The following is a 56,566-nucleotide window of genomic DNA, read 5'->3' as shown; positions in this document are numbered from 1 at the left end:
CTCGTCTGACGGCGGTTGACACGTGGCAAATAACTAGAGGGTTAGCGTGCGGAGACGCGTCTCCTCAGTCTGGCCGTCTTCTCGCCATTAATGCGAGTAATGATGGATTTCGTAACCGAGGCGACGCCTCGGTTAATCCGGAGGGTTAGTGCAAGCAGGGGACACGTGTACGGCTGGGGTGTGATGTCGTTTTCTAGCGGACGGCCCAAAAGCTTCTGATGTGGACATAAAAGGGGGGGAACGCTTCGAGAATGGACACTGCGAAAACCATTCGAAGCTTAGTCGTCTTCAAGCTCTGCCCATCCCAGATTGAAGAGAGAGAGTGCCGCGCGTTGGTGGGATTCTCGTGGTCGGAGAGACGAAAACTTCCGTCGTTGGGGCATAGCGAGCATCAGTACGCCAGAGAGTTCACGACTGAGGTTAGTGTTCTGGTTATCCTTCTTGTCGCATTCGTTTTTGTCGATTTATGGGTTTGGTGGCTGTTTCTGGGATTGGTGTGTGAACTCGTTATCTTGGTGTTCGTCGGGGGTGTAGGGTGAGATTTGGGGGTAGGTTATGGTGTTTGACAGAGAGTTGACACTTAGGGTTTTGCTAGATAGTGGAATCTGGGTTGAGGGGGTGTGTTCATATTTTGGTATTTTCTGGGTAGCTGTTCTTGGTGTTCTTTGCTATACCTGATGTAGAGATAGGTTAGATCCTTCTGTAGGCTAACTGATTTGGGTTTTAGGGTTTGGGATGGCCAACGTCATAGAGATCTCGAGCAGTGAGGACTCCGGGTCTGACGTGTCAATCAGTGCGGCGGATAGGGTTTTTATTGACTCGTTGCGTCCGTCTGCCCGTGCAGGAACCTCACTGCCAGAGCCGCTAGACATCGAGCCGCTACAAACCATACCCTGGGAAGTAGTCATGGGCCGTACGTCGCGTCCGGAGAGTTCTAGGGCGGGTGAGGATGCTGCTGTGCGGAATAGGCGTGAGGAGCGGCTAGCAAGTAACAGCGCCGCCAGTGGTTCCGCTGACGGGGGAAATGTGACGGGGGAGGAAACAGAGTCGGCATGGGTTCTCCAGGATGGGACCCCCGTTGACGAGGCGGGAGGGCGGATGACTGCCGCCGCTGTCAGCCGGATGAAGCGGATATACCGGTTGCCGGGAGTGGTGAAACTTCGTCAACCGACGGCGGACGAGAAGGCCTCAATTCTTCCAGCGGGGTTCGCCGCTGTTCACGAGGTAATATTCCGCCAAGGAGTCACGTTGCCGCTTGTACCCAACCTTCAGATCTTGGTGTGCGAGTTCGGCGTCGCCTTTGGGCAGATCTGTCCCAACATGTGGCGGTTGATGCTGGCGATGAACTCACTGTGGCGGCTATCCTGGTGCGAGGGGCCGACTGTGGCGGAGATACTGCACTTCTACGAACTGGTGTATGTGAATCGCCAAGGTTGCAGAGGGCAAGTAAATTTGAGCCGCCGGCAGGGAGCGCCCAAGCTGATAGAGAATTTGAGGGATTCGATGTCCTACTGGCGGGGGACGTTTTGCGTAGCAATGACGGGGTGGGAGTATCAAGCGGAGTCCAACGAGGGGGAGCCGACGTTTAGGATTAAGTCAGAGTTTCAGCCAATCCGAGGTTGTCCGTCGATCTCCGCTGAACATAGTTGGCGGTTTATTGTATATGTATTGCAACCGTTTTACTGACGCCTCGCTTCTTGTTTTGTAGCGGGACTGCGTTATAACCTGACGCGTGAGGAAGAGTGCCGTGTTGCGCGTATCAAAGGCTGTTGTAGGAATCGCAATTTGCTGGACTTCCGTCTCCTCACCGGATGGGAGTTGTTGGTCGATCAACTAACGCGCGCTATTGGTAAGAGATCTCCGCCACATTGTATCTCTCGATAACTTGGTTAAAGCTGACGGGTGTTTGCATATTCTCAGATACTCCGCCAGGCAACAAAGCGAGCCGCGACGCTTTTGACAAAGCCATGGATCGTGCTGAGATCGACAATTTCTTGGAGGCGATGTATGCCTTAGGGGAGGCGGCCCAAATGACGGTTGTGAACCCGGAGACTCTGGCGGTGAGCGCATCCGAGGTTCCGGTGGTGCTGCCCATGCCGCACCACTCCCACCTAGGGGCCGACGGTCTGCCCACCGTGCAGGCGGATGGAAATGCGGGCGGGGGTAAAAAGGGGTCCTCTACCGTGCCGCAGAAGGAAAGAGTGGTCGCCACTCGACGTGGGCAACAGAAGGAAAGAGTTGTGGAGCCGGCGGGGGCTGCCGCTACTGCGGTGGAGAGACAACCGCACAAGGGGTCCAGGGCCGCGCCCACTGGAGATACACGGGGGATCCTGCGGAAGCGGCGCCAACAGGACTCGGTCGGGGAGGAGGATGATGACGAGACCCTCGAGGTCCACATGCAGAAGAAGGCCCGACAAGACCCGTTGAAGGCCCTCGTGACGGCCGAGAGAGAGAGGCCTGTGAGCGATCTGGACTCCTTCGCCGCCTTCACCGAGTTCATGACCGACAGTGAGCAGGAGTTTCTCTATCATCTGTGCGAGCGGTTGGGGTTCGGCGGTCTAGTAGGGATGACGCGGCCAACGGCGATCGAGCAGTCGCCCTTTAGCTCAGCCTTTGGGCACCTGGCGGTTGGGCTGAACGAAATGTTCTTGGCGGCCTCCAAGCAACCCCGAATTGAGGTACAGCTCCGGGAGGAGGTTAAGAGACTTGAGAGGGAGCTGGTGGATGCCAAGGACAGGCTGGCGGGTGTGGAGCGACGCCTGATGAAGGCGGACTGTGATGTTGCGGACGCTCGTGGCAAGCTAGAAGTGGCCATCCAGCGGGACATAGAACAAAATGATCATGTCTCCAAGCTGGAGCAGGACATGGCCTTGCTGCAAGAGCGGGTGGCCGCCAAGGATAAGAAAATTGATATCCTGCAGCGGGAGTCTGCCGCCAGGCAAGGGGAGGTGAAGAGACTGGAGGGTGAGGTGACCCGGCTGAGGGACGAGGGAAGCCGAGCCGCCGCCGCCGCTGTGGAAAAATTCAAACAGTCGGCGGAATACAAAAAGGCGATGAATGAATCGGCGAAGGTCGGCGCCCTAGCGAATGTGGAGATGCTGCAAGCGAAGGGTGCCATTGACTGGGCGAAGGCGTCCCTGCCCAAGGCGCCACAAGCAAAGAATGTAGCGCCGACGAAGAAAATCCCGCCAGTACCCAGTCCCTCAGCAGGAGGCGGCAGCTCAGGCAGTGGGTACCATACTCCGGCGGATGGGACCATAGAGACGCCAAGTCCCACCGCTCGAGGCACTGACCAAGTAAGCTGCGTACAGCCGCCGCAGTCCGAAGTAGGCGATGCCGGGGCCAACCCCTGAGATGCCGGATCTGCTCTCTTATGATTGTGTAGCCGCTGAGGCTGAATATATATATATATATATATATATATATATATATATATATATATATATATATATATATATTTTTTTTTTTTTTTAATGTAAGGAATATTTTTGGGTGGGGAGTCCCAGCCCTGAATATATGAATGATGGAATTTTTGATGTTTTGTGATGACATGTCTATACCGCTAGAGTTTTGACTTAGGATTTTCTTTTGCAATCAATGAAATACTAAAGGAATTAAGATTGGTCCAAGTGCACAACGTAGCGGATGTGGTCCGCTGACGATTACTGGCGTTGCCAGCTGCCCTCAGTGCTAGACTTGGTAACAATGGTTTGAATAATTCCTCGTTTCATTGATAACTGACTGGTCAGTGTTTACAAAAGTGGGGATGTACCCGTTGGGTAGCTTCCCTTAGCTAAATATTGAACAAAAATTTAGCTAAGTCAAGATGCTCCTGGGTAGCGACATGACAATTTGTAGTAATACCGAAGGTGTTGGGTATTCCAAGGGTGGGTCGTAGTGACGCCATCCTTGTCCATTAAGTAGAAGGTGCCTGGGCTAACGACTTCTACTATTTTGTATGGACCTTCCCAAGTTGAGCGGAGTTTTGTTGGCGGTGGAATGACTTCCTTCATTACCCAGTCCCCCAGTTGGAGGTTCCGGGCCTTGACTCTGGTGTTGTAGAAACGCGATACTCGTTGCTTGTTTTGCAGGTTTTGCAAATGGGCCTTGTGTCGTTTTTCCTCTAGGAGGTCCAAGTCCAGGTTGATGCCATCGCCGTTGGTCTCGAGGCGGTAGCACTCGACCCGAGCGGTGGGTTGAGTTACCTCAACAGGCAGAACGGCCTCAGTTCCGAACGTCATACAAAAAGGGGTTTCACCAGTGGCGGAGGATGGAGTCGTCCTGATGGCCCATAGCACTTCTGGAAGCTTTTCCGCCCACAAACCCTTGGCAGTGTCGAGTTTCTTTTTTAGCAGCTTCTTGATTATCTTGTTTGCTGCTTCGACCTGGCCGTTGGTTTGGGGGTGGGCGACAGATGCGAAGCTCATCTTGGTGCCCAGATTGGCGGTGAATGAAATGAGCTCCTCGTTGTTGAACTGTGTGCCGTTGTCTGTAATGATTGTATGTGGGACACCATAGCGGCAGTAAATGTTTTTCCAGAGGAAATGAATGACCTTGGCGGTAGTGATGGTCGTCAGTGGCTCTGCCTCTATCCACTTGCTGTTGTAGTCGATAGCAACAATGATGTACTTGAACTGTCCATTGGCGGTTGGGAATTTTCCCATCAAATCGAGGCCCCATGTAGAGTGAACCCATGGACCGATGATGATTGAAAGTGGTTCCGCCGGTGCATGTGGGAGATCAGTGAACTGCTGGCATTTGTGGCAAGATCTTGACACCTGCCGGGCGTCCTCACCAAGCGTAGGCCAAAAGTAGCCCTGTCGCATTGTGCGATTGGCCAGGGATCTGGCGCCCGAGTGGTTTCCGCACTCCCCGCCGTGGATTCCTGCCAACACGACCTTTCCTTCCTCCGGGGTTAAACAGTGGAGGTTGGGGTGAGTGAACCCCTGGCGGTAAAGCTTGCCATTCTGGATATTGTAGCGGGTTGCTCTCCGCTGAAGTTGGCGTGCCTTGACCTTATCCTCTGGTAATGTGCCGCTGCGCTTGTATGCAGTGATCTCGTCCATCCAGCTGGGGTTGATTTCAATGTTGAAGATCTCCGCTAGGGTCTTTGTGATGCTTGGCTTGTCAAGGCATTCCACCTTTGTGTCCGCTGGACTTTGATGCGGCTGGGCGGTTGCCAGTCTCGCCAGTGAATCAGCCTTGGCGTTCTTTTCCCTGGGGATTTGTGTGATGGTGTGAAAGTTGAACTTTTTTAGCAACGTTTTGACGTATCCCAAGTATGCCGCTAACTGCTGGTCCTTGGTTTGGAAGCTTTCGTTGACCTGGTTAACGACTAATTGAGAGTCGCTGAATATGTTGACGCTGTCAGCCCCTGAGTCAATGGCGAGGAGCAGACCGGCGATAAGTGCCTCGTACTCCGCCACGTTGTTTGAAGCTTTGAAGTTGAATTTCAACGCGTACTCCGCGTTCAGTCCCCCGGGTCCTGCTAAAATGACTCCGGCGCGGCTGGCCTTGGCGCTGGCGGAGCCGTCCACATGCAGGTTCCACTCTGACTGTAGGGGAGTTGCCTCAACGGTTACCATTTCTGGTCCGGGTTCTGGCTCAGTACCGTGTTCTGGCTGACGCTTGGTGAGTTCAGCGATGAAATCCGCCACTGCCTGGCCCTTCATGGCGGTTCTTGGCTTATATTCTATGTCGAACTCGCAGAGCTCAATGGCCCACTTGCTGAGGCGCCCCGAATGTTCGGGGTTTTGCATCACTTGCCTCAGCGGCTGATTGGTTAACACATGAATCGTGTGAGCCTGGAAGTATTGGCGGAGGCGTCTGGCGGCAACGATAATTGCAAGGGCCAGTTGCTCCAAGGGAGGATATCTTGTTTCTGCTCCGTTCATGCCTCGGCCGGCGTAGAAAACTGGGAGCTCATCTTGGCCTTCCCTTCGGACAATTGCGCAACTTACCGCCGATGCGGATACCGCTAGGTATATGAATAGGGTTTCTCCTTGCACAGGGACAGAAAGGAGAGGGACTACCGCCAGGTATTCCTTCAGGCCCTGGAACGCCGCCTGACATTCTGGATTCCAGTCGATGACCTTCTTGTTCGTTGTTTTGAGGAGTTTGAAGAATGGGGCACACTTATCAGTGAGTCGAGAGATGAATCGAGAAAGGGCGGTTAACTTGCCCTGGAGGCACTGGACGTCCTTCTTATACTCGGGGTCCGCCAGATTAAGGATGGCATGTACCTTGTCTGGGTTAGCCTCGATGCCCCGCTCGCTGACAATGTATCCCAGGAATTTGCTAGCGGTGACTGCAAAGAAACATTTTTCTGGGTTGAGGCGCATACCATAGGCCAAGAGAATGGTTACTATGATCCTGAGGTTTGTCACATGTCCGCCGGCCTTTATGCTCTTAACTAGCATGTCGTCCACGTAGACCTCGATGATTTTTCCCAGATGCTCAGCGAACATGGCGTTCATCAACCGCTGGTAAGTTGCACCGGCGTTCTTCAGACCGAAAGGCATGACATTGTAGCAGTAGAGGCCTTTGTCGGTGGTGAAGGTGGTGCATTCCTGGTCGCTGGGGTGCATTTTGATCTGATTGTATCCGGAGAAAGCGTCCATCATGCTGAGGAGCTCATGTCCGGCGGTTGAATCGACCAACTGATCGATACGGGGTAATGGGAAACTATCCTTTGGGCATGCCTTGTTGAGATTTTTGAAGTCAACACACATCCGCCACTTGCCGCTGGGCTTTTTGACCATTACCAAATTTGAGATCCACTGGGGATAGATGACTTGGCGGATGAATCCAATGTCCTGGAGTTTGGCGACCTCCTCTCCGATTGCCCGGTATTTTTCCTCATCGAAGGCCCTCCGCTTCTGCTTGATGGGATAAAAGGAGGGTTTGATGGTCAGTTTATGAGTGATAATTTCCGGGGAGATACCTGGCATGTCCGCGTAGGACCATGCAAAGACGGCGGCGTTATGACGTAGGAATTGAATGAGTTCTGCCTCTACTTCTGGGTCTAGTTGGGCGCCTATGCGGACTGTCCGCTCAGGGTGCTCGTCTGAGATGCAGACAACTTTCAAGGATGTGTCCGGGTTGACCGGCTCCTTCCTTACATACTTTTCCTCCTCATCCCTAGGGTCCTCGAAGATATTTGGTGGCGGTGCCTGGTTTCCCACTGTCAGGATATCATGGCGGTGTGTTGACCGCGCTATAGTCGTTGAATAACACTCGCGTGCCAACTGCTGGCTTCCCCTCACACTGCCCGTGCCATTAGGTGTGGGGAACTTCATGAGAAGCATGTATCCGGCGATAATGCACTTAAGCTTGTTGAGCGCCGGTCGTCCGAGGATGGCATTATACGAGCTGAGACAATCAACGATTATGAATTCTGTATGTACCTCCGCCATACATGGACTAGTGCCAATAGTCAACCGCATGTAGTCAGAACCGAGCGGTTGTGTGACGTCACCGGAGAAGCTGAGCAATGGCTCATGGTCCTGGAGCAACTTGTTATTCCGCTTGAGGTGGCTGTAGCAACCGCTAAAGATGACGTTGACAGCGGACCCGTTATCTACCAATATTCTCCCCACCTGGAATCTGCCAAGAATGGCGTCGACCAAGAAGGGGTCATCATGGGGTAGATACACCCCGCGCTCCTCCTCCTCTGAGAATGTAATAGGTTCCCAACCCGCCTTTGGGATTTTGGCGGATCTCTCGTAGCGGATATGGCAGACTTCCTTTGGGTGATTAGCGCGTGCATAACGCTTCCTTGCTCTGTGAGACATGCCCGTGATTGGAGCACCGCCGTCGATTGTGTTAATGCGGCCCAGGGTCTCTACGTTGGCGATCACGGGTGGTGGTTGGCGCACCTTGAACTGTTCCATCTTGCCTTCAAGGTACAAGGTCTCAATGGCCGTTTTCAGTGCGTTGCAGCTGTTGGTATTGTGGCCGCTGTCTTCATGGTACTTGCACCATCTGCCGGTGTTTCTAGGTTTGCCCGTCTTTGGGTATTTTGCTGGGGACGGTGGCGGGATTTGATCCTTGCACTGATTGTATATTTCCTCGTACGAGGTCGTGAGGACCGTGAACACTGCATACCGTTGAGAAGACTCCGTTTGTCTGTTGCGGTTATCCTCCTGGGTTGGGCGGTTGCCCTTGTGGTATTGGTCCTTCTGCCGCTTGCTCTGGTAGTGGCCCTGTGGCCATTCCCTTTTCTTGTCAGTTGGCGGTGTGGTGGGTGCTTTATTAACGGTCTCATGATGACTGGAGGTGGGCTATGTTGTCTTTGCTGGCGTTGCCGGTGGCGGTGGGGCTTCTCCATATGTAATGAATTCCGCCTGGGCGTGAATGACCGCCTCACTCATGATATGGTCATATGCCGCGTTTGGATGGTTGTAGTTGAGGTGAAAGAGGAACGGCCCCTTGAGGAGTCCTTGCTTGAAGGCCGCCGATGCCATCGATTTGTCTAGATCGCGGCACTGAGATGCTGCCGCTCACCACCTTGTGACGAATGCCTTTAGAGATTCGTTTTCTCCCTGCTTGACGCTGAACAGCTGACTTGTGTTATGATGTCCGGCGGACAATAAGATGAACCGGGACAGGAAGGTATGTGATAGTGCGTGGAATGAGTCAATGGATCCTGGCGGACATTCGAAGAACCAATTCATTGCCTCTCCGTCCAGTGTTTCGCTGAACAAGTGGCACAAGGTGGGGTCGTCAAATCCCTTGTTGTTGGTGACCTTCTTGAAGGTGTCCATGTGGATGAAGGGGTCGGACGTACCGCTGTAATGTGACATCTTTGGAGTTTTTGCGTACGCAGGTCTGATAGCTTGCAGAATTGCAGCGGTGAAGGGCCCTGGTCTGGACGTGAAAAGTGGCCTTTGAGTTGGCGCCGGGGCGCCCGACTCCGCCCGTACCAACCTCTGTTCCAACTGTTGCATCCTCTCCAGAATTTGGGCTGTTGCGTCGCCAGCGGATCCGGCATATGTACTCCGCTGGGCCTGCCTACGCCTTGGCGCAGGCGGATTGCCCTCAGTTCTTGCCCTAGCTTCAGAGCGGTTGGTGCGCGGTACCGACTCTACCTCCTGCTCCAACATGAGCTGGGGGATGGGCGGTGGTCCCATCCCCAATAGTTCAGGTGGGTCCAGCGGAACCTGCATCTGTATGACTGGTCCTGGTGCCAATGTGCCAGTGTTGGGCTGACTACGCATGGTGCTGTGTGAATGCTCGCTTTGCGCTGGATTGGCGGTTCTTTCCAACGTCCTTTTCAGGTCATCACAACGTGTCATCAGCGTAGCCACCTGTTTTTGGGCCTCAGTCTTCTCTCTGCACTCCTCTTCACGCTCTCTGTTTGCCTTGTGAAGGTCTGCCAGTGCCAGCTCGTACATGGCGGCGAGGTCCTGGCCTGGTGGGCGGCTGCTGCTTGGATTTGCCTCACCGCCGGGGTTGGCCGGGGTGGTGAATAGTGCGCGGTTAACACCTACCGCTGGATTGGAGGGTTGGGGGATGGCGGATTGGTCTGCCTGCTCCTCAGCGTTTCCCCCGCTACCGCTAGTCATGGTAGTTGTGATGGGATGACCTTTTGTTCAAGGGTTCCCACAGACGGCGCCAATGTTAATGCTCAAAGTCTGGCGGTAGCCAGACCTCCATTTAACGCAGGTCCGGTGGGCGGACCGCTACTCTGTATACTTGATGATCTTCGCTGGCTACCAAATGAAAGACAGGGCGTCAGAAGGAGACCGCGTTGGGCGGTCTTCACTTCTCCGATGCCTAAGTCAGTTGATACATATAGGCAGCACAATAATAAATGAGTAGTTAAATGCATAATTTAATGAAGAGAGAAGAGGACCTTTTATAGGTGAGGAGAGGTCCGATCTTCTCCTTGTTTTCGATATGGGACTGAAGTGCTTCAGTTCCCAGTTTCAGTAGCTTCTGATGCAGTCTTGGCACAGCGCGTGGCGGCGCGTCAGCGGTGATCCCGGGGTAATCTTGTGCTCAGGCCGTAGCCCGCCTGGCTGCCTATCCGTGGGTCACTCCTTTGACGGTAGTTGGTACCTCTGGCGGTACAATGAGCGTGGCTTATTATAGCTAATTATGCTTTGCAAATGTACATGTAGGTACATGAAGAATATGACCATATAGTAGAAACAGCAAACATGAAGGGCTACGAAATAGCCTATTCTGATGATGAAGATGACAGGTCAGTCTACTCTGCCTGGTCTGAAGAAAAAGAATCATCTGACTCTGAGACAGATTCAGAAGTAGAGTACATAGAATCTAGACAAATGAATGTTCTAAAAGTCAAAAACTGGGAAGAAAGTAAGACAGAATCATTAATGTCTTCTTATCAGGTGAACCCTGGTACATTTGTTTGTGACTACTGCTTATGTCACGAAAAGAATGGTCTCCCTACGTTTTGTGAAGAGTCAAGAAAGACTTATCACAAAGAATGCTTCATAGCTGAAGCAAGAAGAAAAACCAAGCATGGCTTGATCAGCCAATTGGTTGAACAAGAATATGAAGAATATTTCTTTGAGCAAAAAGAGAAAGAAATAGAACCTTTGTTCCAAGAAATTATGGAACCACCTTCCTCAAAAATAAAGGAAGAAAAAATCGATGAAGAAAAAATCGATGAAGATATAGAATTGGTTGAACCACCAGAAATTGTTCCAGAATAATGCAAACCATTCATACCACAGGAACAAGCTCAAGAAAATGAGCTTCAACAATCGAAAGTCATCTCTACTAGTAGATACAGCAACTACATAGAGATTGGGCTAAAATTCCCTGATCAAAATATCATCTACATGCATTTGTAGATAATGGATTGGGATTTACTGTTGCAAAAAGATTTGCAATTCCAAAAGAACTCTAGAAAGAAGACAAGAAAAGAACAGCTACTGGTGTCACGTTTGATGGAAGCCATCTTACCATGAATAAAGTAGCAAAAAATGTTCATATCACCATTGGTGGAGGAACATTTATCATCCACAACGTTTGGCAATCTGAAGGCCAAGGATCCAATATTTTGTTGGGAAATGACTTTATTCCTTTATTCTCCAACAGAGATTCATCCAGGATGAAGAAGCGATATGCTTTAGAAAAGGAGAACGGGTGTTCTGGGCAGACCGACTTACACAAGCAAAAAGTGTAGTAGGTCCAAACTTTACTACTCAGTATCAGAGATCGCAACCGAATAGTGGTGATCTTACCCCCTACAAACCCAAATTCGAACCCATACTCCAAATCAAACAACAACAAGAATTACTTGTTGAAGAATCTTCTGAAGAAGAAGAAGAAGAAACTAGTGAAGCTAGTTTCATCCATGAGCATAACCTCAAGCACTTCCAGAATAAGCTTGAGTCCCAGAAAATTCCAACTCTTGATAAAATCAAGAAACTACTCGAGGATAATATCGATGTAGACCCCCAGAAGTTTTGGGAAAAAGACCCAGTGGTCTGTGAATTGAGATTACACGACATGAATGCTATCTGTCATGTCAAAGCCATTCCTTAGTACAAAGAGAAAGATCAAAAAGAATTTAGAAAAGATATTGAAGATCTCCTGAACAAGAGATTACACTACTACAAAAACATGATTTAAGGACACTGAAACCGTGTCCTTAAAAACATACAAGGACTCTTTAAAAAAGAGTCCTCTATCCGGGTGTCATCATAAGTCCGAAATAAGGACACTGGAAATGTGTCCTCTTATCTATACAAGGACACAGTTTATGTGTCCTAATAGCTATGGATGTGGTGTCCTTAAATCTAAAAGAGGACACCTAAAATGCATCCTTGTATTATCAAATAAGTGTCCTCTTTTCTATATGAGGACACACAAATTGTGTCCTAAAAGCTCTGAAAATGGAGTCCTTAAATCTATTAGAGGACACAAAAGCAACACACTAATGTGTCCTCTATTTTATACAAGAACACATAAATTGTGTCCTAAAAACTCTGGAAATAGTCCTTAAATCTATAAGAGGACACAAAAAACTTGATACTGTATGTGTCCTCTTTTCAATACAAGGACACAAATTGAGTCCTCAAATACCTGTAAACGTAGTCCTTAAATTCATAAGAGGACACAAAAATACATTCCCATAGGCATAACATCGATTACACATCAAACAAGTCCTTGTATATATAGAACATCCATTAATACATGTCCAAGATCCAAAACAAGTAACCAGCAAGAACTACAAGTCCAACATCCAGAATGTATTACTACTATTTTGAACCTACATAATTCAAAGCTAGCTGCTGCTGCTACATATATAACTCAATTCGTACCATCCAAAACAAGTAACCTGCAAAAACCACAAGTCCAACATCAAGAATTAATGTACTACTACTGTTGTTTTGAACCTCCATATTTCAAAGCTAGCTGCTGCTACATATATAACTCGATTCATACAAAAAATAAGAGATATACATACATGCATGGTTAAGTAGAAATGTAACTTAACCACCTCCAAATAAACTGTTTTACATTTCTTTCTCTTACTCAATGGGTCGAAGTAATACATCAATATTGCAGTAAACTAAGGCATGTGAAGACAATAATGCAAATATAAAGAGTGCCCAGAACTTAGAGGTTATTAATATATAACATGCATAACCAAATATAAAACTCTAAAAGGTGGTAGATACAAACAAGAAAAGGCAAAACAGAGCATTGATTTTTAATCTCAATATGAAGTTTTAAATTTAAAAGTTGGTTTATTTTCGTAAAAATTACTTTGTGAGAAACCTTGAAGGGTACTTTGATGCAACTTTGGAGTATGAAAACAGAGCATGCAATTGCATCTGATTAACAAAAAAGTAAATTGGGCACTGCAAGCATAAATCACAATATAAAGTAGCCCCTTTTTTTCAGTCAATATCGAAAAAGAGAAATTGTGCAATACCAAGTGATCAATGCATTCAAACAATGAGAGTACTGAGTTTAACAAAATCACCAAATGCATTTTCTTTAAGAGAAACAAAACCCCAATAGCTTAAAACATTTTTTTCCCTACCTCAACCTTATTAGGTGGCTTTTGCAGTATCATGGGCCTCAGCAGCTTGCTTCAATTGATCTCCCCCTTGAGTAGCAAAATTAGATAGAGAAGACATTACATTGGGAATCTGCTGCTGAACAGAAAATTGGTGCATATTCTGGGATTGTTGAAGCTGCTGCTGTTGATGCTGCTGCTGCTGCCTCTGATCATTATTATATGGATGATAACGCAACTGTTGTTGCAACAGCTGAGAAGCAGGAGCTTGGTTTTCTTGAAAGCTCTGGAGAAAAGTATTCTGAGACTGAGAATGAGGTAAACTATGTCTTTGAAGCATAGCAGCAGGCCCATTTGAAACATTTGAAGATTGCAAGTTCTGTGCATTATAAGAACCGCAAAATGTAACACACTGCAAACCCAGATTCTGAGGTTAGATTTTGTTCATGTAAGTTTCACTCCAACCAGGGGATAAGAAGGAAAGGGGAAACTTTACTTGCAGCTTATTTATCATAAAAGCATCCAAAGACGCAATCTGATAATGTACCCATGAAACAAAACAAGCAACCCAAAAACTGGTAGAACAACGTACAGGAAAGTTGAAATCTACCACCCCCCCCCAAAAAAAACAAAACAAAAAAAATCAGAATTTTTCCAGAAACATGCGTTTTTTCATAAATGGATCAAATCATGTAAAAATCTGTTCAACTAATTAGTAAATTCATATATAGCTAGAAAGAATTGCGTACCGGCGAACACTTGATTCTTCTGTCTCAAACAGCATCCTAAATCGCATTCCCACAGAAACACGTGTATGATAGACTGCTTTAACATACTTGGCCAGGGGTATCACAAATTCAGAAGGACTTGCTCTGCATTGAAAGCACTTAAATGAGAAAATGTAAACACAATATTCATTCTGAAGCAGCAGCAGATACTAACCTTGGATTATAAAATATAGTAAACCGACTATTTGTTGCAGCTGCATGAGCAGCAGCAGCAAGAAGACCAATATGCATGCTATCGCTTGATAAAACCGACGACGTATCTTCCATGTTTGATGTCAAAGACTTTCTACTATCAATTATGATCTATATAATCAAAAATAAAGAGCGAAAGCAAAGGGTAAGACTCTTTAATTTAATGGTCAAAAGCAGAAAAACATAATGATTTTATCTAACATGTAAACCGAGGAACTAACCTCAACTTCACTAAATCTACCAGCACTATATATCCTCCCAAATAGCTCACCACCAGCTGCATATTCCATGACAACAGCTAAATGACTTGGAGTCAACAAGACTTGTGAGGAATGGGTTTACCTTGAATGATGAGTAACGTAGTGTTACAGGGATGAACAGTTTTACCTCGAGGCAAGAATTCATATACCAAAAGGCACTGCTCATCTTCCAAGCAATAGCCAATTAGTTTAACAAGATTAGGATGATAGAACTGTCCCAAATAATTCACTTCTGCCTATCAAACACAAACGAAAACACATTATATGTCAATCATGAACTGAAGAGTAATTACAGTTTACATGAAAGCTAGACTTAGATTTGCCAGAAGCAAATGCCAAAATGAAAGTAGCATCCTAGAAGACTTGTTGAAAATAATGAGACCTTGCTGCCTGTACTGCCATCAGTACTAAGAAACTTTGAACCTGCACAAGTATATGCATAATTAAAGAAAAAGCCACAAACGCATGTCTTAAAAATAGCCACAAGTTATCTTTAGGACATAAGCTTATATCTAGCAGTGTTGAAGAAGAAAAAAAGGCAATGTTCATTACCTGGATCTTCATGAAGCATATTATACACTGCTGGGTCAACCTGCAAGTCAAATTAAGCAAGAATGTTCAAGGGTAGACAGATACAATGTCAATTCATATCATTAATAATAGAACCGTAATTACCTCTCTTGGAAGAGCCCTCATAATAGTCAGAGTAGTCATATCCAAAACATAATTACTTCCACACTTCTCAAACACAAAACAGCTCTAACAAAATTACATTCACCGAAAGATGCATCACACAATTGCCTTCTAAAAGAGAAGCAGGCAATTGGAAAGCATATGAACTACCAATCAGCCAGTACTTTGGTGGTATTTTTGTTGCAATGTAACAATGCTAGCATTGCATACCTAACCTTTCAACAACTGATGCATGATAATAGATACAGACAACGGAACACGTATGCTCATATGCATACCTGGGCAGTCCAAAATTAAGTAGTCATCATCCAGGTAATCCTCCAATCCATCTGCAAGCCAATCATCCAGATTATCTTCAAGGTGTCTAGTTATCGAGATTAAGGCCATTCACCTTAGAAATCAAAAGTTTTTTAAAGAGAAGAGAACACTAGGACAAGTGACATATTTATCAATTGATTTTTTCACGTCTGCAAGCCCTTTATAAATGGCAATTAGCATAAAACCATTAAGGAAAAAAAAAAGCAAAGAAAAAATGTAAAAAAAAAAAAAGGATACTCCATGCAGTACATAAGTCCTCCATTGGTACCCAGTCCAAGTTCCTCCATAACATCATCCAAGTTAATTAGCTCCCTGATATCTGCAAGAGGGAAAAGAAAACAAAAATAATCTCAAGTGCTCTGATTCCTCAATGATACTAGATAAGAGTGAGAGCTAATAACCAAATCACCTACTTACCTAAAGCCACAGGGTAGTCAAAATGCTCTGCAGCAGGATCTAAGTTAACAATAATAGAGAAACAAGATGTAGCAAAGCTACCGTTGGTTCCAAGCTGCTCTTTGCTCTCCTATAAGCAGAACAAATGTTTAAAAACGGAGCACAAGAGTAGATATCTAACAAGCTAGGGCTATCATCTTGATAGAGAACTTCAATTTCAATCCAACTGCATTCAATGTTTTCTCTAAGAACTATTGCATATAGTGTTAGCAAAGAAGGTCAACAACACAAGATACCAGAAAACATGAATTCAAAAACCAACCTGCTATTTAATCAAGACACTAAAATACACCTCCTGGTCATGAAGTTGTGAATTCTAAGCCAAACATAACAAAAAACCCTCTCTGATCCAATTTCTGATCCAACCCATTACATTACTTTAACTAATCTGAAGCTAGAACAGATTTCTACTGACATTCCCCAATTACGCACATAGTTAGCAGAAGCTAAAATCACATATATTATATATACACAGCTATAAGCAAGCAAAATTTGACTACTTTACACACTGAGTGACTGAGCTGATAGTGTAGCTTACCCAATACAACTTTGAAAAATTCAACAACAAAAAGAAACGAAATTTAGGAGGGAAGAGAAATATGATACCATATGAATACAAATCGATGTTCTACAACCCCAGCACGCGTTTTCTTTTTCTCCTCAACCCAATTCCCAGAAGTCGCCAAGTCCCGGCCAGGACCGACGGAAACAAAACACCGCTCTTGGAATCGACGACGGAGGCCGGAGTGTCATTAAGGGACAGCGAGCCCTAAAGCGGCAGCGAACGATTGGTGAAGAAGAAGTTGAGTGCGTTCTGGATAAATGGGTGTCTTGGGTTCATGGGGTTAGTGTGCGAGACGACAGCGGCTCTGCAGCCTTCGTCACCTTCTTCTCCAACAACTCCTTCCCAAATCCCTATAACGAATTTACAGCCACACACACAACAAAATTTTGAATCACTGGAATTGAAGGGAAAGACTTAAGGGAATCCTAATTTTCAAAAGGAGAGAAAATTATCCATCCGTGGTGAGTGAATTTTTTTTTTTTTGCTCAGAGCTAAAGAATCTGACCTCCACAATTTGGTTCGTTCGATGAGGAAGAGATGGCAGATGAGAGCAACGGGAGAGGGAGAGGAGGCCGGGAGTGTGAGAAGTTTAACTTTTGGCCCAAAAAAAAAGGCGCCTTTCTGTGGGGAAGTTTAATTTTGGCCAAAAAAGGGCATCTGTTGCCCTGTTTTTTTCCCGCTCGTCCTTAAAAGGTTTTCAGGACACTTCAATTAAAAGACGTCCTTGTTGGGTGTCCTTATAGGTAATATTTGTAGTAGTGTTAATTCAACCCTCCACTAGCCCTCATCATGCTCCAGCATTCTACGTGAGAAATCATGCAAAAAACCTCAAAGGAAAAACTAGAATGGTGATTGACTACAGAGATGTCAACAAGAAGACTGTCAAAGACGGTTATCAAATTACTCAAGTAAGAGTACTGATCAACCAGCTCAGAGGAGCTAAGGTCTTTTCAAAATTCGATGCAAAGTCGGGTTTTTGGCAAGTCAAGATGCATCCTGAGAGTATTCCTCTCACTGCATTTGGAACACCACAAGGTCATTACGAATGGCTGGTAATGCCTTTTGGCCTGAAACAAGCCCCTTCAATCTTCCAGAGAAAGATGGATAACATCTTCAAACATGTGGCTGAATTCTGTGTCGTCTATATTGATGACATCCTTGTCTTCTCCAAAAACAGAGAAGAACACATGAAACACCTCTATGAGGTTGTAAAGTTGATAGTTCAGCATGGAATTATCCTAGGTGAAAAGAAAATCTTCTTTATCCTCGATGAAGTTGATTTCCTAGGAATAAATATCAAAAATGGAGTAATAAAACTCCAACCTCACATCCTTGAGAAGATCTGGAAGTTCCCAGATAGAATTCCTGATGCTAAGAGTCTAGAGAGATTCTTAGGAGTCATAAACTATGGGAGAGATTTTATTCCCAAAATATCAGGACTAACAGCAATGTTATCTCCTAAAACAAGTTCCAAGAGAAAATGGAACTTCACAAAAGATGATGAAAAAACGCTTGGAACTAACATTGAAAAGATCTGCAAATTTTGTAGCGGCAAGTTCAGCCCTGCAGAACTGAATTATCCCACAGGGGAAAAATAAATTTTGGCTGTCAAGAAAACAATTTTAAATTCCCCAGCTTTTCTTGTACGCACCGATTGTGCTAGAGTAAAGAACTTTAAAAATTTTAAACTTGATAAAGCTGCTAATAGAGGAAGATTAGCAAACTGGCAATTATTTCTTAACCAATATGATTATAATGTTGAATTAATTGCAGGAAACAAGAACTATCTTCCAGACGCCTTAACCAGAGAAATGGCAATGTTCAGCCGAAAAGATGACGACGAAGGTCGTAATCCCAGAAGTAGAAGAACTGGGAAAGAACATGAACCTGCTGAGGATCCTAAAAAAAAATCCTCAAAAGATTCCTGCTAGGTCCAAAAGGACTAGCCACAGCTGATTAATCCCAGGGTAAAGGATTGGCTAGCCCGTCTCAAACGGCAGACGGTAAAGGCTCATCAAGACCGTTGACGACTGTTGCTTTGCCAAAAAGCAAACCTACTCCAACTGGAGTAATAAATGTTTTTAATTATGAACTTCAAACATTTGACGCTCCTGTGTTCAGAACTGGCAGGAGGCTAGCTTACCACCAGAAAGCGATTGTGGATAATCTCCTATTTGCCTTTCAGGAAAGAAGCAGTGGTCTAATGTTCCCAGCTCTATTCGCACTAGCTGAAGAACTCTATGAGAATGCTAGACCACAGTTTGAAGAACTTCATACACAGCAGAGTGCTGTTCGAAAAGAAAAAATTCACTTCCTTGAAGATCCAGAAAGTGTTAGAGTTCCTATCATAGCACTAAAAGAATCAGATTGGTTTGAATTCCATAATCTGATAGGAAGTCATAATTCTGAGGCATGTATTCCTCCAACCCTCTTCATTATTGCAGGACCCTATGTTGGAAGATACTTAGTCAATGTTCAGAGTGAACATCCTCAAGAACACAAGCTTTGGCTTGTTGAAAATGGTTTTGTCCATAATCTGTGGACTAAAACAAATGATGATCTCAAGGGACTACCACCTATCATTGTCAACACAGTCAAGAATGTTAGAAAAAATGACTGTATGCTGCGACTGAAGTTCAGATCTACTCCACCAGAATGGATTCAGAAAACAAATGGTGAAGTTGAGTACATTTCTCCATATCATTATGTGAGAATCATTCAAAGAAGATATCTTCAGCCCGCCTGTGTTGGATACAATGGCCAGCCAAATTCAAGCATTCCATGGATGAAGGGCATGTCTCTAGAATATATCAAAAAGATCATCTCTAAAGATACAAAGAATACCTTCCTGGCAGTAGGAGAAAAAACAATTATCACTGCTTACGATCATCCTAACGTAGTTAGCAGTGACCTTTTCCTATCACTCATAAGAAAGGAAATAGACTCGACACTGATATGCTTACAGTGGGTTGAAAAGCTTGAAACAGACAACCACTACAAGATGTATGTTGATACAGATGTCGAAGACAATGTGTTAATGCTTTGATCCGTGGGGATCTAATTAACAATAAGTAAAGAGAGAGAGAGATTGACACGAGATGTATAGTGGTTCACCTCCCGCCTTAGCGGGAGACTACGTCCACTTGAAAGCTTATACTAGTGTGTGTCGAGCCTTGCGGCCTAACATGATTACAAGAGATGTAATGGAGTGAATTGTAATGGAATGGTGTTTAAGTGGGAGGAGGCATTCCTTTTATAGGTGAAGGAGTGCTCTTCCTTTACATTCTCTTCGATGTGGGACAAGCAAACAACTATTCTAGTGTAGAAATGCATATTGTGGAGGCAGCTTGGCAAGGCCGGAAAGGTGGCTTCCCGGCGACGGATTTGCGACTTCCGGATACCGTAGCGTAGCTTGAACATAGGGCTACAAGATGCAAGTCTCGGTTGGGCCTCACCATGGCTTGTGAATGTCCCAAAGAGGGTGTTAATTATGCTTGGTGATGTAGAGAACTAGCTTGCTAGTGTAGGTATAAACAAGTCCCCGAAGTCCCCGAGTAAGAGTAGCTTCTTGGTTGGGGAGTTCAAATCATGAAGTCATCAAGCATAAGTAATATCCGAGAGGCGCACGGCCCCTACAAGTCCCCGAGCTCCGCAAACAAGAAGGGACTCGCTATCCTGTATCACAAAAGACAAAAATTCGTATATGTAGTTACATCGGAGGTGCACTAATGTATGAAGTGCATGAGATAATGGGGTGTCGCCCTGCCGCATGGCGGTAGGTCGCAGACCATAGACTCGTGGAGCCCGGAGGCTAGATCATATGTAAGAAAACATGAAAAAGTGTGGTGCCCGGAGGCTAGACCACATGTATGAAGCATTGTGAACCGAGAGCGTAACTAAAGCATGTTGGATAAGTGGAGCGAGTTAGGTGTTCGAGCGAGTTGGGTGTAGGCGCTGTACGAGCGTGCGGGGCGTGGCCCAAGCGAGTCGCGGCCATGCTTTGATACCCAAGCGAGTCGTAACCGTTTCGCAAGCGTTTATCCGAGCATGCATGTTTAATTGAGCTATAAGTGTCACAAGGTTCTAGATGAATGTCACATGAAAGTGAATTTGAGCATGTATGTGTGTAGCATGTACTTGTAGGAAAGTTTCTAATAACATGTTGTAGGCATGCTTAGAAGTAGTAAAAGCATGGTATTGGTATGGTAATAGCTCTAATTGCAAGAGCGCAAAAGATAAGATATAGTTACTTATCTTATGCCGATTTGGAGGCGAGCAGAGGTGGCCGAGCATGACGGTCCATTGCTTGTGGCGGATAAAGTATTCCGATAATATCCGTCAACTCGTAGTTGCGGTTGAATGCTCGACAGAAATAGAAATTTCCTTTGCTTGCATGTCTCCTGTCATTCTACCAAAAAAGAGTAGAGAATTAACACTTAGTCCATATAAATGCATTTAGTAAGACTAGAGCAATTGTGCTCAAATTTGATTCGGAGAACACATATGCAGAGTCAGAATAAGTATGAAAAGGGTGATGCCAAATTAATAATGCTTGTCACTCAAACAAGTACGAGCTTTGGGGGAGACAAACTCATTGTTGTACACAAACCAATTTTAAACTTCAAATTGGCCAGACGCAGACAATGGGCCGTGTACAACACAGAGTCATGTCTAAGTAAATTCCAGTTTGACAATAATGAAAGTCAAATAAGGGAAACACATGTCAACTTCATGACACTAGTTTATTATGCACTCAAAAGTCATATAAGGCTAGTGGGAACGTGCACAGATGCAGTATGTACTTAGAATGAAGCATGAGGTGTCTATATAGCCGCATAGATGCATGGGCCAAACCAGTTGTTAGGTGGACATCTGGCATCAAAACAGATTTAAGAGTGTACATGTGGCCGCATATAAATGGAGAAGCTTTGGGCGACACATGCAGATACAAGCATGAAGTGTGAATGCACATTAAGTCGAAGAGCAGCGAGAAGCTAATGAGCAGTGATAAGCAGAACTGCATAGAGAAAAGGACTTAGCTTTTCGTAAGTCAAGATACTGGGTACAGATTCGAGGTGGGGGGTGCCCAGAGAAAATGGCTGTCAGCGCTGGATTTCCGCTGGGTTGGAGATGGATGGAATGTGTGCTTAAGAAGCGTTGCAGATGGACTGAAGAGGATAGGAGGATGGCCGGCGGTAAAGCTCAGCAGGAATGCTCGAGCGGAGAAGCAATGGAGGACCAGAGCGGTTATTTCCGGCGGAGAATCCCAGCGGAGGCTGCCCGGTGTAGATGCCAGCGGAGGAAGGCCGCTGACGGAGATTGGCGGAAGAATGTGCCGCTGACTGGTGGTGGCAGTGAAGCCTGCTGGCAGAAGGCTCGCCGGCGGAAGAACTGGCTGGCGGAAGCCTGAGCTCAGCGGAGGTTTTGCTCAGCGGTGATCGACCGCCGGAGACGCTGAGGCTGGGAGAGCGGGTCTGGAATCAAAGTGCGGCGGAGACGCCGGGTTAAGTGGAGCACTTGGCCAGCGGTGGTGTTCGCCGGCGAATGAGGTTGGGCGGTGGTTCCCCAGCGGAGGAAATTGGGCGGTGGTGCCCCGGTCAGCTGGAGGAGTTTTGGCCAGTGGATTGCGGCTGGCGGAGGTTTTTCCGCTGGTGGTGTTGGGCGGAAGATGCCGGCGCTGATGCCGGTGCTGGCAGGCTGGTAGTGCTTAGCAGAGGAAGCTCGGGTCAGCGGTGGTGGCCGGCGGAAGTTGGCCAGCGGAGCGGAAGTTTGGGCGCGAATGCAGATTTGAAAATGGAGATGGGTGCCCAGAGAATTTTTCTGGGTGTCCAGAGAAAATTTGCCACCAAATTTTTTTTTTTTTTTTTTTTTGAAGGTTCAGCGTTGACTTTTTTGAGTTGGGCGTTGACCAAAAGTTGATCAAGCCTTGTTGGGCGTTGACCGACTCCGCTGGGCGTTGACCGACCCCGCCGGGCGTTGACCAGCCCTTATTTGATGTTTACCGAAGTTCATGGTATGTGACGAAGCCTTTGTGTTGGCTTCCCACAGACGGCGCCAATGTTAATACTTTGATCCGTGGGGATCTAATTAACGATAAGTAAAGAGAGAGAGATTGACACGAGATGTATAGTGGTTCACCTCCCACCTTAGCGGGAGACTACGTCCACTTGAAAGCTTATACTAGTGTGTGTCGAGCCTTGCGGCCTAACATGATTACAAGAGATGTAATGGAGTAAATTGTAATGGAATGGTGTTTAAGTGGGAGGAGGCATTCCTTTTATAGGTGAAGGAGTGCTCTTCCTTTACATTCTCTTCGATGTGGGACAAGCAAACAACTATTCTAGTGTAGAAATGCATATTGTGGAGGTAACTTTGCAAGGCCGGAAAGGTGGCTTCCCGGTGACGGATTTGCGACTTCCGGATACCGTAGCGTAGCTTGAACATAGGGCTACAAGATGCAAGTCTCGGTTGGGCCTCACCATGGCTTGTGGATGTCCCAAAGAGGGTGTTAGTTTTATACATATATATCATGTAATAGAAAATAACAAAATAAAATATAAATTTTAGGGCCGGGCTTTAAGGGCCGGGCCGGGCCTGGCCCTTACGGGATCAATCGGGCCGGGCCTAATTTGTATGACCCTTACCCTACCCTATTTCAGAAAGGGTCAGGCCGGCTCGCCCTAATGGAAGGGTCGGGCCGGGCTTCAGCCCTACGGGGCGGGCTTTGGGCCCAAGGGCCATATGATGAGGCCTAAATGGGATGATTGGAATTAATAGTTGTTTGGCTCCAATTTTGCTGCAGCTGGTCAACAGTCTCTTTTCTGCGCGGACGTGCCAGCACCGTTCGAGTGCGGTCGTTGGGGGTGTCCTTTGACCTGACTTCTTTCAAGCGATTGTAGACGAGGAGAGCACCAACCTCGTCGTGGGATTCTTTATGCCTCGTGGTGAGGACTTTTGCTAATCTTCTTGAAAATCACAATCGATACTCGATGTTGTAGATCGAGCAGAGCGAGAACCACTGGGAAGTAGAGAGAACTTGCTAAAGCGTGACTTTAGCTTGGCTGGTATCGAGGGCGTTACCCTTTCTTGGCTGGTTCTGTAACCGTTGTGGTCGTGGTACTACAATCGGCTCCCGAGGAGACTAGGACAGAAGTACGTTGACAGAGGGTTTGGTGGCACTGAAAGTCGGCTTCTGAGAAGACTAGGACTAGGAGTGTGATCACCGGTAAGAGAAAGAGAATGAGATGAGTTGCTCTTAGAGAGGTTTGCTCTAGAGAGACTTAGATCATCTTAGAGATGTATTGATGAGTGAATTGTGTGTTTAAGTGTTTCATTCTAACCTCTATTTATAGGCTACCATGCCAAAGTGTTTAGCATTAAACAAATGATAGTGGAGCATTAATTGGAGATCAGAAATGATGAATTTTGGAGATAAGGAAGCATAATTGGAGATAAAGAATGATGAGATTCGGAGATAAGAAGATAAAGAGGCATAATTGGAGATAAGGAATGATGAATTTTGGAGATAAGGAAGCATAATTGGAGATAAAGAATGATGAATTTTGGAGATAAGGAAGCACTTTCGGCTCCTTTATACCTTAATTATATCTCCATCAAGATTCAGAATTTGACCGTGACTTCTTCATAACAAATGTTTCACTATGAGTGTAGATCATCCTGGTCAAATTTCATAGCTTTTCATATAGTGGTTGGGCCGGAAACGCTGCTGGACCTCTTACAGGTCCAGTTTTCCAGTTTTGGTTCTGCAAAAGATTGGACTGATTGTTTGAAGGTCTTCCACTCAAAACTAGCTTTGGCACTCTTCATAAGAAATGATCCTTGGGATGTCTAGATTTAATCTGGACAGTTTTAGCTCATTTGAATTTCATTTGGTTAGTCTTCCGCCCCTCCTTCCTTGTTTAGCTAGGTTTCTCCTAGCCGAAGTAGGAAAATGTGCTAAAGTTGACTTTTCATGCTTCCATAGTAGGCTTTATTTAGCCTCTAAATATATATTTCGAACTTGTCGACAATATATAGCTTGAGCCATTGACATTGGCTCAATTTCTCCAAGACGTGCCTTGTCAGGCCAAAATGCTCATTTTGGGTCCAAACATTGCCCCCCAGACCTCGAAGTCAAAGGTCTTCGTCTTGACTGAAGAGGTCTTGAATCAGCACTACTATTATAATGTTGTTTCTCCAAAGCCACTTATATTGGCTTGACTGTTTCCATATAGGCCTCTAAATAGGCCATAAAGCTTGAATGCCACTACTGAATTGCCTTTGTCATGAATTGACGCTTCCTTTGCCAACTTTATTGCCCCCCATGGATCTGGCGAAACTTGTGCAGGTTGTAGGAGATCAGAACTTTAGCGTGCCCCCAATGCGAAGGTGACTGCTTTTGATCGCGAATGAGGATCCTTCTCTTCCTTGGTGGTAGCTTCGCCATGTGTATAGCAACATGTATCTGCCTTGTTCGCTGGCTCTCTGTTGATTTTCTAAAATGTAGGTGTTGAAGCCGCTTTCCTGGCTAGATCAAGGCCTATAGTACTTGGCGAAATAAGATGCAAAATAGCAAACTGTTTGCTGTCATTTAATCCTTCGCGAGTCTTATGCCGAAGACGATGATTAGATCATGGCTATCGACAACATGACGTGTGACCAGGTGAAACCACCATATCTGCTGCAACTTGAGTATCTAAAACCGCATCGGTTTTAATCATGTTTTATTTAAAAAATATCAGGCCACTATGCTGGCCCTGCGGTGGTAGGAAAAGGTGGAATATCTTTACTGTCGCCTTAGATGCGATTCTCAAGATGCAATAATGACTCATTAATTATTAACTAGGGCCACTCACTGGGCCAGCTAATAAACTAATCTCCAAAAATATCTGAGCTATAAATCAAAGTGTAATGGAGAAGTATCTTCACTGTCGCCTTAGATGCGATTCTCAAGATGGAATAATGACTCATTAATTATCAACTAGGGCCACTCACTGGCCCAGCTAATAAACTAATCTCCAAAAATATCTGAGCTATAAATCAAAGTGTAATGGAGAAGTGTTCCTTGCAACCCAGAAATGGCATCCAAGAAACCATTCGTTATCGATCAGGCAGATGAAATAACTGAGAAAGCCGCATTCACCTGGCGGACTAACATGAGTATTCGATGTAGAAGTCAAACCGAAGAGGAGAGAAGTCGACTGATGGGCGTTGGTGGCGGCGATAGTCAAGCGAGTCTGGGTCCCACACCTCGCGATCGTTTGCCAGATGATGTTATGGCCTATTATGGGCTTCCCATCCGCCGTCCCATCTCGGCTCTTCTCCGGTCTCCTGCCGATCTTGGAGGTTAGGGCCAGAAACATCATAGAGTCAAAATTGGTTTCTGGCCCTCAATCCAACCTCCTGATGTAGCCTGGTACAATGAGGTTCGTGCCCGAGATTTGGCCCGCTGGCGCGCAGTAGGCATTGCGGATGCTATTGACTTGTGTCTTCAAATTCCCGGCGGCCTGAATCGTGCTCCTCTCGCCGCGGCCTTTTGCTTCTGGAACACCGCCAGCAACACTTTTGATTTCTGCTTTGGGCAGATGAGTATTTCCTTATTGGATATTCTCGCTATCACGGGCCTACCCATCCACGCGGCACCGTATGTTCAAGGCCAATTTGATGACGAGAAATTCCCGCTGCAGATGACTCAGACTGGTCGCAGCATTCATAGCAGATCTTACCCGTCTTGGCGAAATTACTACCGCGGACATCATGACGAAACCGGGGGAATTGCCTTCCTCGAGTGGTGGCTCTGTAAGTTTATTTTCTGTACTTCTGCTGGTAAACCAACTAGCACTTGGTCCTCTTTGGCCACTGCTCTTTATAATGGCACAGTCGTTGGCCTTGGTCAACCGGTTCTGGGTTCGCTTTATCGAGCCTTTTATCAAGTCGCTATGCATCCATTTGAAGTCCAATCCTCAGGCCCCTTCTGGATTCTGGATTTCTGGCTCCAGACTTATTTCCCCCATTTTCGCCGACCAGACGTGCCAACAGTGCCTCCAAATGACGTTCTGTTGGGCCGGTGGCTCTGCCGCGAGGGAAGGTATGAATCTCCGGCATTTTCCGAGTGACTCGGCTTAGTAGCTTTGCGAGTGTAAGAACACTTAGAATTGCCCCCTAAGAGTTGTATTTATGACTTTTTTATTTTATTTTATTTTTTATTATTTTAGCCATAATTTTGGAGATAAAAACTCATCATAGATAGTTGAAAGGGCATCCTAAGACTAAAAATAAAACAAAAACAAGAACAACACATAAAGTGATGCAACATACAAGAAAAAACGTTTTGGACTTAGGGATATTTCTCTTCTCCTTTCGGTAACTCCTTTGGAACATGACCAGGTGAAGAGAGGAACGATTTTGGCGGAGCTCAGCTCACTTGATTGACAGGGGACGAGACCCTTTGTCAGCACTTCTCGTATCCAAACTAGACATCACATCCCATTGGATGCGCCCTACGATGAAGAAGATATTTACCCAAAATTCATTTTAACTCTAATAATAAACAAACAACCAACGAAAATATTTACCCAAAATGGGCTTAGTATTTTTTTTTAAATAAAATAAGCTGTAAAAATTTAGGGTTTAGGCTTAGTATTGTATAGTGTTGCCCCCTAGTGTTGCTAGGCAAAGCGAAGAAACAATTATGGGCCTCAAAAACAGGCCTTCATAAATGGATTTCGCGAGTGTAGGAACACTAGAATTTCCCACGAAGGCTTATGCGAAGAGACTGGCTAATAAATTATTCCCTCAGTGTTTTGACTCCGCTGTAATATTTGGATCGCACTAATTTTTTTTTTTTGATAAGTAGCTGAATTCAATAAGACAATGTGAATCAAGGTTTAGACATGCGGCCCAAGTATAGTCGCCTAGACACAAATTTTCTTTCAAATCCTTTGGGCAACCTTACTGAAATGACCAGGTGGGGGAGGGCGAACAAGAGAGGCAGAATCTATTTTGGCATGAGCTACTCTCACATAGTGGTTTAGGCCCATTTGCACGCACTTCTGGATGAGAGAGGTCATAAGTGTGAAGACAGTTCAACAAGTGTTAATAAAAGCCGCCCTTAACCTTAAGGGACCTGAACTAGGCACCAATAAGGAGTTTTAGGCCAATATTAACAAAAGAGACTTCACCTATTCCGTTATGATTCACAACCCCTTACCAAATTCAACTTTTTTTTTTTTTTTTTTTAACTATGAAAATAAAGGTAAAAAACTGAAAACTGACAGGAAATTAACAACAAAGCAAGGAGTTAGCAGCGACACGTTTGGCTAACCTCTAGAAGACCACGGGGGAGGCCATCTATGCTTCATTCCAAGCTCCGATGTATCAAAATTTGTAGGGTAAAAATCCCTCCTGTGAGAGCTTGTAGGAAAAGATCAAAGATACTTCTCGTTGAAGAATTTGGAGGAATTTGGCTCGTGAGAGGGGTAATCTTGCCCCCCAAGTATCTTTGTTGGTTGACGAGGCATGATCTTCAATTGTAATTTGGGAGATGACGGTGTCCCAAGATCGGCTTTGTCGCCAACTGTTGCCAACTTCTCTTGATCAAAGGGATGATCATGGGTCATATATTGCCCCCCATGCATCTGATCAGTAGCCACGTATTTGGCTTGATCAGTGGAGAAATAAGATATTTGTTCAGAGACAATTGTATTGTCAGAAGAACAATCTTGTTGATGACCTTTGTTTGGACCCCCATTTTGGGTCCAAACAACCTTTTCCATGCACAGCCTCTGTGTAAGGCTGTGACTCACCAGTGAGACCCTTAGGATGATTGCCACCTATAGGCAAGTTAGTCTCAGAAACGACCTCTTCGCGAGCAGGTTCTTGACGTTCCAATTCGCCTTGTGTTTGTTGTGCCCCCAACTCTAGCCTCTTGACCGGAATCGTGAACTCATCGAACGTCGACGGTCCTCCGCGAGGGCTTTACTCAGATTCTCATGGTATGCGGTAGAATTCTTTTGAAGGATATCAAGCCGCTCTTCTATGCTCGCATTCTCTGGAATGGGAATGGGCACATAGCCTTCTATCGTCGCCATGACTTTAGGAATTTCTTTTGGTAAAGATTTTCCTCTGGTATCCCAATGATGGTGAACACAAAAAGACTCTGGTGTCGTCCCACCGGGTGTGCCAAAATGTTTGGCTCCAATTTTGCTGCGGCTGGTCAACAGTCTCTTTTCTGAGCGGGCGTGCCAGCACCGTTCGGGTGCGGTCGTTGGGGGTGTCCCTTGACCTAACTTCTTTCAAGCGATTGTAGACGAGGAGACCACCAACCTCGTCGTGGGATTATTTATGCCTCGTGGTGAGGACTTTTGCTAATCTTCTTGAAAATCACAATCAATACTCGATGTTGTAGATCGAGCAGAGCGAGAACCACTGGGAAGTAGAGAGAACTTGCTAAAGCGTGACTTTAGCTTGGCTAGTTTGCGAGGGCGTTACCCTTTCTTGGCTGGTTCCGTAACTGTTGTGGTCGTGGTACTACAATCGGCTCCCGAGGAGACTAGGACCGAAGTACGTTGACAGAGGGTTTGGTGGCACTGAAAGTTGGCTTCTGAGAAGACTAGGACTAGGAGTGTGACAATATTCAGAATTTGACCGTGACTTCTTCATAACAAATGTTCCACTATGAGTGTAGATAATCCTGGTCAAATTTCAGAGCTTTTCATATAGTGGTTGGGCTGGAAACGCTGCTGGACCTCTTACAGGTCCAGTTTTCCAGTTTTGCTTCTGCAAAAGATTGAACTGATTGTTTGAAGGTCTTCCACTCAAAACTAGCTCTGACACTCTTCATAAGAAATGATCCTTGGGATGTCTAGATTTAATCTGGACAATTTTAGCTTATTTTAATTTCATTTGGTTAGTCTTCCGCCCCTCCTTCCTTGTTTAGCTCGGTTTCTCCTAGCCGAAGTAGGAAAATGTGCTAAAGTTGACTTTTCATGCTTCCATGCTTCCATAGTAGGCTTTATTTAGCCTCTAAATATATTTCAAATTTGTCGACAATATATAGCTTGAGCCACTGACATTGGCTCAATTTCTCCAAGACGTGCCTTGTCAGGCCAAAATGCTCATTTTGGGTCCAAACAATAGTGTTCTCGATGATGTAGGGCTGGAAGAAGAAAGGGATGGGACATGTGTCAAAACAGGATAGGAAGGAAAAGAAAAAAGATAAAATGAAAAGAAAAAGGAAAGGAAAGGAAATGGATGAAGAGCGCACGTGGAGAGGAAAATAAGGATCTAATTGATGACGTCATCATGATGTCATCAAGACCAGATTTTAATTATTTATAATATATATATTCCTCTTTTTCTTTTCTTTTCTCTTTTCTTCTTTTCTTTCTTCTTCTTTTTCTTCTTCTCTCTTCTTCTCAATGCACTTCCCCATATACTATCCAAGACTTGGATTCCACTCCCTTGATGTCATTGACCATAGTTGACTCGCATTGACTAGTTCGTCCTTTTGTCGGAAACTCAAATCTTCACCATTTTTGCATCATTCAATCTCGTTTCCGCAACTTCGCTTATTTTCTACACAATAAATAAAAATGGATTACTTACATAATAATTGACTTAAAGATTAGCTCAATTCTAGTATTTAGAGTGCAATTACACGCATAGAAATGCGTGTAATAAACTATTTCAGAATGGTCATCTGTACTGATGTTGAGAAAAGGGAGATTACCACCTTCATGTTGCATGATGAGGCATGAGTTTGGTGGGAATATGTTGAGAGGACTGAGGATGTGACTGCCATGTCCTGGGCGGAATTTGAGAGACGTTTCAGAGATAAGTATTTCCCCAGAGCGGTAGTAGAGCAGTTGGAAAAGGAGTTTCTTGATATAACTCAGGGAATGATGACTGTCAGGGATTACGAAGCAGAGTTTTCTCGGTTGTATCGCTTCGTGCGACCATGGGACACTTACAGGTTTGCTATGCACTTTCAGCGAGGGCTGAATGATTATCTTCAGATTACAGTGGCCTCATTTGAGTTGCCGACAGTGGCTCAGATAGCAGCGAAGGCAATGTTACTGGAACGCGAGAACCCGCCTCGCCAGAATGATCAGACAGCTGAGAGAGATTCCCTGGGAAAAAGGGAAGGTCATTGCGGGGAGCAGCAGTTCCAGAGATTATAGAGGTGGGTCCTGGAAGCGACAGCGGACTCATTTCCAGCCACGGGCCCCAGCCAGGATAGCCTATTCCCATCAAGCCCCAGCCAGAGCAGCACCTGCGCCTGTTAGGGCTATGCCTATTAGGCAAGCAGCACCAGCTACGCCTATTAAATGTTATAATTGTGGCGAGATGGGCCATACTTCTAGAGGGTGCACAAAGCCGCAGACCAGGGTATGCTTTACTTGTGGGCGGGTAGGACACGTTGCTAGAGACTGCGATAGCCCTGCGAGGGGAGGACAGGGGAACCAGCAGAGACTACCACCACCAGCATCGGCTAGAGTTTTTGCTGTCGGCCAGAGAGGCACCGGGGTAGAAGGTACCTTATCTGTCTATAACTATCTTGCTAGAGTACTGTTTGATATGGGTGCCTCCCACTCTTTCATATCTAGTTCTGTGGTAGATGTTTTGGGTTTGACTGCTATACCGCTTGCTAGATCTTTGTGTGTCACGTCACCTCTTTACGTCTCTCTTGAGCTTAGTATGTTTTGTGATGATTGCCCTATTGGAATTTGTGGTAGAGAGTTCACTGCATCTTTGATTGTGATTCCGGATCACATGTATGATGTGATTTTAGGTTTGGATTGGTTGAGTCCGAACTATGCAGTGATTGATTGTTTTAGAATGATTGTGTCTTTCCATGCCCCTGGGCAACCAGTGTTTCATTATCGTTGCCTGAGATCTGACGTCGCCATGAGGGCGGGGATCTTGGCACATATTGAATCAGGAAGTAGTACTTTAGTAATTGCAGGGATTCCTGTAGTTTCAGAGTATGCTGATATGTTCCAAGAGATACCGGGGTTACCTCCGAAAAGGGTAATGGACTTCTCCATTGATGTGATATCAGGTACTGCACCTGTATCGAAAGCACCTTATCGGATGACACCAGCTGAACTTCAGGAGTTGAAGGTTCAGATTGAGGGATTACTTGCACAAGGGTTCATACAGGCTAGTGTTTCTCCTTGGGGCACACCAGTGCTGTTTCTGAAAAAGAAGGATAATTCACTTCGTTTTTGTGTGGATTATCGGCAGCTGAACAAGGTGACCATCAAGAATAGGTATCCCTTGCCTAGGATTGATGACTTGTTTGATCAGCTTATGGAGGCTATGGTGTTCTCCAAAATTGATTTGAGATCTGGATATCACCAATTAAGGGTGAAGGATGAGGATATTCCTAAGACGGCATTCAGGACTAGGTATGGGCATTATGAATTTCTTGTCATGCCTTTCAGTCTAACTAATGCACCTGCAGCATTCATGGACTTGATGAACCGCACGTTCAGTCCTTACTTAGATCAGTTTGTGGTGGTGTTCGTTGACGACATCTTGATTTATTCAAAGTCGTCCGATAAGCATGAGAAGCATTTGCAGATTGTGCTGCAGATTTTGAGAAAAGAAAAGTTGTATGCAAAGTTTGAGAAGTGCGAATTTTGGCAAAAAAAGGTCAAGTTCCTTGGTCATGTAGTTTCAAAGGACGGAGTTTCTGTGGATCCTTCGAAGGTTGAAGCAATGATGGGTTGGAGTCGCCCTACTACCGTTACAGAGATCCGTAGTTTCCTTGGATTGGCAGGGTACTACAGGCGATTCATTGAGGGGTTTTCTGGTATTGCTTCGGCTTTGACCAAGTTGACAAGGAAGGACACTAAGTTTGTGTGGACTGATGATTGTGAGAAGGCTTTCAGTGAGTTGAAGACTAGATTGACAACGGCTCCAGTGTTGACTATCCCTTCTAGTGGTGGTGGGTTAGTTATTTACAGTGATGCTTCCCATCAGGGTTTGGGCTGTGTGTTGATGCAGCATGGTAAGGTTGTTGCTTACGGCTCTAGACAGTTGAAGGTGCATGAGCGGAACTACCCCACTCATGATCTAGAGCTAGCTGCAGTGGTTTTTGTCCTGAAGATTTGGAGGCATTATCTTTATGGTGAGAAGTTTGAACTCTTTTCTGATCATAAGAGTTTGAAGTATCTATTCTCCCTGAAGGAGTTGAACATGAGGCAGAGAAGATGGATGGAGCTCATCAAAGACTATGATTTCACCTTGGAGTATCATCCCGAAAAGGCCAATGTAGTGGCGGATGCTTTGAGTAGGAAAACCAGAGGAATTGTGGCATCTCTTATGGTTTAGGAGTGGCTTATGTTGGAGACTGCATTTGAGTTTGATCTTAAGCCCACAGGAGAAGGACGTGGAATATTTCTCGGTAGTATTACATTACAACCTACATTGATTTCCAAGATCATTCAGAGTCAAGCACGTGATGAGTTCTCTCAGGCGAGATTGGCAGAGTTGACTACCAATCCGAATGTGGAAGGTCCTTTTGAATGGACGGTGGGAACAGATGGTGGGTTGAGATTTCGATCGAGATTGTATGTCCCGAGTGGTGACAATCTCAAGGAGGAAGTTATGCAGGAAGCACATCGATCCTGATACACTGTACATCCAGGGAGTACCAAGATGATATGGACCTGCGAAGACAGTTTTGGTGGATTGGGATGAAGAAGGATGTGGCTTAGTATGTATCTAGGTGCCTTACCTGCCAGCGGGTGATGGCAGAACATCAAAGGCCTACAGGAATGTTGAAACCTTTACCGATTTCTGTATGGAAATGGGAAGAGATCTCCATGGACTTTGTGACGGGATTGCCTAGGTCCAGACAAAGTTATGACTCTATTTGGGTGATTGTTGACCGATTGACGAAGTCAGCACACTTTCTTCCTGTGGCAAAGACTTACTCAGGTGATGCATTGTGTAAGTTGTATCTTGATGAGATAGTGAAGCTTCATGGTGTGCCTGTAACGAATGACTTTGATCGGGATTCTCATTTCACTTCGGAATTTTGGCCTAGATTCCATAAGGCTTTCGGCACATCTTTGGCTATGAGCACTGCATTTCATCCACAGACTGATGGGCAAACCGAGAGAGTGAACCAGGTGATGGAGGATATGCTTAGAGCTTGTGTTTTGGACTTCAAGCGAAGTTGGGCGGATCATCTACCATTGGTAGAGTTTGCCTACAACAACAGCTATCACTCCAGCATCGGTATGGCTCCATATGAGGCCCTTTATGGTAGGCCATGTAGGACTCCTATCTGCTGGGCAGAAGTGGGAGAGAAGGAGCTCTTGGGTCCTGAACTTGTTCAAGAGACTACTGAGAAGATCACTACTATTCGGGGAAGGATCCGAACAGCACAGAGTAGACAGAAGAGTTTAATGTGCGTGATCATGTGTTCTTGAAAGTCTCACCTATGAAAGGTGTGGTGAGATTTGGCAAGAAGGGTAAGTTGGCACCGAGATATGTTAGACCTTTTGAGATTTTGGAAAGGGTTGGAGACTTGGCATATCGACTTGCTTTACCTGTTAGCATGTCTGGTGTACACAATGTCTTCCATGTATCTATGCTCAGGAAGTACATTCGAGATAAGACCCATGTCATTGATCATGGTGCTATCGAGGTGAATCCGGATGTGACATTCGTCGTTGAACCTGTTCTTATCTTGGATAGGTCCACGAAGAGGCTTCGTAGGAGGGAGGTTGATTTGGTCAAGATTTTTGCGAGGGTGATGCTTCCTGGGAGTTGGAATCGGATATGAAATCGAGATATCCACAGTTGTTCGTTGATGAGTGTGCCTGAATTTCAGGACGAAATTCCTTTAAGGAGGGAGGGTAGACTGTGAAGACCCGAAATTTTCTTAATTAATTTTTGAAATTCAATGTTTGTTTAATTATTGAATTTTGAATATTGAGACTATTTCATAAGTTGTTGTGCGAGAAATTCGGTTTCAAATCGAGTTTATTTTCAAAACGAACGTTATTTAGGGGGTTGTGAAAATCGACTTTTTATACGTAAGGAATTTGGGAAAACTTCCTTCACGAAAGTTATAGAACTCGTCGATACAAGTTTGTGCACATATGGAACGCAAGAATCAGAGTTCGTATTAAGAAGTTATTTGGGTATAAAAGTATAAAACCCTAGCTATTTTTGGAAAGTTGCCAAAAATAGTCAGTTCTCCATTTCTGGAAACCGACCTATTCTCTCTCTCTCTCTCCCGAGCCGCAAACAGAGCAAGTTTTCGCCGGCTCCGTTCTCACAACTCCGGCCACCAATCCTTACCAAACTTCTTCCCTCATATTCGCCTTGACCTTTCCCAGCTTCCAAAGGCAGCCTTGCACCGCCTCGTGGCCTATAGCGGCGGCGGGGAGCCAAACCCGATTTGGGTTCGTTTTTTAGGAGCCAACATCGATATCTCGAGTTACCAGCCACCAAAACTCGAGGTTCTTGGCTTGTTGAACTTGCCTCAACCTCCTGATCAAGCTCCAAGAAGGACAACACCTGAAGTGATCGATTTCATGCTCGTCGGAGCCTCGCCGTTTTCTGGAAAATTTCTGGCCAAACCAGACTGTTTTCAAGTATAGTTAGGGAAGTTGTTCAACGCGATGAAACGAAGAGGATCAGCCTAGCCCCGACGCCGTTAGCGGTGGTCGGCGGCGACTCTGCCTCTAACTCCAGCGGAAATTTCCAGCCACTTCCGGTCACCCCAAGGGCAGTTTCTGCCCATTTTTATGTTCTACATGTCGATACGATCATTTCGATATATAGCATGTAAATTTTGGATATCGTATGATTAAGTTATGAATTTTACAATTTCGATCGTTAGATTTGTGATCTGTGAAGATCGGATCGCCCAATCGACTTGTAATTTTGATATAATGATAGTAGGAATGTCCCGATGACTTTGTGTGGTCACGGGTGAAGATCCGACCGCTGGATCTTCGTATAAGTGCGCTTTTTTGAATTATGTGCTAAGTTAAATATCGTATTTGGTTAGGTGTTTGACGGTTTGAGTTGGCGGACGATCGTGAATCGTATTTTGAGCTGTTAAGAAGACGCAGTGGGAATTTAGAGGTCAGTAAATCTGACATGGTTCATTTACGAACCGAATCATGCTATTTTTCTATTTATGCGATAAATTGTGGAAATTATTTTATGAGAATAAATATTTTTTTTTAAATAAAATGGACTTGATCCCTACAGTCCATGGGTAAGTAAAAACAAGTTTTACTTATAAAACTGACTTTCCCGATTTTTGAATGCATGTAAACTATAGTTGGTATTAGTGGTAATTCCTGTGAGGGTGACTACGTATATATATATTTATGTGAAATATATATTGGATGGTGTGACATTGGGTGAGGTAATGATGATGATCTGTGTGAGTGCCTGTGTGGTGGCATGTGTAATGATATGTGTGATGATTTTGAGTACATCGTACGGCTTGGGAGATAACTTTGTGTTATTGTGCCCTTGGGTACATGTTATTGAGGCAATTAATATCGTAAGGTTGAACCTCGACGGAGGTGACAGGTTACGATTCAGTTAGAGCTCTAGTCTGTCTGCCATTGCACTGCTTGGGAAATAACTTTGAGTTATCGTGCCCTTGAGTGCAACGTACAGCTTGGGGAATGACTTTGTGTTATTGTGCCCATGAGTACAATATACTTCTTGAGGGATATATTGTGTTTTGCGCCCATGATTATATTTTGGTGTAAAAGAAAGTGCAGTTGTTCTTTCTTAGTCATTCAGTAGAACCTGAATTGATTGAATTGAGAAAATTGATGTTGTTTACTTTAATTGAATGTTGGGAAAGAAATGTGATTTAGTAGAGAGTGTGTATAACTTTTATTTGAGTTTACTCATAATAGCTTTGCAAAAAGCTTACAGGGTTTGTTGTTTGCAATCCCGATACACTATTCAAACGGTGTAGCGGCGAATCTCACAGGTCAGGAGAATCAGGGTAGAGATCGAGCTGAGTAGGGCATCAGTGGTGAGTTCTGCACTTAGTCTATTTTGGTGTGTTTTGTAGACTCTTTTGAGCGTAACATTTTATTTAAGTTGGTGTTGTAATAATCGACTCGAGAGATAGTTTGCTATGAGGTTTGTAATGTGGGTTGTGTGATGTTGTTTTATTTAAAAAAAATTCAGGACGTTATTTGTTTTAGTTTGTATTCATGTTTCGGATTTGAAATTATTATTCAAAATTCGGGGCGTGACAGTTTGTATTAGAACTGTACACAATCAAAAGAAAAAAGAAGAACAAGAATAGCAAAAGAACAAACGGCAAAACAAAGAGAAAAAAAGAAAAAGAAAGTGCAGAAGAAGAAGAAACGTCAAAAGCTAAAAAGAAGATCATCTTCTTCAACTCCAGGCTTTCATTTGTATCCTCGCAACTATTTAGGTGGTTGGAACTAAACAATATTTACAATAAGAATACATGTACATGCTCATCTGGTTTTATTTGTCGATATGTGTAGTATGGTATTCTAGTATTTAGGGTATAAGCATAGAATTGGTTGTGAAGTTTATGGTGTTCAATAACCTTGTTTTGGCAAGGAAACTTGCATCTTAGATAACCCAGAAACGAAGTAAATTGAATTACCATAGGAAACATGTATGATTGCCTTGTTCATATATCGATATGATTTGAATTTGATTGTATGATTGCCTCGCTTTATGATTTGAATGCAAATATCATCAGCAAATATCAACTTTTTGGCAATAATCATCACAGCTATCTTCTTCTTTGTGAAAATAGGGCTCGGGTATTTGTTGTTTGCCTGTAGTGTTTATGCTTACGTGTTTTGATATATTTGTCACTATCTCTTACATCGTAGACTGAAGAATGATTCATGACCTTTCAGTCTCAATTGTTGGACTACTTCAATTAAGCCAATTCTATTTAGATTTTGATCATGGAAGTTCTAGTTGTTAAGTGAATTTGAATAAGCACTATGGGTAGCAGTACTTCTGTAACTTTTCATACCTGAGTAAGGCTATATGAGAAATGACTCTAGTAAGGCATCAGCGTCTCGGTCTGATCACCTATTTACTGGGAGCTGCGATGGAACACTAAAAAGATGGGTCGTGGCTGAAGATGCCGCTACCTGCTCAGCAACCTTTGAGTCTCATGCACTAGGCCAATAACGTCAATATACAACACTTTTTACACAACGAAAAAAAAAAAGTTGTTGTGTGATGATGAAAAGTCAATCATGCAACATGTTTAAGAACCTTCCGTTGTATAAGGCCATAAAAATTTTGAAGTTTTTATCTAGAAGGTGATTGCACAAGACTGACAAGAATATTTTGTTGTGTAAATAATAAAAAAAAGAGCGGCAAATTTCTCCCCTAACTCGACACAAATCTGGGTCCAAATATGTACTACATTACACAACAGAATAACTATCTTTGTTGTATGAGAGTAGCTTGCAGAATGTCATACAACAGTTTTTTACTTTGTGTTGTATGATCAAGGAATATATATTGGGAAGGTATGGATGCACCCCTAAATGCCACTTATTCCCCCCAAAATGAACAAATTTTAATTGACATGTAGGTTACATATATCTGTACTCCTACAACGGAATTGCTTATTTATGTTGTCTGAATGACAAATGCCTATCTCTCACACCAAAACTAATACTTTGATTACATATAGGCGGGAACTTTCCCTCCTTACTCCATTCACTCAAATTTAATCCCTACATGTTCAGACAACACAACTCCATTTATATGTTGTCTGATTCATGAATACAAAATAAAAAGAGCCAAATGCCTGCTTTTCATAACTTAATTAGCACTAGCGACTTTGTCTCCCGCTTAGACAAAATAACTATTTCCAATACTTGGGCAGTCTTTTCTTCGCATCTCCTCAAAACCATCTATTTCTCCTGAAAACACCATCAATGGCATGGAGTTAGGCTGGCTTGGAGTCCTTTTCAACAATTTTGTTCGACCTATCATCGCAGCACTCTCACTTTGATGAGAGAGAAAACAGATCTGAGATTTCTCTCTCCCCGTCTCCATGGCTGCAAGCTCCAGACCGGGTATTTCTTCCGCCCCACAACAGTCGTCATGGCCACCGATCTTCCACTATCGACTCCGTCTCCGCCGCCTTATAGAAGTCACCACCACCTCCTGTAATTTTCGAAATTTCTCCCTTCTCAAATTCTCCATCTCCATCTCCTTTCAATCTCCAATTTAGGATTTATGATTTGATCCACCCTTTCCCCCAATTCTCAGAAACAAACTCTCATCAAACCTAGGGTTTTATTTCAATTAACCTAGTGTCGCTCTGAAGAAGTCTCCGGCGAGGCACCCCCCCTTTCTCTGAAGTGGAGCAAGTATAGAGCAAAGCAAGCGTGTCCGATCTAGAAAAAGTGAAATCGAGAGCTTCTTCAATTCTCTACCTGCTTCTTCTTCAATCTCTCTCTCTCTCTCTCTCTCTGAGTCGCAGTCAATGAAGCTGTTGTGGTTAGCGTTCGTCATCGTTTTACTGTTTGGATTGGTCGCCATCCTCATCTACATCACCGAAATCTCTGATCTCTGTAGGCATCTCTCTTTCTCTCTCTCTCTCTCTCTGTCTCTCTCTCTCTCTCTGTGTCACTATATAAATATATATGCATGATGTGTATAATGGTTTGAATTGTGTGATGCAGATGAGATCAATCGGCTCACCGATGATGATTTGGAAGCGATGCAAAATTTGCAGAGCCGTTTCCAGAAATGTGTGGTGAGTCTCATCTTCTTCATTCTTTTTAGTCTAAATTTTGTGTGTGTGTGTGCGCGCTTTGGTAAAATTTAGTAATGTATATGCGGAATTTGAAGTGATTGAAAATCGGTGTAGTTACTCTTGTGCCTGGTCTACCTATGCAGGCTGCGAATGGATTAGGTTTACAAGCTGAGACTAGTAAAGATTACTGCGGAGTCACCATGAAATTTCCTATTGACACCATTCCTAAATGGGTGAGCATTTCTGAATTACACTTTATCCGAAAATCAGTGTAGCTGCTTAATGATTTAGTTTACAGACAAGAGCCACTGTTAAGCGCATTTTTGTATTGACTTACAATCTCATCAAGCAATACTCTGGAAAAATTTGTGTTTGATTGTTTATTGTGTGCTATTTGTGGTTGATGATTTACGTAAGTTGATGACTCATATATTGTCTGAATTTTTATGTACAAACAGAAAGATCCCAAAACCAATGAGCTTGAAGGTTTATCGTATGAGTTTAATCTGTGTGAAGCTTTGGCTACTTGGGAACAGGTGAGTACTGTGTTATGTCTGCTAGCTGATGCATGTATCATTCTTAGATATGTGCACAAGACTTGAGAACTGATATCTGTCGTAACTGTGTCGTCAAATCAAACATCCAGCCATGCATGTCAAATGTATTTTATTTTGTCTGCTCTGATCTCTCTTTCAGCTGTCAAATTTATTTCGTTTTATGCTTTACAATTGATTTGTTATTCAGTGAGTTGATTGCTCAGGTGCGGAATAGTACCACCATTCTCACTCGGGAGTTCATTGATTCTTTACCAAATGGATGGGAGGATTATGCATGGCGTAGGATTAATAAAGGAGTACTGCTGTGAGTAACACACATGAAAACCTTTTTCAGAATAAAGCAGTCTTGGATAACTATTGATATAGGGTATTTCTGTACTGCAGTGACCGCTGTAAGAATAAAACTTTGTGTGTGGAGAAACTTTCTCTGGTACTCCCTTTCACACAACCATATGTCCCTCGCATGTTTGTCCATTGTGCTGTTATCGGAAACTCGGGCGATCTTTTAAAAACAAAGTTTGGGAGAGAGATAGATGGCTATGATACAGTTGTTAGAGAAAATGGTGCACCAATTCAGGTCAAGCTGACTGCTTATTAAGAGTTAAAATAGTAATGTTTATGACTTAAAAAGAAGTCTTCTGACCTTTTTTGTTCTATATATTACAGAACTTTATTGATCATGTGGGCAAGAAATGTACGTTTCGGCTTCTTAATAGAGGATCCGCTAAAGCTCTTGATAAAGTTGTGGAGTTAGATGGTATAAGAACTGGTCCATTTTTTTATAGATATGGCATTTTTATTACAAGAGCGCTAAGTATATACAAATTTTGCAGAGTCCAGGAAGGAGGTCTTGATCATCAAAACAACAATTCATGACACTATGAACAAGATGATTCGGGTTTGTATATTCTTTTTCTGTAGCTTATATGCGTGTCCTTGACCTTAACACCCAACCAACTTGTTGACCTCAATTCTCATAGTGATAAAGTTCTTAACTTCTTTATTTATTAGTTTAGTTTGATCATTCTCTTTTCAGTTTGTGCAAGTTGTGTGTGGGTGATTAGTTTTCAAGTCTTTATCTCTGAAGACAACATAAGAACCTATTAAGAGTTAGTTTTTGCTTGATTTGAATTGGTTGTGAGTTTGAAGTTGAGCTTATGAAGTAACATTAATTTCACTAGAAAAATATAGCAAATCAGTTTTTCATTTATGTCTTATTTTAGTTGCAGCAACAACAGCTAAATCTTATAAACTAGATAATAATAACTTTGACTGACATTTAAGTGAGGTTCTTGCTGAGATCTGGAAGGGAATATGAACAAGCTTTCATAGCTAGTTGCATTTGTGAAAGTCACTCAGTTTGATTTACTGGCATAACACCAAAAGCCAGATTCTCCTTCTGATATTTCACTCATACAGGTTGTGTGCATTCTGTGTTTGGTAAATTTTGTAGCCAGATGCATTCCTTTGTTTTGTTAATGATGTTAAAGTCAGTAATACAGTTGACCAAAGGGCTCGTAATATTATTCCTGGTGCAGAGGTAAGATACTGGGTGTTTCAGAAATATTTCATTTTTTTTTTCTTGAGCATGCTTCTACCATTAATTAATTTCTTTTGTTTTTTTCTATTTTGTCTCCTTCATTTGTTTTCAAAGTTCCATGTCTTTTCTTTGTTTATCTGATTGCAATGTTAATGTACTGTAGGGTTTTCTAAGACAGAAGCTATCTGGCCAAGGGCTTGCATTTATAATTGCAGGTGGATCTGGTAAGCATTTCTTGACACATTCTGCCACAGATTCTACAAATATATTCAGTCGGTTCTTAGTTGTTAGATGTCAATTTAAATGTGTGGTTTTATCTATTTGCTAAATCAAACCACCTCTCTTGTTTTCTTCTTTTCTTCTCTCCCTTTTTGCTCTAAATTTAACCTCAGATCCTAAACTAAAAGTATTTGTAGTTTCTTTTGTTGCATGACAAAATAAACTTCTTACATTGTCTCTTGAACAAAACTAGCAAAATCTTAACCTCTCTTTTCAAGAATACTCTTTCATAAAACTTTTCAGTGATAGTAAAAATGGAGATGCATAGGACATTCAGAAAAGTGGGAGATACAAAAGGCTCTTTGCAGCATCATTCTTTGCAGTTCCTAAAATGTTCTATTAGAAATGCTAAAAAAAAGGACAAACTTCTGCTACTTTTGTTGAAAACACTTGGAATAATGTTTCTTTCTTGGCCAATCTAGCTAGTGATCCCTTAGTTGGACTTGGACTAATCTTAGAATTTTTTTGGCTTTCTCCATTGATGCTAGTTGTACAGAAAAATCTTGAGGTGGGCACGGTACTATCTGTTGATGTTTCTTGTATAGCAGTTGTGACTAGCTACAACAGTCAACGTCCAAATCAAATACAATGGGCCCATGAGAAGAGCAGTGTTTGGTGTAAGTTGCTTCAATTTCTGGAAATTTGCAGTCTCCTTGTGATACTGCTATATTGATAATGTACAGTCTCCTTACACATAACTCATGAGTTAGTATAAGGACATGAAAGCAAGTATTATGAGGAGATTGTATTATATCTCTGCTTGCAATATAAAGAGGCCGTTTTAGAGCCCTTTATTGTTTTCCCTTAGTGTCTTCAGCTCTAAAATGACCACATGAATTAAGTTCCACTTTAAATTGTTCCAGCATATTGTATTATGTATTCTACTTGCTGCATTTTTAGATTAACATGAGATTAGATATTTTGCAATGTGATAATCGTCTGCTCACATTATGTGAGATCTCCAATACCAGGATATAAATGGTCAAATTTCTGGTAAGTTTTTGCAGAATGTATAAAATTTTGCTAGGATGCATCTTAAAGTTGTTTTTGGACATTTGTATTTTCTTTTGTTTCAGCTAATAACATAGGTTGTGGACTTAACTAACATAGTAGTATCACTTTGAAAGTCCCAATTGTGCGTACATGTACAGATTAAAGTTCTATATTAATCCAGCCTATCCTCTTGCTTTTGCAGATAACTGAGATCCTCAAGCTAGTAAGAAGGCTTTACAGACTCATTCTAGATTCTGCAAAAGAGAGGGAAAATATTGATGGGCGCACCATTTTCTGCGTCTGCTGATAATATTCACATGCAGCAGCTGCTCATATTTTTGTCAATAATCATATTAATTTTTGATGGTTTATTGATATTGATAATGGCATGGCACTAGAATGCTATCTTGTTTTGGAATAATTTGTATCAGTTTTGGATATCTCAAGTAGATGGGCATGTATTAGAATACTTTTTTTCTTTTAATATATGTTGGCTTGGATGATTGAGAAATGCTCCTTTTTAACATTTGATGTACATAGAATGGGTTGGATTGGTTTGCAATGTGTTTTCTTTCCAATTGATTGCGTTCATTAGGTAAAATGGAGCATTATTGTGCACAAAATATAGAAAATCAAAATGATTGTACAACAATTTTATAGTGCGACAATTCAACATTGTTTGAATACACAAAATTAGGCCATTCACACAATGCGCGCATTCATTACAATCACACAACGGTAAAAACTAAACTCTATTGTCCAAAACCAATTCACACAACAAGCATACTGCACAACTAAAGTGTGATGGTATATCAGGCGACGGTGAAATTAAAAAAATTATTGTCTGACTAGGCTTTCCAACAACAGCTTTGGAACAAGTTCTGTTGTCTGAAGGATGCACATGCCACGCACAGCATGACTGCGCGGCAACTGTGGCTGCCATCTGCCGAGAGAAGGCACAACACTTTTAACAAATAAGTGTTGACTGTTTATGTTTCACACAACGGGTTTCCACCGTTGTGCCATTTTTCATCACACAACGCTCCGATACACAACGGAGATCGTCCAAATCACACAACGAATTTGGTCCATTGTCTGTCAGCTTTTTTGGCCTAGTGATGTGGATTGGGTATTCATTTTCCTTCCAATATTTAATTCTAGTATTTGACATGACTTGCAATATGATCTAGATGTTAGAATGATGATACTTCCACAAAGGAATAATGATGAGAATTCGTAATTCAGTCTTCAAATTTCATTGGGAATCAATTTTTCAAGTGGAATTCGTAATTCAATCCAATGAGCCTAGTAAATGGTACAAGACAGAATGAAAAAAAAAAAAAAGAAGAAATTTGGAGTTGTTTAGAATCTTGTAGATTGTTTTTCAGTGACATTTTTGTTGGTTTACTCACGAACCAGGTTTTGTCTTCTTTCCTCTATTTCTTGTTCTTGTGTTTGAAACTGTGAAGGACTTCATGTAGTTTTCCTGCTTTCAAAACGAGTTTGGTTACTGCTTTTGCTTTGTGACATGGCTCACATCAGTGGACTTGTTTGTGCTTAGGTGTGTTTTGGATCCTTTGTGTTCCAAAATTATAGTATTATCAATTATTCAAGATTTGCTCAAGTATTGTCATTGGCAATGCAGATTGGAGGCAGTAATCTTTTTGATAAAGCATCTGCTTTGCATATCTTAGCTTCCCCTTTCTCACCAGTCAATGCTTGTAGGAATGATGTCCTTCCAAATGATGCATGCATTACAGCTATCCGTTCCCTTGAATTTGGTGGAACATGGAGCACTTAAAGAAGCTTTAGATATAGTCCAGATTGCACACAATAGAAATGTACAGATCCTATATCCAAAGACTTTGTGTGCAAGAATGACCATCATCCCAAGCAATTGGAAATATTTCCTAGGCATGCTATTCCAGATGGTGAGAATGCATTTGATTGACAAAAAATATGACGCATTTCCTTTCCTAAATGATGAGAACAAGTATAAATTCAGTATTTCGTTGACCACATATATGAATAAGTCTGTTGTTTCCTTATTTCTAATCTCAGATACATGATCCTAGCATTGACTGGTGAGAAAGGGTATAATTGAATTGCATGTAACTAGTGTTCTGCCCATATTGGTCCAGTTTCTGTTCTGGCATGTGTACCCCTCAGTGAACTATTGATCCATATGCAGCTGGAACTACATAAAGAGATTAAAAAGCACCTACAGAAGCTTCCAAAGCTAGACTCCAATGAGGCCATGAGAGCACCAAAGCTAGACTCCTTAAGTAAATTTCTGGATGTATATTGCTAGGAGAGTAGTATTAGATGTACTCCTTTTGTGGATGAAAGATTACCTTTGCACAATCCATTTTTGTGCATGATGTGGATTATAACAATTTCTTCTATATATTGATAGCTACTGTTAATTTGATCATTTTTTTATTTCAGTTCCAGCATATATAATGATTGAATAATTCTATTGAGACAACAATAACCACAAAAAAACTGTCGTATGTGCACAATGACCTCAAAATAAAAACTGTCGTCTGAATTTAAAACAGATAACAGATACTTTGAAAAACTATCATCTAAATAAAAGTCACACAACGGGTATAAAATAAAGCGACCTCTGAATCGCAATCACACAACAGTTTTTAAAGTAGCCCATTGTGTGAAGAATAGTCACACAACAGCTAATGTTGTCGACAGGCTGCCGACATGCTGTCGAGCCATTCACACGACGGTTCCCTACAATCGACCTTCATCAGATAGCGCCTCGATATACGACGGTTAGCCTCCATATCAGACGACGGTTTTTAGCCGTCGTCTGATTCAATTTTTGTAGTAGTGATCCCTATACTATTACTTGTACCCCTTATACTTGAGGGTGGCTATTTGGCTAACAAGTTTTTGGCCAAATAGCTGGTAGTTAAATCCCTATACTATTACTTGTACCCCTTATACTTGAGGGTGGCTAACAGGTTGTTAGCCAAATAGCCACCCTCAAGTATAAGCAGTATAAGTAACAGTGGCTATTTGGCTATTACTTGTACCCCTTACACTTGAGGGTGGCTATTTGGCCAAAAACTTGTTAGCAACAGCTGTACATACTAGGGAAGTCTCAACTAAGTTTGGCACTATCGGCTGGGCCCCATCGGTACTCCCATGTACTATGCCATGGGCCGGGTTCACGACCCACCATGGCGGGGCTCATTTGGGATGCCACCCCGGGCACCCAGGGCCCTGGGCAAGGCCAGCACAGCCCAACTATTTACACGACAGGAGGACTGATATGGCATCAGAAGAACAACTAGTGTCCCACATCGAAGATGGGGGAGACTTCCTTCACATGCTCGAGTATAAGGGCATTAGCACAACCACCTTTTACGGGTAATAACTCCTTTGTCTACTATTTACTTACTATACATCAATATTAGCTTCTCACTCAAGCATCGAAGAGGTGTAAACCGTCCGGTACGGTTTACTCCTCTAAGCGTGTGTTCTTGGTACAGGATTTAGGAGGCGCATCGGTACCCCAGACGGTAAAGCATTCTGTGTGAGGTACCCGGAGAAAGCCACCAGAAACATTGGCGCGCCAGATAGGGGACTAGGATCATGACTGAGCCGGAAGGAATGGCAGGAGAGGGTAGAAGTGTCGCCCGGGCACTGATATTCTCTCCGGGTACTTCATCAGCAGAAGCGCCAGGTGTTGAAGAGATTCATGGCCCCGGTTCCTTGGACCCGCATGTCCCGGACCAAGTGTCTCCGGTATCGGAATTGGAATCCATGCGGGCGGAGATAGCAGCTTTCAGGGAACAGTCCAGGATCGATCGGGAACAACAGAGTACCGATAGGGAAACAAACCGCCTTACGCAACAGAAGATGCAGGATCTGGAAGATGAAAACACAACGCTGGCTCGAGCACTGGACCGGAGGCACCAGCACAACGAGGCGCTCACCCAGGCCCTGGCTAGGTCATCCCAACCAGCGGCGGGCGTGAACGCCGCCCAGCGGGTAATCCAAGTACCGGTAGAATTATTCCCGGAAAGCTTGAGACATCTACCACCACCACCGTTACCGCAGCCAGCACCGAGTATCCCCCCGGTAACCGACGCAAACACGGCATTACTTGTGCAAATGAGCAACTCTTTGCATGCTCTGCAGGCAAGGGTGCAGGCCACAGAAAACAGGGACACCTGGAGGGCCCTGGCCACCTACGAGGATCGCCCGGGTCCTTTCACCCAACAGGTTAGAGGAGCCATTCGAGCAGATATGTCGAAGCCACTGAAGATTGACTACACGGGGGTTGGAGATCCCTACCAGCATCTACAGGCCTTCCGCTCGCAAACAAGTGCCAAGGGATATACGGATGAGGTGTGTTGTAATATGTTCCAGGAAACCTTGTCAGGGGAAGCTTTGAGTTGGTTCTACGAACTGCCGGTCGGTTCTGTAGGGAACTTCAAGGAGTTGGCTGACAAGTTTGTAGCTCGATTCATCTTACGCACCGATGGGATACACACACCAAAGGGCCTGTTAAAGGTCCAGCAGGGAGAGAATGAAACCTTGAAGTCTTTTGTAAATCGGTGGCAGGCGGCTACCGCCAAGTGCCGGGACCTTAATAAGGAACTGGCCGAGCTGGCTTTCAGGAGAGGCTTAAGGCGCGGAGAATTTCTCTATGGGATTAACCATAATCCTCCAGCCAACTACGACGAGCTGATGGCCACTGCCATCAGACACGCCCAGGCCGAATTCGAAACCTACGGGGACACCCCCAGACCAGAGCTAAGGGTGCCAACCTCAGCCTCAACTGTCAGGGATGAGCCACGAAAGAGGGAGTGGGCCCATAGTCATGACAGGTCACCCCATACCTCGAGCAAAAGAGGCAAAGAGTCCTCATCCAGGACTAACAGTTATGGGACCACTCACCACCAGCGGGAGCCAGGGGTACAACAGGCCCCGCGAACACCACCACCCCCCCGGTATGAGGTGTTCACAATCCTTAACGCTTCATACGAGACTATTTGGAACGAAAGTAAGGATGAGATACCGGGCCCACCTCCAAGGAAGTTCCCGAAGAGTAAACTTACCCAGCACGATACCGGAAAGTTCTGCACTTATCATAAGGATGCCGGACACAATACCAATCTATGTGTTGCTTTAAAAAATACTATCGAGTCCCTTATCCAGAGGGGCAAGCTCCAACGGTACCTGCCTGCTAAGGAGATAGGGGCGGTGGACGTGTACGGCCAAATCTTCACGATCCACGGTGGGGGCCCGAAGGAATTACATCCTCAGAGGAAGAGGCGAAATTCTAGTTTCGGTCATCCGGAAGTTTTCAACTTCCACAAGGCCCCGCGGCAAGATGATGGTACCGGATGGACATCGGTGACATTCCTGCAGGAGGAGGAAGCCGATCTGAAAATGCCCCATGATGATCCCTTCTTAATCACACTCCAAATGGACCATTATATAACGTCCCGGGTGCTGGTGGACACCGGGGCCTCAGTTAGCGTATTATTTCGCGATGCGTACAAGGCTTTGAACAGAGGCAGAGCCAAGCTATCGCAGGATAATGAGCCGCTCATTAGCTTTTCAGGGGATATCGTCCAACCACTCGGATCAGATTACCTATCGATCACGTTAGGCGAAAGCCCAAATTGTTCAACCATCAAAACAGAGTTCATCGTGGTGGACTGCGTCTCATCCTATAATGCTATCCTAGGCCGGCCGGCACTTTGGCGCCTGAAAACCTTCATTGCAGGTCACATGCTGATGATGAAAGTGCCAACCCCGGTCGGCATCGCTACGATCCGAGGTGACCAGGCCGCAGCAAGGAAATGCTATTCATTGACCGTATCTCGCGGTAAGGGAAAGTCTGAGATGTTGCCCGTGGCTACTAACCCTCTGACGGACAGGTATGAGGATCCCAGGGACGATACCGATTCAGACGAAGAACGGCCCGGTGCCGTAGAGGACATTGAGGAGGTGGTGCTATCAGAGCAGTTCCCGGACAGGACTGTTAAGATAGGTACTAAACTGTCTCCGGTTATCAGGGAAAATTTAATCTCGTTCCTCCGCTCAAACTCATCTGCATTCGCCTGGTCATATGAGGACATGCCCAGTATACCAATGGAGATAGCCACGCACAATCTTAGTATTATCCCTTATTCAGCACCGGTAAGACAAAAGAGGAGGGCTTTTACACACGATAAGTACCGGGCTATCCAGGATGAGGTAAAGAAATTGATGGCCATCAACTTTGTCAGGGAAGTCACTTATCCCCGGTGGTTAGCCAACGTGGTCATGGTGCCAAAGAAATCTCAGGGATCATGGCGCATGTGTGTGGACTACACAAACCTCAACAGGGCATGCCCCAAGGATAGCTTCCCGCTCCCGCGAATTGACCAACTAATCGACTCCACTGCTGGGTACCGGTTACTCAGTTTCATGGATGCGTTCAGTGGGTACAACCAAATTCGAATGAACCCGGCAGACGAGGAGCACACTGCCTTTACCACAGACAAGGGTCTCTATTGTTACCAGGTCATGCCTTTCGGATTAAAGAATGCAGGTGCCACTTATCAGCGACTCGTCAACTCTATGTTTGAGGAGGTTATCGGTACTATCATGGAAGTTTACGTGGACGATATGCTGGTAAAAAGTTTAACTCCGGAGGACCACGTTACCAACTTGTCAATCGTCTTTACCATCATTTTACGCAATGGTATGCGGCTTAACCCGCAGAAGTGCATCTTCGGGGTCGAGGTAGGAAAGTTTCTCGGGTACATCATTAGCCACAGGGGGATCGAGGCCAACCCGGAGAAAGTGCAGGCTATATTAGACATGGTATCCCCAACCTACCGGAACGAAGTCCAATCTCTTACAGGCAAGGTGGCCGCCCTGTCAAGGTTCATCTCCAGGCTGACGGACAAGTGTACTCCTTTCTTCAAACTGCTAAAAACCCAGCACGTCGAGGTAATAGCCTGGACAGCTGAGCACGAGAGTGCTTTTATTGGCTTGAAGGCGTACTTATCAGCGGTACCTCTACTTTACAAACCTGTTCCGGGAGAAATGCTCTACATATATCTGGCGGCATCTTCAACGGCTGTAAGCTCAGCTCTGATTAGGAAGGACTCCGATTGCGAGTACCCGGTGTACTATGCTGGAAAGGGGTACACTGGTGCAGAATCCAGGTACCCGGACATTGAAAAAATAGCATTGGCCCTCTTGGTATCGGCTCGGAAGCTTAGGCATTACTTCCAAGCACATTCAATCACCGTTTTCACTAATCACCCGCTGAGGCAAGTTTTGCAGAAACCGGAGACATCGGGCAGGTTAATTAAATGGGCCATCGAGCTGGGAGAGTTCGATATCAAGTACCAACCCCGGACAGCTATCAAGGGCCAGGCAGCGGCAGATTTTATTTCTGAGGCGATTCCCTCCCATAACCCTTCCCTGGAACCACATAAACCGCTAGCCCCGGATCCGCCTCCACCAAGCACTTGGCGATTATATGTTGATGGCGCATCCAACAAGAAAACAAGTGGGGCCGGTATCCTGCTAATTAGCCCGGACGATCAAGTCTACGAGTACGCCCTCAAGTTTGCCTTCAAGGCATCCAACAACACCGCAGAGTACGAGGCACTCATAGCAGGCCTGCAGATCGCCCGGGAACTAGGGGTGCAGCACCTTAGTATTTTCAGTGATTCCCAGTTAGTAGTAAACCAGGTCAGCGGTAACTTCGAGGCAAAGGAACCCCACATGTCCTCTTACCAGGCTCTGGCTCGGGCATTAGTACAGAGATTTACTTCCTACATTTTTACTCAAATACCGAGGGCAGAAAACGACAAGGCAGACGCCCTTGCTAAGCTTGCATCAACTTCCCCAAGCCCTACCTATGGAGCCACTAAAGTCGAAATACTCGAGCGACCTAGCACTTCTAAAACTGTGTCAGAAATTTTCGCTGTGGATAACACAGCTTCGTGGATGGACCCAATTTTGAAATACATGGTCGACGGCTTAGCACCGGATGATAAGGTCGAGGCCAGAAGACTGCAATCGAGGTCAGCTCGGTACACGATCATGAATGGCAAGTTATATCGGAGAGGCCACTGCTTCCCCAGTCTGAGGTGTGTAACGCCGGAGGAGGGTCACAAGATAATGAAGGACATACATGCTGGTGTATGCGGTAACCATGCCGGAGCCCGGTCTCTCGCACATAAGACCCTAAGGGCAGGATATTTCTGGCCAACCATGTCGGCCCTAGCCCAAACAATATCCAGTTCTTGCCACAAGTGCCAAATGTATGCAAATATCCCAAGGGCACCGCCCATTGCCCTCTCCATCCTCCTTGCACCGTGGCCGTTCTGTCAGTGGGGTTTGGACTTGATTGGTAAACTTCCCACAGCAGTTGGACAATTCAAATACGCCATCGTCGCTGTGGACTATCAAACAAAGTGGGTTGAAGCAGAACCTCTTGTCGCCATCACCACGGAAAAGGTAAAAAATTTCCTGTGGAAGAACATCTACTGCAGGTTTGGAGTCCCGGACACCATAATCACGGACAACGGAACCCAGTTTGACAATGATGAGTTGAGGGCTTACACAGAGAACCTGGGCACCAGAATTTTATATGCATCCCCGGCCCACCCCCAGACCAACGGTCAGGTCGAGGCTGTCAACAAGATCATCAAGAAGATACTGAAAAAGAAGCTCGACGATGCCAAGGGACTTTAGGCTGCTAAACTCCCGGAGGTGTTGTGGGCTATCAGGACCACGGCAACAGAGGCCACCGGGGAGACCCCATTCTGCATGGCTTTCGGGACAGAAGCGGTACTCCCTATTGAAACACAGGTCCAGAGTCCCCGGATCGAGTATTTCGATGCGGGTACCAACTCGGAAGGCCTACAACTCGATGCCGATTTGCTAGAGGAACGAAGGGATGTGGCACACATGCATAACTTGGCTAACAAGCGGAGGATAGCTCGCTATTACGATGCCAAGGTACAATCCCGGACACTGAAATTGGGGGACTGGGTCATGAAGCAGGTCTACCCAGAGCCCCGGGGACTGGATCCATCCTGGACAGGCCCTTATGAGATCATTGAAGAGGTAGGCCCTGCAACCTTTTTCATCCGGGACATGGACGGAGTCGTATCCCGGCATCCATGGAATACCCAGCGCCTGCGGTACTATTACAAGTAGCTCCCGGAGCATCTTGTCCTAGCTTTTGCTTTTTGACCATACAGCTATGGCAAGCTACCCATCGGGTACTCATTCTGTATTAACCACCATGTGGTACTTGAATGGAAAAATGAATTATTCAGACCATTTCTAGCATTTTTTTTACCTACACCGGGCATTCCCGGACATAGCTGTTGTCAATTACTCTATTCCGGTAATAAGTGATGCAAGTAAACGCTTAAAGCAAGGTATAAAATCCTAGAAATTTTAATCCCTTTCCAATTCCCATTCAAGTTCAAAAAATTACATTCACAAAAGCCTGGACTACCAAGCACAGGAATCACGCCATTGTTCAAGAAAGGGATAATTTCAAAAAAAAAAATAGTTAATGGTAATTTCCACTACTGCTTGCCACCGGTACTTTGGGATCCACCAGCACCGGACTTGGTTGCCACCTCCTTCTCTTTCTTCTTCTCGAGAAGGCCCCGCCTGAATTTGGCTTCATCCAAGTACCCGGCCGCCACCCACTCCTTGAACTTCATGATAACAGCCTTGTCTTGGGCAGCAGCAAGCATCGCAATAAGCTCCTCGGAAGCCTTGTACTCCTCCACGGCCTCGCGCTTCTCCACGGGAAGACGCTCCTCCAAGTAGTCTGCCTTCTCCTTCCATGATGTGGCAGACTCTGCAGCATCCTTCTCCGAGTCCCGAGCATTCTTTACCTCATCCCGCGCCTCGGTGAGTTCACCCTCAAGCTCCGCGATCCGCTGCTTTGCCGCGTCCATCTCGGCAACCAGTGGAGTCAAGGACTCGATCTTTTGCCTCAAGGAGTCCCGCTCCTTCTCCAGCTTGGCCTTCTCACCATGCAGATACTTCACCTGCCCGGAGAGATTGCTAACCTCCTCCTTCAGTTGAGTATCTTCCTCGCTGGCATCAACCGCGTACACATTGAACAGGGCCTGCAAACACACCGGTTAAAATATATATACAAAAGGTACCGGTCGCAAGAATGAAGCAACCCCATACCCGCATTATAGATTCCCGGGCGAGACGGCGATTCTCTTTGGGGGTATTGTCCTTGGCCCGCACCCGGTCGAGGTCAATATCCTTCAGATCGCTAAGCATGGACTGCACAAATTTTTCATCAGCAACCCCGTACTCACTCAGCAGCTGCTTGATGGGCTTCTTAGGGATTACCGGAATGGCAGGGGCCAGTAGGCCAAGTGACGGCGACGCGTCGGGTACCGGAAGTTCTCTCTTCTGCCTCTTCGCACCGGATCCTTTAACATCCCGGCCGGTATAGGTAACCTCCTGTTTGTCACCTCGGTGCCGGTGCCTGTGTGACCTCTTCTTCTCCCCGGGAAGCAGGGCCTCGTCGCTCCCAGTGGACCGAGAAGAAATGGAAACGGCGGGCGATACCTTCTCCCTTCCGGGATCAGCTATGGTGATGATGTCAGCGGCAGAAGGCTGCTCGACTTGAGTCGCGGGAGCATTGGGATCAGGTTCCCCATATCCCGCGTCAGTGATCTCCAGCAGGGTCTCTTCAATGGACCGACCCGTAGCCTTCGACCCTAGGTCGACCTCAATGTGCAGGGCGTCTTCTCCCTGGTTCATCAGCATATCCATCAACTGGTTATCGTCCATTCTGTCCTCCTCTTTGCCTTTCCGGGGTTTCCTCTTCGGTGCTTTCACTGCAATCAGTTCCATAGTTAGTAAAAAAAAAAAAAAAGGAAGAAAGAAGCCAAAAGTTTTTTTTTAAAAAGCCTCACCAGGGAGCCATCCTAGCCCTAGCCTATAAAGTATAGAGTGCCGGATAAATCTATAAGAGCTCCTCTCTTTCTCATTCCAAACAGCGTATACCCGGGCTATCCTCTTCCTTTCCACCTCGGATAAAGTGTAGGCCTGGTCCCCGATTGCTTGGAAAGTGCCGGTCAGATGCCACTTCTTATTTTTAATCTGCCATCGCCCACCAGCTAGAAACACTTTATTCCTCCACCTTTTGCTCATCGACGAGGGCATGTCGGTAACTAATGGTTCGTAATCCCTAGCGGCAAAGGTCACCGTACCCGCACAGGACAGCTTCCTTGAGTACAGGATCCTGTGTACCGCGCGGAATTCATTTACGGAAGGCCACCCTTGTTGGCACAAGTCCCACATGGCCATCATACTATATATTTGGCGAATAGCATTCGGGGTCAACTGCCCCGGTGACAGGTTCAGCATCCGCAATAGATACTGTAGGCACCGGGGCAGCGGTAGCGATAACCCTTGGTGGAACTGGTTCTCGTGCAGCGCCACCCACCCCGGGACAGGATTCGCGGCCATCTCTCCTTCCTTAAGGGGCCTAAGCTCTACTGCATCCGGTATCCCCCACTTCAGTCGCATGGCGATGATCTCCTTCATCGTCATACTTCTCCCGGGTTCGTCGCATACGGTCCCGTCCGTAAGTGTATACCTAGGCTTCGGTATGCCCTCCGGGATTGCCACCGTGACTACGGGGGCCTCCACAGATCCATCCCCGCTCTCACCCTCGTCGGACTCCTCACTGCTCTCCGAGAACACCCCCGTCGAGGAGCCGGTATTCTCTGCTAATTGACCTACTGAAGCTAGGTACCGATCGATATCCACTTCAGCTTGCCTGGCAGACGACTGGTATGACGATCCCGTATCCCCACCCTTGGTTTCTGATTCCATCCTAATCACGATACCGGAAACCTCAAAACTCGCTATATCTGGAATCAGAAGCACAAGGGTTAGCCTAACCAGATCTAAGACCACGTTGAAGCGCGGATCACTCCCCACTTCAAAGCAAAACCCAGAAAATCAAAGCAAAACCCAGAAATTCAAAGCAAAACCTAGAAATTCAAGAAAACCCAGAAACTCATGAAAACCCAGAAATTCAAAGCAAGCCCAGAAATTCAACGCAAAACCCAGAAACACAGGCAAAATCGAAGCAGCCCAAACCCACGTCAAACAGAAACACAAAACAAAAAAAAAAAAAACCAAACCACATTCTCTTACCTCTTTCCGGCAGTCGCTAATCTGGCTAAAGCTTTCGTCTTCACTCCTCACAGCCACAGCAACAGAAGCACAAGAGGTGAGAGGGCAAAACGCGATTTCTCAGATTCTCAGAATTTCGAAGAAAGTGAGAAGGGAAACAGTCTGTTTCCCTCTTAAATTCAATCTCCAAAGCATCAGGGCCGTTGAAGCCGAAAAGCCCACAACCACAGGATCACTACACGTGTCCCACGTCTCGAAAACCGTCAGTTGAGGGGACGGGCATTTATTGCACAACTCAGTATGCCCCACGTGGCTGACATGCACCGCCTACCCCATCGGGTACCAGGAGGCTCCAACTCTCTCTACCCCATCGGGTATCAGAGCCAAGTTCTTTCTCTACCCCATCGGGTATCAGAGCCAATTCCTCTCTCTACCCCATCGGGTATCAGAGCCAAGTTCTTCCTCCACCCCATCGGGTATCAGAGCCAAGTTCTCTCTCTACCCCATCGGGTATCAGAGCCAAGTCCTCTCTCTACCCCATTGGGTACCGGAGACTCACATCCTCTACCCCATTGGGTACCGGAGAGTCAATTCCTCCACCCCATCGGGTATCAGAGCCAATTTCTCTCTCTGCCCCATAGGGTATCAGAGCCAATTCCTCTACCCCATTGGGTACCGGAGAGTCAATCCCTCCACCCCATCGGGTATCAGAGCCAAGTTCTCTCTCTACCCCATCGGGTATCAGAGCCAAGTCCTCTCTCTACCCCATTGGGTACCGGAGACTCACATCCTCTACCCCATTGGGTACCGGAGAGTCAATTCCTCTACCCCATTGGGTATCAGAGTCAAGTCTTCTCTCTACCCCATCGGGTACCGGAGGCTCACATCCTCTACCCCATTGGGTACCGGAGGCTCACTTCCTATTCCCCATCGGGTATCAGAGTCAAGTCCTCTCTACCCCATTGGGTACCGGAGGCTCAACCCCCACCCCATCGCAGCGTGTAGATTAGCTACCTACAGCGTAACCCGCTCAAGATATCCCTTGAACGGGAACTTGGGGGACTCCCTATAGGCACACTAGTGCCAATCTTCCGAGACAATAATAAGTCCCCACCCAAGAAACATCTTGAACGGGAACTTGAGGGACTTGTACATACTAGGGAAGTCTCAACTAAGTTTGGCACTATCGGCTGGGCCCCATCGGTACTCCCATGTACTATGCCATGGGCCGGGTTCACGACCCACCATGGCGGGGCTCATTTGGGATGCCACCCCGGGCACCCAGGGCCCTGGGCAAGGCCAGCACAGCCCAACTATTTACACGACAGGAGGACTGATATGGCATCAGAAGAACAACTAGTGTCCCACATCGAAGATGGGGGAGACTTCCTTCACATGCTCGAGTATAAGGGCATTAGCACAACCACCTTTTACGGGTAATAACTCCTTTGTCTACTATTTACTTACTATACATCAATATTAGCTTCTCACTCAAGCATCGGAGAGGTGTAAACCGTCCGGTACGGTTTACTCCTCTAAGCGTGTGTTCTTGGTACAGAATTTAGGAGGCGTATCGGTACCCCAGACGGTATAGCATTCTGTGTGAGGTACCCGGAGAAAGCCACCAGAAACAACAACATAACCAAAAACATGATGTCAATAAAGATTCACTCACTCGAGTCGAATATTACATTAACAAGTGTTTACAAAACTCGAGGGAAATGAAATACAACTGTAAACGCTCGCTAGGAGCGTACCACATACAGCAGTATGATAACAAAATAGGTTATAAATCTAAAATTGCTGCAACTACGCCTCAAACTCAGCCCTGGTGGTCTTGACCTACAGGAATAACCGCTACACCATGGAGTAGTGCACCGGGTTGTAAACAATAAACTCGGTAAGCTTTTGAAGCTCGTATGAGTAAACTCAATTTAAAAGACACAAGCCCGCATGCTTGAC

General features: G+C 45.0%; 4 protein-coding genes across 5 annotated transcripts; 2 read left to right on the top strand and 2 right to left on the bottom strand.

Annotated features, from left to right (window-relative positions):
• Positions 1-12,152: 12,152 nt before the first annotated feature.
• LOC133734386 (auxin response factor 5-like) lies at positions 12,153-16,920 on the bottom strand. Of its 2 annotated transcripts, XM_062162025.1 has the most exons (12): positions 16,784-16,920; positions 16,320-16,628; positions 15,675-15,783; positions 15,495-15,576; positions 14,922-15,303; positions 14,799-14,838; positions 14,629-14,669; positions 14,374-14,482; positions 14,208-14,284; positions 13,949-14,097; positions 13,756-13,878; positions 12,153-12,319 (listed from the first exon to the last, which is right to left on the bottom strand). In XM_062162025.1, the coding sequence occupies exons 5-12, from the start codon at positions 14,958-14,960 to the stop codon at positions 12,292-12,294; spliced, it is 606 nt and encodes a 201-aa protein (XP_062018009.1). In that variant the 5' UTR covers positions 14,961-15,303; positions 15,495-15,576; positions 15,675-15,783; positions 16,320-16,628; positions 16,784-16,920; the 3' UTR covers positions 12,153-12,291. The 2 variants fall into 2 exon arrangements, with proteins under 2 accessions (XP_062018009.1, XP_062018010.1); XM_062162026.1 differs by lacking the exon at positions 16,784-16,920 and having other exon boundaries at positions 14,208-14,263; positions 16,320-16,642.
• Positions 16,921-33,733: 16,813 nt separating this feature from the next.
• On the top strand, positions 33,734-34,078 carry LOC133730726 (uncharacterized). The gene has a single exon (XM_062158265.1). It carries the CDS (start codon positions 33,734-33,736, stop codon positions 34,076-34,078), a length of 345 nt encoding a protein of 114 aa, XP_062014249.1.
• A 4,909-nt stretch (positions 34,079-38,987) lies between these two features.
• LOC133730725 (sialyltransferase-like protein 2) lies at positions 38,988-42,805 on the top strand. The gene is made up of 8 exons (XM_062158264.1): positions 38,988-39,055; positions 39,199-39,288; positions 39,514-39,591; positions 39,816-39,916; positions 39,997-40,189; positions 40,279-40,369; positions 40,446-40,510; positions 42,627-42,805. Exons 1-8 carry the CDS (start codon positions 39,020-39,022, stop codon positions 42,729-42,731), a joined length of 759 nt encoding a protein of 252 aa, XP_062014248.1. The 5' UTR covers positions 38,988-39,019; the 3' UTR covers positions 42,732-42,805.
• A 9,732-nt stretch (positions 42,806-52,537) lies between these two features.
• Positions 52,538-53,989, bottom strand: LOC133730724 (uncharacterized). The gene is made up of 2 exons (XM_062158263.1): positions 53,374-53,989; positions 52,538-53,295 (listed from the first exon to the last, which is right to left on the bottom strand). Exons 1-2 carry the CDS (start codon positions 53,987-53,989, stop codon positions 52,538-52,540), a joined length of 1,374 nt encoding a protein of 457 aa, XP_062014247.1.
• Between the last annotated feature and the right edge of the window lie 2,577 nt (positions 53,990-56,566).

The sequence above is a fragment of the Rosa rugosa genome, chromosome 2 (assembly GCF_958449725.1).
Source record: "Rosa rugosa chromosome 2, drRosRugo1.1, whole genome shotgun sequence".
In the NCBI taxonomy this organism is placed as follows: domain Eukaryota; kingdom Viridiplantae; phylum Streptophyta; class Magnoliopsida; order Rosales; family Rosaceae; genus Rosa; species Rosa rugosa.
Note: the sequence above shows the minus strand (reverse complement) of the source record. Positions and strands in the feature narration are given on the sequence as shown.

Coding starts and splice junctions, on each gene's coding strand:
- LOC133734386 (XM_062162025.1), bottom strand. CDS start 14,960: ATGACTACTCTGACTATTATGAGGGCTCTTCCAAGAGAG. Junction 14,670..14,798: donor TATGCTTCATGAAGATCCAG/GTAATGAACATT, acceptor ATACTTGTGCAG/GTTCAAAGTTTCTTAGTACT. Junction 14,098..14,207: donor GTAGATTTAGTGAAGTTGAG/GTTAGTTCCTCG, acceptor TTGATTATATAG/ATCATAATTGATAGTAGAAA.
- LOC133730726 (XM_062158265.1), top strand. CDS start 33,734: ATGAAAGGTGTGGTGAGATTTGGCAAGAAGGGTAAGTTGGCACCGAGA.
- LOC133730725 (XM_062158264.1), top strand. CDS start 39,020: ATGCAAAATTTGCAGAGCCGTTTCCAGAAATGTGTG. Junction 39,917..39,996: donor ATTAATAAAGGAGTACTGCT/GTGAGTAACACA, acceptor TCTGTACTGCAG/TGACCGCTGTAAGAATAAAA. Junction 40,190..40,278: donor AAAATGGTGCACCAATTCAG/GTCAAGCTGACT, acceptor TATATATTACAG/AACTTTATTGATCATGTGGG.
- LOC133730724 (XM_062158263.1), bottom strand. CDS start 53,989: ATGCGACTGAAGTGGGGGATACCGGATGCAGTAGAGCTTAGGCCCCTT. Junction 53,296..53,373: donor AGGGCTAGGATGGCTCCCTG/GTGAGGCTTTTT, acceptor AACTGATTGCAG/TGAAAGCACCGAAGAGGAAA.